Raw genomic sequence first — 63,864 nt, 5'->3', positions numbered from 1 at the left:
TCTTTTTTTTTTTTTTTTGGAGACAAGGTTTCACTCTTGTTGCCCAGGCTGGAGTGCAATGGCACCATCTCGGCTCACTGCAACCTCCACATCCCAAGTTCAAGCAATTCTCCTGCCTCAACCTTGCAAGTAGCTGGGATAACAGGCATGCACCACCATGCCTAATTTTATATTTTTAGTAGAGACGGGGTTTCTCCATGTTGGCCAGGCTGGCCTCAAACTCTCGACCTCAGGTGATCTGCCCACCTCGGCCTCCCAAAATGCTGGTATTACAGGCATGAGCCACCGCACCCAGCCTAAACCATTCTTAAAAAAAAAAAAAAAAAAAAAAGTAGGCCGGGTGTGGTGGCTCATGCCTGTAATCCCAGCACTTTGGGAGGCCTTTGCAGGCAGATCGCCTGAGGTTGGGAGTTAGAGACCATCCTGGCCAATATGATGAAACCCTGTCTCTACTAAAAAGACAAAAAAATTAGCTGGGTGTGGTGGCGGGCACCTGTAATCCCACCTACTCAGGAGGCTGAGACAGGAGAATTGCTTGAACCCAGGAGGTAGAGGCTGCGGTGAGCCAAGATCACGCCACTGCACTCCAGCTCAGGTGATGGAGTAAGACTCTGTCAAAAAGAAAAAAAAAAGAATAGAATAAAAATTTTCAGAGTGAGGCTGAGTTCAGTGGCTCATGCCTGTAATCCCATCACTTTGAGAGGCCGAGGTGGGCAAAATCACCTGAGGTCAGGAGTTCGAGACCAGCCTGACCAACATGGTGAAACCCCATCTCTACTAAAAATACAAAAAATTAGCCAGGCGTGGTGGTTGTCACCTGTAATCCCAGCCACTTGGGAGGCTGAGGCAGGAGAATTGCTTGAACCCGGGAAGTGGAGGTTGCAGTGAGCCGATGGCACCACTGCACTCTAGCCTGGTTGACAAGAGCAAGGCTCCATCTCAAAAAAAAAAAAAAAAAAAAAAAAAATCAGACTTCATGGCACTTAGAATAGGAAGCTTAAATAGATTAAGTCATGCTTTGTCACCCAGGCTGGAGTGCGGTGGCACAATCGTAGTTCACTGCAGCCTCCATCTCCTGGGCTCAAGCAGTTCTCCCACCTCAGCCTCCCAAGCAGCTGGGATTGTTCTCCCGCCTCAGCCTCCCAAGTAGCTGGGATTACAGGCGTGAGCCACCATGCCTGGCTTAATTTTTTTTTTTTTTTTTTGAGATGGAGTCTTGCTCTGTTGCCCAGGCTGGAGTGCACTGGAGCACAATCTTGGCTCACTGCAACCTCCATTTCCTGGGTTCAAGCGATTTCCAGCAAATTTTTGTATTTTCAGTAGAGACGGAGTTTCACCATGTTGGCCAGGCTGGTCAGGAACTCCTGATCTCAAGTAATCCACTGGTCTTGGTCTCCCAAAGTGCTAGGATTACAAGCGTGAGCCACCGTGCTGGGCCCTAATTTTTTTTTTTTTTTTTTTTTTTTTTTTTTTTTTTTGGAGACGGAGTTTTGCTCTGTCACCCCAAGCTGGAGTGCAATGGTACCATCTCAGCTCACTGCAACCTCTGCCTCCCAGGTTCAAGCGATTATCCTGCCTCAGCCTCCCAAGTAGCTGGGATTACAGGTGCGCACCACCATGCCCATCTATTTTTTGTGTTTTTAGTAGAGGCAGGGTTTCACCATGTTTGCCAGTCTGGTCTCGAACTCCTGACCTCAGGTGATCCACCCGCCTCAGCCTTCCAAGGTCCTGGGATTACAGGCGTGAGCCACCACACCTGGCCAACCCTAATTTTTAATTTTTTTGTAGATGGGGGGGCTCTCCTCATCTTGTCCGGGCTGGTCTAGAACCCCTGAACTCAAGCGATTCTCCTGCCTTGGCGTCCTAAAGTGCTGTGATTACAGACGTGAGCCACCACACGCAGTTGGAAGTATTCTTTTAGGAAACTCGTTTTAAGTCTGTAATCCTGTATATAAATTGTGTGTGCATGTGTATCTGCACATACTGGGTTGCACTATGGAATTATTTCTTATTGTGGGTTGTAGGAAAATGGTTGAAAGCCACTGCTTTAGACACCTTCACAATGCTCAGCTAGGTAACAAAAGATCTGTAGTCAGTGGCCTGCTGTGTACCTTGCCGGATACATTTCCCATGACCCTCCCACAGCAGCATTACTATACCTTTTCCCTGTCTAAAAGGGTGCTATCTTCAAAGGACTGTTTTTCCCCTCCTCCTTTAAAAAAGAAAGCTAGGAGGAGGCAGTATACTGTTGTAATGAGCCAGACTGCTTGGGGTTGAGATCCTAGCTTTGTTCTTATGTAGCTGTATGACTTTAGACAAATTATTTAATCTCTCAGTGCCTATTTCATTTGTAAAATGAAAATAATAGTACTTTCCTCATTGGACTGTTGAGGAGATTAAATGAATTAATATCTGTAAAGTGCCTAAAACATTGCTGGGAGCATAGTAACTGCTGTTATATCTAAGAGGCCTTATTTATTCCTTTTTTTTTTTTTTTTTTTTTTTTTGAGACAGTTTCGCTCTTGTCACCCAGGCTGGAGTGCAATGGCACGATCTCGGCTTACTGAAACCTCTGCCTCCTGGGTTCAAGTGATCCTCCTGCCTCAGCCTCACGAGTAGCTGGGATTACAGGCATGCACCACCATGCCCAGCTAATTCTGTATTTTTACTAGAGACGGGGTTTCTCCATGTTGGTCAGGCTGGTCTTGAACTCTCGACCTCAGGTGATCTGCCTGCCTTGGCCTCCCAAAGTGCTGGGATTACAGGCGTGAGCCACTGTGCCCGGCCTAAGAGGCCTTATTCTAAAGTCAAAAGAACAACCTGGATTTGAGTTCCCCAGCTCCAAAATTAACTGGCTGTTATTTTGGGTCAATCTTAACTACTCTCCTCATCTGTAAAAATCGGTGTGGTCTGGCCAGGTGTGTTGGCTCACACCTGTAATCCCAGCACTTTAGGAGGCTGAGGTGGTTGGATCACCTGAGGTCAGGAGTTCGAGACCAGCCTGGCAAACCTGGTGAAACTCCATCTCTACTAAAAATACAAAAATTAGCTGGGCGTGGTGGTGGGTGCCTGTAATCCCAGCTACTCGGGAGGCTGAGGCAGGAGAATCACTTGAACCCTGGAGGCAGAGGTTGCAGTGAACCGAGATCACGCCATTGCACTCCAGCCTGGGTGACAGAGCAGGACTCCGTCTCAAAAAAAAAAAAAAAAAAAAAAAATCAAATTAAAAAAATGGGGATGGTTGAACATGCACTGAGTGCTGGCATTGTGCTTCTAGATTGTGAACTTGAGGTTGGGGCCATTTTCTCTGAGTCCCCAGCACCTTGCATAATGCAATATAGGGTATACAATAAACATTTGTTGAATTTATAAATATTTAGCATCTACCTTACACCTATAATTGATTAGTACTGTGATACAAAGATGAATAATGAAACAGGTATGTAATAAGTGCTACAATAAGGATGTGGACAAATGCAATGGTAGCAAGAAAGACAAAAACAGGACTGACCACTGGGTTTGGTCAGATGATTGTTTAATAAGCAAAAAGTCTACCACCAGTGGAGAGTGGGGCCAGAAGTCAGATTACAGTGAAATATAAGTGGTCGTGTTGCATAAAGCATCAGTATTTTCTTTCCTCCTTTCCTTCCTTCTTTTTTTTTTTTTTTTTTTTTTTGAGACGGAGTCTCGCTCTGTCGCCCAGGCTGGAGTGCAGTGGCCGGATCTCAGCTCACTGCAAGCTCCGCCTCCCGGGTCCACGCCATTCTCCTGCCTCAGCCTCCCGAGTAGCTGGGACTACAGGCGCCGCCATCTCGCCCGGCTAATTTTTTGTATTTTTTAAGTGGAGACGGGGTTTTCACTGTGTTAGCCAGGATGGTCTCGACCTCCTGACCTTGTGATCCGCCCGCCTCGGCCTCCCAAAGTGCTGGGATTACAGGCTTGAGCCACCGCGCCCGGCCTCCTTCCTTCTTTCTTTCTTTCCTTTCTTTTTTTGAGACAGAGTTTCACTCTTGTTGCCCAGGCTGGAGTGCAATGGCCCGATCTTGGCTCACTGCAACCTCCGCCTCCCGGATTCAAGCAATTCTCCTGCCTCAGCCTCCCGAGTAGCTGGGATTACAGGCACCCACCACCACACCCAGCTAATTTTTGTATTTTTAGTAGAAATGGGGTTTCACCAAATGGACCAGGCTGGTCTCGAACTGATGTCAGGTGATCCACCTGCTTCGGCCTCCCAAAGTGCTGGGATTACAGATGTTAGCCTCCGAGCCTGGCCACATCAGTCCTTTTTTTTTTTTCCAAGACGAAGTCTCGCTCTGTCGCCCAGGTTGGAGTGCAATGGCACAATCTCGGCTCACTGTAACCTCCGCCTCCCGGATTCAAACGATTCTCATGCCTCAGCCCAACGCTAGATTGGTTTTTCCGAGCCTGTGAACTCCATGGAGTTGCCAGATAAGCGTAGTCCCGGTGGACCAACGCCCAGGACGAACGCTGTAGACTAACCCTATGCCAAGCCGCAGGCAGTGGTTCCGGACTCTGGGACTTAACCTAACGTGGCGGGGCGGGACTTCCGGAGGGAGGCTGACGCGGAGGCGGAGGCGCAGGCGCGGGCTGGCAGGTGTCACTGACCGGACGGTGGTCGCTGGGGCGAGAAGCTGGAGCCGGAGAGGCAAGGCAGGACCCCGGCTCCACTGCCGCCTCTCTGAGCTCTCGCGACGCGGACCTCAGTGCCAGGATGGCTCGGGGCGAGCGGCGGCGCCGCGCAGTGCCGGCAGAGGGAGTGCGGACAGTCGAGAGGGCGGCTCGGGGAGGCCCCGGGCGACGGGACGGCCGGGGCGGCGGGCCGCGTAGCACGGCTGGAGGAGTGGCTCTGGCCGTCGTGGTCCTGTCTTTGGCCCTGGGCATGTCGGGTCGCTGGGTGCTGGCGTGGCACCGTGCGCGGCGGGCGGTCACGCTGCACTCCGCGCCTCCTGTGTTGCCTGCCAACTCCTCCAGCCCCGCCGTGGCCCCGGACCTCTTCTGGGGAACCTACCGCCCTCACGTCTACTTCGGCATGAAGACCCGCAGCCCGAAGCCACTCCTCACCGGTAACCGGGCCCCAGGGCGGGCAGGCAGGCGGACTCTTAATCTGGGCGCCCCAGCTTGAAGCCAGATCAAGGGTCGGGAGGAATGGATCAGGAGAGTTATGAAGAGGGATGACCCAGAGACCCGGAGGGACAGGTTCCCCTGCTCTTTGACTTACGTGGCCATTCTACCCCCAGGACTGATGTGGGCGCAGCAGGGCACCACCCCGGGGACTCCTAAGCTCAGGCACACGTGTGAGCAGGGGGACGGTGTGGGTCCCTATGGCTGGGAGTTCCACGACGGCCTCTCCTTCGGGCGGCAGCACATCCAGGATGGGGCCTTAAGGCTCACCACTGAGTTCGTCAAGAGGCCTGGGGGTCAGCACGGAGGGGACTGGAGCTGGAGAGTGACTGTAGAGCCTCAGGTCAGGGCCTCAGGACACCCTTTTCTCAGCCCAGACCCCCTCTATCCTTCCCTTGCTGCCAGCAAATGCAGCATGAAGTGGGCTCTGGCTGCCTGGCTTAAATCCTGCCTTAAACAACTGCCTCTGTGAGCATCTCTAAGCCTTGATTTCCTTGCTTGTAAAATGTAAAATGTAGATAATAATAGCACCTAACTCACAGGACTGTAAGAATTAAATGAAAAAGAGGCTGGGCGCGGTAGCTCACGCCTGTAATCCCAGTACTCTGGGAGGCTGAGGCTGTCAGATCACCTGAGGTCGGGAGTTCGAGACCAGCCTGGCCAACATGGAGAAACCCTGTCTCTACTAAAAATACAAAATTAGCCAGGCATGGTGGCGCATGCCTGTAATCCAAGCTACTCAGGAGGCTGAGGCACGAGAATTGCTTGAACCCGGGAGGTGGAGGTTGCACTGAGCCAAGATCGTGCCATTGCACTCCAGCCTGGGCAACAAGAGCGAAACTATGTCTCAAAAAAAAAAAAAAAAAAAAAAAAGAATTAAATGAAATAAACTGTGTAGAGTTCTTAGTGTAGGACATAGTACACAAGTATACTGTTACCTTCCAGGGCACCCAGTGTAAGGCTCTTTATCTCATCCCACTTGGGTGTACCTGGTTACCCTCAGTGACCCTCAGTACTGCCAGATGTATGTTGTTTACATTACCCCTGCCTACTGTTCCTTTCCCTCACTAAGGCTGATTCTCAAGAGAGAATGCCGGTCTAACACTGTTCTTTTCTGTCCTCCTTGATCACTTAGGCCTCAGGTACCTCTGCCATCCCTTTGGTCTCCCTGTTCTTCTATGTGGTGACAGATAGCAATGAAGTCCTAATACCAGAGGTTGGGTCCAAAGGGCAGTTGAAGTTCATCAGTGGGCACACCAGTGAACTTGGTGACTTCCGTTTTACACTTCTGCCACCAACTAGTCCAGGGGATACAGCCCCCAAGTATGGCAGGTAATTGGGGGAAGAGAATGTTCAGGGATGGAAGGGGTGGTTATTCCCATTTTCACTAGTCTCCATGTCCCCTGCCTGAGACCTCCCAACCTGACTCCTGAACATTTCGTATTTCTCTTTATAGTGCCCACTGCCTTCTCTTGAATAATATTTCCTATTTATCTTCTCCCTTTCAAGTTACAATGTCTTCTGGACCTCCAACCCAGGACTGCCCCTGCTGACAGAGATGGTAAAGAGTCGCCTAAATAGCTGGTTTCAGCATCGGCCCCCAGGGGCCTCCCCTGAACACTACCTCGGCTTGCCAGGATCTCTGAAGTGGGAGGACAGAGGCCCAAGTGGGCAAGGGCAGGGGCAGTTCTTGATACAGCAGGTGACCCTGAAAGTTCCCTTTTCCATAGAGTTTGTGTTTGAATCGGGCAGTGCCCAGGCAGGAGGAAATCAAGTCCTACCAAGACTGGCAGGCAGTCTACTGACCCATGCCCTGGAGAGCCATGCTGAAGCCTTTAGAGAGCGCTTTGAGAAGACCTTCCAGCTGAAGGAGAAGGGCCTGAGCCCTGGTGAGCAGGCTTTGGGTCAGGCTGCCCTCAGCAGCCTCCTTGGTGGAATTGGCTACTTCTATGGACAAGGACTGGTATTGCCAGACATGGGGGTGGAAGGGTCTGAGCAGAAGGTGGACCCAGCCCTCTTTCCACCCCTACCTCTTTTTACAGCGGTGCCTTCCCGGTCATTCTTCCCACGAGGCTTCCTTTGGGATGAGGGCTTTCACCAGCTGGTGGTTCAGCGGTGGGATCCCTCCCTCACCCGGGAAGCCCTGGGCCACTGGCTGGGGCTGCTAAATGCTGATGGCTGGATTGGGAGGGAGCAGATACTGGGGGATGAGGCCCGAGCCCGGGTACCTCCAGAATTCCTAGTGCAACGAGCAGTCCATGCCAACCCCCCAACCCTACTTTTGCCTGTAGCCCATATGCTAGAGGTTGGTGACCCTGACGACTTGGCCTTCCTCCGAAAGGCCTTCCCCCGCCTGCATGCCTGGTTCTCCTGGCTTCATCAGAGCCAGGCAGGCCCAGTTCCACTATCTTACCGCTGGCGGGGACGGGACCCTGCCTTACCAACCTTACTGAACCCCAAGACCCTACCCTCTGGGCTGGATGACTACCCCCGGGCTTCACACCCTTCAGTCACCGAACGGCACCTGGACCTGCGATGTTGGGTGGCACTGGGTGCCCGTGTGCTGACGCAGCTGGCAGAGTATCTGGGCGAGGCTGAGGTGGCTGCTGAGCTGGGCCCACTGGCTGCCTCACTGGAGGCAGCAGAGAGCCTGGATGAGCTGCACTGGGCCCCAGAGCTAGGAGTCTTTGCAGACTTCGGGAACCACACAAAAGCAGTACAGCTGAAGCCCAGGCCCCCTCAGGGGCTGGTTCGGGTGGTGGGCCGGCCCCAACCTCGACTGCAGTATGTAGATGCCCTTGGCTATGTCAGTCTTTTTCCCTTGTTGCTGCGACTGCTGGACCCCAACTCATCCCGCCTTGGGCCCCTGCTGGACATTCTAGCTGACAGCCGCCATCTCTGGAGCCCCTTTGGTTTACGCTCCCTTGCAGCCTCCAGCTCCTTTTATGGCCAGCGCAATTCAGAACATGATCCCCCCTACTGGCGGGGTGCTGTGTGGCTCAATGTCAACTACCTGGCTTTGGGAGCACTCCACCACTATGGGCATCTGGAGGGTCCTCACCAGGCTCGGGCTGCCAAACTCCACAGTGAGCTCCGTGCCAATGTGGTAGGCAATGTATGGCGCCAGTACCAGGCTACAGGCTTTCTCTGGGAGCAGTATAGTGACCGAGATGGACGAGGCATGGGCTGCCGCCCTTTCCACGGCTGGACCAGCCTTGTCTTACTGGCTATGGCTGAAGACTACTGAAGGGAGGGAGAGGAGGGGAGCCAGGCCACTCTGGCTCTAGAGGGACAAAGGCTTCTGGCTTCTGCCCCCAGTCCCTTGGATACCAGTAATTCAAACCTTCCTCATTTCATCTCAGGTGTCTCCTTACTGTCATCCCACATAGCCCTGGGGTGAATGTGAATTCAGAGTCTATTTTTCTAAATAAATTGGAAAAAACATTTTGAACTCTATTGCTTTTGCCAGATTTGCCTCACCAAGAGGCCTTAGGTCAGTCCAGGCCTCAGGATTGTCTGCTGTCCTCAGGGAAGGTGGGGTCAAGTGGCCATAACCTGTCCCCTTCAAATCCAGTCAGGTCAAGTGCAATGCAGTGAGTTGAGCTTTAGTCCACCCAAATCCACAAGTGGCTGGTTCAAATCTCTTTAATGAGATCAAAGGCTCCTGTGTATATGTCTTGATGTCTTGCGGGGGTAAAGCTAGCACAGTCCCCCAAATACTGCCCCTCTCTTCAGGGCTCCAGCCCTTTCAGGCAGATTCTAGGTAGGCAGGAAGGGGCCAAAGGGAATGCAAGGAGGTGGGACTAGGGCTGTTTCTGGTGGGCAAGTAACCCACCCACCCTCTCAAAACTACTTATGGGATGTCCCCTTCACTGGAGGACAGCCCCATGGGAGAGACCTGCGGTACAGAATCTGGGGGCAGTGCACAAGGGGAATAGTCCTCCAGATCTGGCAGGGTGGCACTAGCTCTCACCTCCTTGACTGGCTCACCCTCACCGGAGGCAGGACAAGGGCAGAGCTCAATACCGGAGTCACCAGTTAAACGGCGATAGCGACAGGAGGGGGGTGTGGGGGCAGGGCTCACCCCTGCCCCAGGCTCACCCTCCTGATGAGGGGGGGCACTCTGGTGGGAGGAAACACCTTCCACATTTGTTCCTTCGAAGTGGGCAGGGCAGCTGGATGAGGAGGAACACCAGGTTTGTTCGCTGGAAGCAGTCAAGGGGAGGCCTGGGGCCACAGTATAAGCCGGGGGGTGGTGTGCCTGGGCGGTGAACCACATCCTCGTAGGCTGGGGGCTTGAAGGTGCTGAGGAGGCCTGCAGGGGAGAAAATTGGCATAATTGGTTGAAGGCAACCAGGTATAGGATGCTAGTTTTTATATTAGGGAAAAATACTTTGAAATGTGTAGAAAAGGGAATGTCAGATGATTTGGGGTCCTGGTTTGGGGAGGGCCACTGGTAGTTGACCTAGAGCATCAAGTCACTCACGAAGGTCAAGCAGTGAACCAGTAGGGAAAGGACCAGCCCCATGGCATGCCCCATGGTAGGCCAACAAGTTGATTTCACGCTGCCGCTGCTGTTGTTGCAGCCGGAGTTTAGCTCGTCGGTGGCGGAAGGCGCAACAGCAGCTAAAGAGGATGAGGACAGTCCAGAGCAGCCAGAACCCTGCAAGAGGCAAGGAGGGAGCAACTCAAGCATCTTTCATGCAGAGAAGGGGCCCTGAAGGCCGAAATTCTGAGGTCCAAGGGAGGGTGGGCACAGGGACTTGGAAACAGCCTTCTTGGGGACTTACACCAGAGCTCATAGTAGTAGGTGCAGCAGCCAGTCTCCCCACAGCAGTGACCACTCTCACAGAGGTAGGGCTGGTTGTTCACTCCTGGGCACAGCTCTCGAAGCTGGGGGCAAGGAGGCACTTAGAACTAAGGGGGATTCCAGCGCAGGGCACTGTCCACCCCCACCTCCTGCATGCACATACACAATCCCACCCTGTCAACCAAGTTCAGCTTGGAGAGATGGGGGAAGTGGAGGATGCTGAGAGGAGTGTTGAAATATCTGAAGGGCTGTCAACGTGGAAGAGGATTTGGAATAGCAAGAATCAGTCTAGAGAACAAGACAAAAGTTTGGACATACAAAGAGGGAGATTTCAGGTCTGCATATATGAGACTTCCTTCACACTCAAGCCTCACCCTCCCCAACCCCCCTACCCCCATCCCCCCGGTGCTTTCTGTTAAGGGAGTGTTTTGGCAGAAGCCAGAAGACAGTCTGAGATAATCTCAGTCTCAGACAACGGGCAGGGGAAGGTCATTTCCAAAGCAAGTTGCTTTCATTATCCTGCGCAGTTCACTACCCCCACCCCCAACTGGATCTTTCCACCCCTGGGCCTCAGGCTCCCTAGGACAGAGGAGGGACAGTGTGAGACCCAGAGCAGTGCTCCCAACCAGATGGGAAGCTGTGGATGATAAAGGATGGCATCCAGGGCGCGAGTCTGGGTTCCAGCTCTTCTCCAAATTGCTCCCTCAAGAGAAGACGCTGCCGGACTCTGTTGTGACAACAGGCACATAGAAAAAGATCACAAATAACTGTTGCAAGACAGAGGGAGCCTCCCTGGGGCCTGCCTCACTATGCCTCTGATCACTGGAGAGCCACCGCAAGCTTCCACTGCAGACATGGGATGGGGTCTATGAGGCTACAGAAAAAGTCTGCTGCATCTACGTTACAAAGTTTAGACAAAGAGTGGGAGATATTTAGGAACTTCACAGTACCTTTGGCTCCGTGAGTTCCTCCCCCACCCCCAAAAGGAAGGGACAAGGAAAGGGGAAAGACAAATGGCTGTCGTGATAGGCTTTGGAGCTGTTGGGATACCTGCTGTTGAGATGCCCGAAGTGCCCCCCAGGCCTCCGCGCTGCCGTTCCCGCTGCTGGCCTGAGCCATGCCTCCACCTACAGCCCCCTGAGGACCACAGCCTCCTCTACCGCCAGCCGCCCCGCCCCTGCCACCTCTGCTGCCACCGCCATGGTCCCTGCCCGGCCCATCTTCGCTGCCGCCACCATCACTACGCGGCCTAAGCTTCCATCCGGGGAGAACTCCACCAACTAGGACTCAGATTGCTCTGCCCTACCAATCAGCATCGTCCCTTGACGGACAGGCCAATAGGAACAGATAATAGGTTTCTCCCTGTGACCAATCCACAGCAGCGCCTTCGCCGCTCTCCCAGACAACAAGAGCTTGTACAGACAAAGAGTAGGGGAAGGTTCGACCCACGACCCTGACTGACAGCGGCACTAGCCAATATAGACAGCAGAACAGGCTCTGACATATCAACCAACGAACAGCCGCCCCGAAGACCAAGGTTACCGCTGATTGGCTTGCGCCATGTCTTCGGAATGACGCCAAATGCCGGAGACTGCCAGGTAATCCCGCCTGTAAGAAGCGGGGCCCCAAAAGTCGGTCCGACTCTGGGCGCAAACCAGCCCAGTTTCTTGCGGTGCTTTCCAAGCCCCAGGCATCGACGCAAGCTCCGACAGGGGCAAAACATGTGTATACCGGAGACTGGTCTGCCCACAACATCCCACTCCCCCAGTTCTGTACAAGCCAAAGCACCAGATGAAATTTAATAGGGTGGGGAAGACACTCAAGAGCGGGCATGGGACAGGGCGCAGAGTCCAGGTTAGGTAAGGGCCTTACGTAGCCAAAAGGGGGGATCCAGGGCCCTCGGGCCCCCCCAGCCGCATCTGCAGGTTGATGCGGTAGCACTGAAGACTGCAGAGTGCCTGGCCGGTGCGAGAGCAAGCGTAGCGGCGCGGATGGGGACAGCCGGGGACAGAGCAGCGCGGAGGCGGGCCTGAGGGGGATGGCCGCTGAGACACCGCCGTGGGGGCGGGGACGCCAGGTGGGAAGGAAAGGGTGGTACCCTGTGCTCCGCTGCAGTAGCGCACCATGGGAGCCGGAGCCGCAGCCCGCCCTCCCCGCCGCTCGCCCCGTGCGGCTCCCCGGCCTCCCCGCCCGCTGGTCGCCGCAGTCTTGGTGAGGCGCTCGATAGTCTGGTTCTTGTGCTCTTCTGCCCGCCGCGCCGCCTGGAGCCGCCGCTTACGCGCCCGCTCCTCGCGCTTCAGCAGCATCTCCTCTGTGAGGGCAGGAGCTGGACAGCCCTCAGCCACAGGCAGCGGCAGCATCGGGGAAGGCTGACTCCGCGCCTTCTGGAGCAGAGCTCGCTAGGGAGAGACAGACACGGGGTGCTGTCTGAAAATGGAGGAGGATGGAGAGGCGAGGTCGGCCAGATCGGGGGAGGGGAAAGAAGGGACATGGAAGGCAGGATCTTGAGCAGCGCAGGCCTTGGGAGACGGGATATTAATAAGCACCCTCTCCAGGACACCTTCCATAGGTTCCTCTTCATAAATACTGCCTCATCCCAGATCTCCTGACATTCAGCTTTAGGTCCTTAACTCTCAAGGGGAGAAGCATCAATAATGTTGCCTGCCTGACCTGTGCACCAAAACCGTACCAGCTTTCCCAGAGATCTGTTGTTTCTAATCTTATCTCAGTAAAGAGTATCAGTTGGATAACTGCTGAAGCCAAAATCCCAGGCTTAGCCTTGATATATTTTCTCTCCATTCCCCTCCCCAAAAGTATCTACTTCCAAAATATAGCCATATTTCATATGATTTTCTCCATCTCCACCACTTTGGTCTTGGTTAAAGCAACCACTGCCTCTCGGCTGATTACTTCAACAGCTTCCTAGTTGGTCTCCATACTTCTATCTCTTATCTCCACGGAGATTCATTCTCTACAAGGATGCCAGAGTAATCTATTGAAATGTAAACCAAGTATGTCACTTCTCTGCGTACAGCCCTTCAGTAGCTTGTCCAGTTTTTCTTCTCCTTTACTCTGCTAGACATGTTCCAGTCTCAACGTCTGTGCGCCTGCTGGTCTCTGTTGGAAAAGCTCCTCTGGTATTGCAAATGTTATCTCTTCAGAGAAGCCTTCTCTAACTACCCTAATGTCTCTCTTCTGTCATTTTCTATTTGTTTGTTTACGCCATTTCTATTTCATCACCCTATTCTTTCTGTCATAAACCATATAGCTTTTTGAAATTATTTATTTACTTATTTACTTCCCAGCCCCTCAACACACACACTAGAATACTAGCTCCAGGAGAACAGAAACTTTATCTCTTTTCTCCACTATCGATATCCCCACTGCCATGCAAAGTGCTTGGGTCGTGGAGAGTTCTCAATACTGTATACTTTGGTGAGTGAATAAACAATGAGCCAACATACCTGTCGAGCAGTAAGCAGCCGCTCATTGATCTCCTTCTTCAGGTCTCCATTATCATCCAGCTCCCCCTTCTCCAGGGCATCCAGCCACCTCTGTTCCTCCTCTTCCTCTTGACCCCCTAACCCTCCTGATAGGTCCCGAAGTGGAGAGGGAGAGAGATTACTGTCTTCATCTGGGAAGGAAGTTGGGGAAAGAAAAATAGAATTGTTCAGATGGTGCACCCCAATTTGGCTGAGTTAATACTGGGATATGGAAAATCTTAACCCATTTCAGAACCAACCTTCTTTCCTTAGGCGGGTATAGTAAGAAACCCAGTTTCCCCACCTCCAGATCCTTCTCACCCAGCCAGGCACGGTACTGCTCAAGGGGGACTCCTTCCATAGGTTCCTCTTCATTATCCACAACCATAAGGGGAGAGGGTGAGCGAGGCCCTTCTGGGATCACAGTGAAGGTAGGAACACTGCAGAGAAGCAACACTACTCTTTAAAATGAGCAAGCGTCTCCTCCTCCTACGCAGTAGCTCCACCCAACTTTCCCCACCCTCTTAGACTCTTGCTGCCTAAACCTGGACCCTGAAGTCACAGTGTCCATTCGGTCTTCTAGGAAGCCCAGTCGGCTTCTAACTACTTTCTCTGCTCCTAAAGTTCCCCTTATAAAACTTTGACCCGGCCGGGCGCGGTGGCTCAAGCCTGTAATCCCAGCACTTTGGGAGGCCGAGACGGGCGGATCACGAGGTCAGGAGATCGAGACCATCCTGGCTAACACGGTGAAACCCCGTCTCTACTAAAAATACAAAAAACTAGCCGGGTGAGGTGGCGGCGCCTGTAGTCCCAGCTACTCGGGAGGCTGAGGCAGGAGAATGGCGTGAACCCGGGAGGCGGAGCTTGCAGTGAGCTGAGATCTGGCCACTGCACTCCAGCCTGGGTGACAGAGCGAGACTCCGTCTCAAAAAAAAAAAAAAAAAAAAAAAAAAAAAAAAAAAAAAAAAAAAAACCTTGACCCTCTTGGCCTCACCTCTTGGTCCCCAGGACTTGTCCCCCAAGCTTGATTTTGAGTTTGAGCTGGGGCTTGGCAGGGGACGGCTGCGTAGGCCCGGCGTCTTCTTCCTGATGGTGTTTCTTCTTGTGTTTCTTCTTGTGCTTCTTGTGTTTTTTCTTGTGCACTCCATGGCCATGGGCACCCGCCAGGCTCAACTCCAGGGCTTCTCCTGCGGAAGGAACGCCTGTCGACAGTGTTCGGCCGGAGGGTGGCAGGGGAAGCCCCTGAATAACCTAAGCCCCTACCGATCCCACCCTTTCCGCAGTACTCTCTGTTACCATAACAACAGCACTGCCTTTCTCCTTCCCACCTGTGGCCGAAGTACCCTGGACTCTCCGAGGAGAAAGAACGGGAATTCTTTTCTAACACGGCCTAAATTGCTTGATCTATCCGCGCTTACCCGGCTCAGGGGCCTCCATAGCCCCAGAGGTGCTCCCACGCCGCCACAGCTTACTCATGAGGTCCTGCAAGGAAAGGGGACTAGAAATGGTTGGGACACACGCAGACATGCCTTTTCCGCCCCGCGGAAAAACTGGAGCCAGCAAAATAACCAGTTACTTCCCGTTCGTAGCAACCATCCTTGTGCGGGGCACGCTTCGCGTCCAAAATCGTCCCTGAGAAACAAGAATCCTTCCAACTAACGTTCCGGTCCCTCTGAGGTAGGGACCGCCCAGATGGGCAGGGCTTTCCCCTGGCTCCGCCTCCCCACACTAGATTTCAGAGCTCAACGCGGGTGAGTCAATTATTGAACTCGAGTTTGGTGAATGTATACGCCAGAACAAGTGCGGGAAGCTAGTCTAAGTGGATGCAAAGATGAATATGAACACCGCCCCTGTCCTTGAGGAACTCACAGTTGGGTGGAGGAATACATAAATTATACTGATGACAAAATGGCCGAAATGCTTAAACAGCACGAGTGCCCTAAGAGCAGAGCAAAGCAAACGCTCTTAGGTATTTAGACTTCAATTTTCATAAGTAGAGGAATAAATAAATGAATTACGGTGCAGCTGTACAATGTGGAACACCATACTGCTAAGAAAAGTTGAGTGATAAGTAATTAATGAGATTGACACAGAATTTTAACAATCTGAGTGTCCTAATGAACTTGGTATATCCATACAGTGGGATGTCAAGTAGCTTGGAAATGAGGCGCGCCAGAAGGCTACCTAGGAAATTGGTAAGAGTCATTTGCTGATGAGCAGATGGAGAACAAGGGTGGATGGCTACCTATTTTTTATTATTATACCCTTTTGCGCCTTTTGAATTTTGTATAAAACGTGTATATTTTACCTCATTTTTAAAAAGATATAAAAGCAGGTAGGTTTGTATGTGTTGATACATGAAATAAGAAAAGTGAATTCCCCATTCTGGCTAATATGGTGAAACCACATCTCTACTAAAAACACACACAAAAATTAGCTGGCTTGGTGGCACGCGCCTGTAGTCCCAGCTACTCTGGAGGCTGAGGCAGGAGAATCGCTTGAACCCGGGAGGTGGAGGTTGCAGTGAGCCGATATCGTGCCACTGCACTCCAGCCTGATGGACAAAGCGAGACTCTGTCTCAAAAAAAGAAGAAAAAAAAAAAGAGAAGAGAAAAGAAAAGTAAATTTCAGGATTATGTGATCTGATTTTTAAAAGCATAATATACTAGCAAATACATAGAAAAAAATGAGGAATGTATACCTGTTAATATTGGTTAACTGTAGAAGTTGGGGTTGAGGAACTTTCACTATCTAGATCTGTCATGTATTTTCTTACAGCCAATATATATCACGTTTATAATTGGAAAAAAAACACCTATATACATATATCTAAATATATATGAGTGTCTGAGCAAGGTAACAGCAGTGAAAAAAGAAAGAACTCATTCCTCTTGTCTCTTACATTTCAGTGATAAAATTACCAAGAATCAATGAGCAATTATATTGGGGAATCCAGGATGAAGTCATGTAGTATGTGATTATGAAAAGGGATTTTGGAGTCAGACAAGCCTATTATCAAATCCCAGTTTCACCATTTATTAGCTATGCAACCTTGAGCTTAAAATTATTTAAGCTCAGGGCCGGGCGCGGTGGCTCAAGCCTGTAATCCCAGCACTTTGGGAGGCCGAGACGGGCGGATCACAAGGTCAGGAGATCGAGACCATCCTGGCTAACACGGTGAAACCCCGTCTCTACTAAAAAAATACAAAAAACTAGCCGAGCGAGGTGCCGGGCGCCTGTAGTCCCAGCTACTCGGGAGGCTGAGGCAGGAGAATGGCGTGAACCCGGGAGGCGGAGCTTGCAGTGAGCTGAGATCCGGCCACTGCACTCCAGCCTGCCTGGGCGACAGAGCGAGACTCCGTCTCAAAAAAAAAAAAAATTATTTAAGCTCTCTGAACCTCAGAATCCAACTCTATAAGATGGAATACAGTAGGATCCACCCCATGAGGGCTCTTTCAAGGAATAGAGGAAATCAAGAACGCACGATACCTAGGGTGTCAGCAGGCACAGGCACATAGTAGATGCTTCAGTAAGCAAATAATAATAAGTGATTTATAGGTTTCTAGCCCAAGTATTTAGTGGGAAGATGGTATTTTCAGTAAGGAAGAGAACATAGGAAGAGAAGCAAGTTAAGAAGGGAATCATTAGCTTTGCCCAAGGTGAATTTGAAGTGCCTGTGGGAATGCCTGGGTGGAGGTGGAACAGCTGAGAGAAGCCAAGGATGAAAGTATGAATGGGGATGTCATCAGCATAATACTGGAGGTCCCCAAGTGATGGAAGCATATGAGACACCCAGAAAGAGTAAACAGATAAGAGGAAAAGAACTAGGAACAGAAACAAGTGAGCACCTGTCCTGCACAGCCGAGCAGAGGGGCCAGACAGGGTTGAGAAGGTCAGGAGAGGCAGAAAGTATCAAGGGACTAAGGCTGTGATCAGCTGGGTACAGTCCTTCAGAGGGCAGGCTGAGCTCTAAGAAGAGAATGGCTTTTACCATGGTGTGAAGGCAATACTCTTATCACCAGGAGTTACAGTGAGAGATCACTTGCAATTCGTATTTGTAGAATACATTCGAGTTTATAATCTGCCTTCATATTCCTTCTCTCCCTTGGCCCCCACAGCATCCCCATAAGGGAGATACCATTGTTTTCACCTTATAAATGAGGAAACCGAGGCTTAGAAAAAGAAATGTTTTTGCCAAAGTCACAAAGTTAGGGAGTGGCAGAGCCAGACTCAAACAGAGGCTTCCTGACACCTGGCCCAGTGACGTTTCCTGTGCATCATGATGCCCAGTAGGGAGGAAGTGGCAACAGTAAGTGACAACTGGCTTCATTATTTTGTTTGTTTTTAGTTTTGCTTTGTTTAAGAGTGAGAGAGATTTGAGCATGTTTGTAGGCTGAGAGGCACTCTTCTTCTGAAAGACTTCTTAGTCTTATTTTAAACAATTATTTTGAAATAACTTCAAACAGAAAAATTGCAAGATGAATACAAATAACTTTCTCTAATAATGTTTTTGTTTTATTTTGTTTTGTTTTGTTTTTGAGACAGGGTCTAGCTCTGTCTCCCAGGCTGGAATGCAGTGGTGCAAACATGGCTTACTGCAGCCTCAAACTCCCAGGCTTGAGTGATCCTCCCACCTCAGCCTCCCAAGTAGTTGGGACTACAGGTACACACCACCATGCTCAGCTAATTCTTCTATTTTTTTTTTTTTTTTTGTAGGGACAAGGTTTGGCCATATTGTCCAGGCTGGTCTCAGACTCCTGAGCTCAAGCGATCCTCCTGCCTCAGCCTCCCAAAATGCTGGGATTACAGGTGTGAGCCACAGTGCCAGGCCAAAACTTTCTTATCTCCTTAAACATTCCACGTGTTTCAGGTTAACATGGAATGCCCAACATGGTTGGGGGGTGGGGCAGATTCTGAAATTGTTAACATTTATCTGTGTTTATGCCCATTATCATTGTCAATGAAAAGTCAAACTAAAATATTTGAAGAGATTTATTCAGAGCCAAATATGAGTGACCAATGGCCCTTGACACACCCCTCAAGAGATCCTGAGAACATGTGCCCAAAGTGATCTGACTACAATTTGATTTTATACATTTTAGGGAGACATAAGACATCAATCAATACATGTAAGATGTACGTTGGTTTGGTCTGGAAAGGCAGGACAACTGGAAGGTGGGGGCTTTCAGGTATTGTGTAGATGCAGAAGTTTTCTGATTGGCAATTGGTTGAAAGAGTTAAATTATTGGCTGACTGCGGTGGCTCACACCTCTAATCCCAGCACTTTGGGAGGCCAAGGCAGGTGGATCGCCTGAGGCCAGGAGTTTAAGAACAGCCTGGCCAATGTGGTGAAACCCCGTCTCTACTAAAAATACAAAAATTAACTGGACATGGTGGCACATGCCTGTAATCCCAGCTACTGGGGAGGCTGAGGCAAGAGAATCGCTTGAACCCAGGAGGCAGAGGTTGCAGTGAGCTGACATCAAGCCATTGGACTCCAGCCTGGGCAGCAAGAGTGAAACTCCATCTCAAAAGAAAAAAAAGAGTTAAATTATTGTCTAGAGACTTGGGATCAATAGAAAGGAATGTCTGGGTTGACATAAGGGGTTGTGGAGACCAAGATTTTATCATGCAAGTGAAGCATCCAGGTGGCCGACTTCAGAGAGAATACATTGTAAATGTTTCTTATCAGACTTAAAGAGTCCAAAAGGGAGGAGGGTCTAACAAGGCATGTCCAGCCCCCCTTTCCCATCATGGCCCATACTAGTTTTTCAGGTTAACATGGAATGGCCCAACATGGTTGGGGGACTCAGAATTTTATTTTTAGTTTACATCATTATTCTTTTTCTGATCAATATGAGAGCAAGTCGCAGACATGATGTCATTTCACTCCTAAATCATGCAGTGTGTATTTCCCTCAAACAAGCACAGTTTTCTATAAGCTTTGTGCAACTGTCCCAATCAGGAAATTAACTTGATACAACATTAATCCAGACACCATTCAAATTTCAGCAACTGTAAAACTGTGAAATACCTCCCTTTTTTTTTTTTTTTTTTTTTTTTTTTTTTTTTTTTTTGAGACGGAGTCTCACTCTGTCGCCCAGGCTGGAGTGCAGTGGCACAGTCTCGGCTCACTGCAACCTCTGCCTCCTGGGTTCAAGCAGTTCTCTGTCTTGACCTCCTAAGTAACTGGAATTACAGGCACCTGCTACCATCCCTGGCTAATTTTTGTATTTTTAGTAGAGATGGAATTTCACCGTGTTGGCTAGGCTGACCTTGAACTCCTTACCTCGTGATCCACCCGCTTCAGCCTCCCAAAGTGCTGAGATTACAGGGATGAGCCACCACACCTGGCCTCTTTTTTTTTTTTTTTTTTTTTTTGAGATGGAGTTTCGCTCTTGTTGCCCAGGCTGGAGTGAAATGGTGCAATCTCGGCTCACTGCAACCTCCTCCTCACAAGTTCAAGTGATCCTCCTGCCTCAGCCTCCTGAGTAGCTGGGATTACAGGCATATGCTAATTTTGTATTTTTAGTAGAGATAGGGTTTCTCCCTGTTGGTCAGGTTGGTCTCAAACTCCCAACCTCAGGTGATCTACCCGCCTCAGCCTCCCAAAGTGCTGGGATTATAGGTATGAGCCACTGTGCCTGGTCCTCCTTTTTCTTTTTATCCAGGATCCAAATTTAGGATCATGTATTACATTTTTAAATTAAGTCCCTTTAATCTGTTTTAATCTGGAACATTTCCTCACTCTTATCCTGTCTTTCATGACCTTGACAAATTTAAAGGGTAGAAGTCTTTAATTCTATAGGATGGCCATCAACTTGGGTCTGTCTGGTGTTTCCTCAGGTCTAGATTTTTACATCGATTGGTTGATTGAGACAGAGTCTTGCTCTGTCACCCAGGCTGGAGTGCAGTGGTATGATCTCAGCTCACTACAATCTCTGCTGCCTGGGTTCAAGCAATTCTCGTGCCTCAGCCTCCTGAGTAGCTGGGACTACAGGTGTGCACCACCATGCCCAGCTAATTTTTGTATTTTTTGGTAGAAATGGAGTTTTGCCATGTTGGTCAGGCTGGTCTTGAACTCTTGGCTTCAAGTGATCTGCCCACTTCAGCCTCCCAAAGTGTTGGGATTACACTATGAGCCGCCATGGCTGGCCTAGACTTATAAATTCTTGGCAAGAACACCACACACACAAAAAATTGATTTTTTTTTTTGAGACAGGGTCTCGCTGTGTTGCCCAGGCTGGTCTTGAACTTCTGGGCTCAAGCGATTCTCCTGCCTCAGCCTCCCAAAGTGTTGGGATTACAAGCGTGAGCCACCGTGCCCGGCCCACAAAAACATTATACTGTGTTCTTCTCAGTGTGTCATATTGGGAGGCCCATGATGTCAGCTTTTCCCACCACTGATGATATTAACCTTGATTACCTGGTCAAGATGCTGTCTGCCAATTTCCTCCACTGTAACATCACCATTTTTGCCCTTTCCAACTAATAAGTATTTTCTGGGAAATACTCTGCAACTACCCTAATATCCCATTCCCCATCAAACCTCCACCCACCAGGCTTTGTATCCATTGAAGACTACTGTATGAATCAACTCTACTATAATAATTGCCAAATGGTGATCTATTTCCATTATTGCAGTTACATGTATTAGTTAGCATTCTACTATAAGGGCTTTCTCTTATATTTATTTACATACATATTTATTTGTTTCAGTATGGGTTCCAATTTTAAGCAGTGAGTTGTAATCCATTGCTGTCATTACTCATTATGATGCTCAATTTTTAGAGGCAGACAGAGTCTAGCTCTATTGTAGTGGCCAAATCATAGCTCCCTGCAACCTCGAATTGCTGGCCTCAACTGATCCTCCCACCTCAGTCTCCTGAGTAGCTGGGATTACAGGGATGTGCCACCCTGCCCAACTAATTTTTTAAATTTTTTGTAGGGTTCAGGTTATGTTGCCCAGGCTGGTCTCTAACTCCTAGGCAAAAGCAGTCCTCCTGCCTTGGCCTCCGTATGGGCTGGGGTTATAGGCAGGAGCCTCCACGCCTGGCTTGATGCTCAAATTTCTCACAGGTTTGGCCAGTGAGTATTCCTTTAAGCTGGTTTCTTATCATTTTGACATGTCTGTCACCCAGGTTGGAGTGCAGTGGCCAGATCTCAGCTAACTGCAAGCTCCGCCTCCCGGGTTCACGCCATTCTCCTGCCTCAGCCTCCTGAGTAGCTGGGACTACAGGCGCCTGCCACCTCGCCCAGCTAGTTTTTTGTATTTTTTTTTTTTTTTTTTTGAGACGGAGTCTCGCTTTGTCGCCCAGGCTGGAGTGCAGTGGCCGGATCTCAGCTCACTGCAAGCTCTGCCTCCTGGGTTTACACCATTCTCCTGCCTCAGCCTCCCAAGTAGCTGGGACTACAGGCGCCCGCCACCTCGCCCAGCTAGTTTTTTGTATTTTTTAGTAGAGACGGGGTTTCACCATGTTAGCCAGGATAGTCTCGATCTCCTGACCTCGTGATCCGCCTGTCTCGGCCTCCCAAAGTGCTGGGATTACAGGCTTGAGCCACCGCGCCCGGGCCAGTTTTTTGTATTTTTTAGTAGAGACGGGGTTTCACCGTGCTAGCCAGGATGGTCTCGATCTCCTGACCTCGTGATCTGCCCGTCTTGGCCTCCCAAAGTGCTGGGATTACAGGCTTGAGCCACCGCACCCGGCCTTTTTTTTTCTTTTTTAAGGAAAGGTCTTGCTCTGTCATCCAGGCTGGAGTGCAGTAGCACAATCATGGCTTATTGGCTTATTGCAGCCTCAATCTCCCAAGCTCAAGTGATCCTCCTTTGTCAGCCTCCCAAGTAGCTGGGATGACTGGCTAGTGCCATCATGTCTGGCCACTTTTTTATTTGTAGTTTTTTGTCATTGTTGTTTTGTTTTGTTGTTTTAATTTTTTTTTTTTTTAGACGGAGTCTCGCTCTGTCACCAGACTGGAGTGCAGTGGCGCGATCTCAGTTCACTGCAACCTGTGCCTCCCGGGTTCAAGCGATTGTCCTGCATCACCCTCCCGAGTAGCTGGGACTATAGGTGTGCACCACCACGCCCAGCTAATTGTCATATTTTTAGTAGAGATGGAGTTTCACCATGTTGGCCAGGTAATCTTGATCTCATGATCCGCCCGCCTCGGCCTCTCAAAGTGCTGGGATTACAGGCATGAGTCCCACTCCCAGCCTTTTTTTCATTTTTTTTGAAACACAGTCTCATTCTGTCGCCCAGGCTGGAGTGTAATGGTGCGATCTCAGCTCACTGCAACCTCCGCCTCCTGGGTTCAAGCAATTCTCCTGCCTCAGCCTCCCAAGTAGCTGGGATTACAAGTGCCCCCCACCACACCTGGCTAATTGTTTTGTGTTGTTAGTAGGGATGGGTTTTCACCATGTTGGCAAGGCTGGTCTTGAACTCCTGGCCTCAAGTGATCCACCTGCCTCAGCCTCCCAAAGTGCTGGGATTACAGGCGTGAGCCACCGTGCCCAATCTTTTTTATTTTTTGTGGAGACAGGGTCTCACTATGTTGCCCAGGCTGGTCTCAAATTCCTGGGCTCAAGTGATCCTCCTCCCTCAGCCTCCTAAAGTCCTGGGATTACAGGCATGAGCCACCATGCCAGGTGGCTAATCTCGTACTTTCCCTGGATAAGAAGTGAGACTCAAATTTCCCTGGATAAAATGTTTTTATTTCCCTGGATAAAAGGTTTTGGGGCTCGTCTCATACTTTCCCTGGATAAGAAGCAAGACTCAAAGGAGGCCAGGCAGCACGAACCTATGGCTAAGGTTATGCCAAGGCCACACTGAAGTCAGGCCACTTGAACTTGCTGTGAGAATCTTCTACTGGCACTGCTACGCCCTTCTCAGGTGCTGCAGGTGCACTGAGTGTATATCATGAACTCTGGCTAGGTCTTGTCTGCACTCCCTCAATATTCAAAGTCCAGTTGGAAACATTCCAGTTAGTTGGGTTAGGCCAAGTGCCTACCTTTAGGCTGTGAAAAAGTGGGAAGAAGAATAAATGTTCTCCAACTACCATAAAGGGGCTAGAGCTCATTCTGTCAATACTGTCCACAGTGGGGAAGTGTGCAGAAATATAAGATGATTTGAACACTAGGTGACCCACAGCCCCTTTCCCACATATCTGTTTTGTAGCTGGGGAGATACAGATACAGACATAAACAAAAGGATAAAGTTGGAAAGACTGTGCACCAAACCAGTGGCATGTTGATAAATGTTTAACAAAAGCTCCCCAGGGGAAAACAAACAAACAAACAACAAGCTGGATTTGTTATGTTCACCTATTTCTGTTGTGTAAGTACTCCCACCATGGCCAATTTCAAATGAGACACCACTGAATACAGAGTTGGAAAGAGATGTGCATTGGCATATATAGCATTCCCTCCATACAGATACTACAGATGGAAACTACTCAAGACCTCATAGTGAAATGCAGTAAAATACTCAGGAAGTGATGAGTTTTGAATATTTATTACCTTTGCTTTAATGAAATTTATTTAGCTATATGTTTATGTAATTTAATTTAATTTAATTTAATTTTTTTTTTTTTTTTTTTTTTGAGATGGAGCCTTGCTCTGTTGCCCAGGCTGGAGTGCAGTGGCCCAATCTCAGCCTACTGCAACCTCCGCCTCCCAGGTACAAGCAATTCTCCTGCCTCAGCCTCCTAAGTAGCGCCCAGCTAATTTTTGTATTTTTAGTAGAGATGGAGTTTCACTATGTTGGTCAGGCTGGTGTCAAACTCCTGACTTTGTGATCTGCCTGCCTTGGCCTCCCAAAGTGCTGGGATTACAGGCGTGAGCCACTGCGCCCAGCTGGTAATTTAATTTTTAATTAAGGCAATGTTTAGCAACTGGCATGCCCAATTCCAGAAAAGTCAGCAACACAAGCCGCTGGTGTGAGCTTCAGCACTTGAATGCACCAAACTGTCTCACTGTTTTCTTCTGGAAGTGGAATAATTGAGGGTGGGGAAGGCATACTCTTATTCATTGTTTTCATCATTTACATTATTTAAAAAACAGTGGCATTTATAGTGTTTAAAAAACGTACATGTACTTTCAAATATTTTTCAAATGAAAATTTAACTTAAAAAATAAATCCGGCCGAGTGCGGTGGCTCAGGCCTGTAATCCTAGCACTTTGGGAGGCCGAGGTGGGCGGATTACAAGGTCAGGAGTTCAAGACCAGACTGACCAACATGGTGAAACCCCGTCTCTACTAAAAATAGAAAAATTAGCCGGGCGTGGTGGTATGTGCCTGTAATCCCAGCTACTCAAGAGGCTGAGGCAGGAGAATCGTGTGAACCTGTGAGGCAGAGGTTGCAGTGAGCCGAGATTGCGCCACTGCACTCTAGCCTGGGCGACAGAGCTAGACTCCGTCTCAAAAATAAAAATAAAAATCATACATACATACCTACATAAATACATAAATAAATAAATCCAGCTGGGCGCGGTGGCTCACGCCTGTAATCCCAGCACTTTGGGAGGCCGAGGCGGGCGGATCGCAAGGTCAGAAGATGGAGACCATCCTGGCTAACACGGTGAAACCCCGTCTCTACTAAAAATACAAAAAATGAGCCAGGCGTGGTGGCGAGCACCTGTAGTCCCAGCTACTCGGGAGGCTGAGGCAGGAGAATGGCGTGAACCCAGGAGACGGAGCTTGCAGTGAGCCGAGATCGAGCCACTACACTCCAGCCTGGGCGACAGAGCAAGACTCCATCTCAAAAAAAAAAAAAAAAAAAATCATGGAAATTTTGACCCTTATCTCTCCTCCCTCAGTTGAGTGCAGTGTTAGTTGGCTTCCCTGACTTCAGTCACAACTCCTCCAACTGATTTATGGAAAAGGTTGCCAAATTACAATCTCTAAAGTTAATTCTGGGCTGAGGAACAGTGGTCACGCCTGTAATCCCAGAATTTTGGGAGGCTGAGGCAGGAGAATCACTTGAGGCCAGGAGTTCAAGACTAGCCTGTACAATACTGTCTCTACAAAAAAATTTTAAAAATTAGCTTCGCATGGTGGTGCATGCCTTTAGTCCTAGCTACTCAGGAGGCTGAGACAGGAGGATTGCTTGAGCCCAGGAGTTCAAGGCTGCAGTGCATTATCATGGCACCACTTTGCTCCAGCTAGGCAACAGAGTGATATATATATAATATAAGATAAACCTGATCATGTCTCTCCTTCCCCAAAATCTTCAGCCACATTGAGTACAAAGTCTCAGGCAGGATTTGAGCTCAACCTCCTTTTTGAAGATCCTCCATTCCTCTGCCTCCTTCCTGGGTCTCAGGCCACGGGTTTTCTTTTTCTTTTCTTTTTTTTTTCTTGAGACGGAGTCTCACTCTGTCACCCAGGCTGGAATGCAGTGGCGCAATCTCGGCTCACTGCAAGCTCCGCCTCCCGGGTTCATGCCACTCTCCTGCCTGAGCCTCTTGAGTAGCTGGGACTACAGGTGCCCGCCACCACGCCCGGCTCATTTTTTGTATTTTTAGTAGAGACGGGGTTTCACCGTGTTAGCCAGGATGGTCTCCATCTTCTGACCTTGCGATCCGCCCGCCTCGGCCTCCCAAAGTGCTGGGATTACAGACATGAGCCACTGCACCCGGCCAGGCCAGGGGTTTTCAAACCTTTCCATAGAGCTTGTGTTCACTGGGGGAGCAGGGAGTGGCTGAGCACCTGTGGGTAGACAAGGCGTGAGGCTCCAGCACCTATTCCCATCATAGCAGCTCTGATTTGATTTCACACATTTCAGGTAAGATTTCATTGAAAAAAAAAAAAAGGTTCTGTTGCTTAAAAGCAAACATTTGAAATGAACTGTCTTAGTCCAACAGGATGGCACATCTCAGTCAAAGACTCTCAAATCTGCATGCTTCTCCTTTGTTTATTTACTTCAACTGATGTTTATTGATCACTTGCTATGTGCCAGGCACTGGGGACAAGACGGACTGCCCCTCCCTAGAAGGCTTACAGTTCAGATGAGTGATGATGAGTATTTGAAGAAATTAAGGAACACTATCTTTCCCTTTCTTTCCCCTCACACATCTTTTATGGTTAATCTCAGATGCCATGGACTTTATAAATCTTTTCATCTGCCTTTCCTACTGACCAGAAGAACTCTCTTCTCCATATAAAATTTTGTGTGTAGAGGATGTTGGTTGTTTTTCCTGTTCATTTTCCATTCTCTCACCTTCTGGTGGTAGTGGTTGGAACATTCTTTGGGAAACAACCCTACCCCACCTTCTCCCTCCCAGTTCACTGGGTTCTGGTTAGTCTCCAGGAATGGGCAAGTGACCCCAGGCCTGGCCAGCTAGCACCTAGAACTTCCTTAGCCACAGCAATTGGTTCATATCTGGCCACCCTCTGACTCCAGTGATTGGTTTGGGATGGATGAATGATCCTAAATGTCTCACAGTGAATCCCAGACATGTGTAGGAGCCTCAGGAAACAGATGCTCTTTTCAGATGAATTTAAGCCTGAAAAGATGTAGACCCAGAATTTTGGGCAGCAATTTCGTTACACTGTAGAGAGTGAAGCCAACATGGAGGAAAGTAGAGCCAAGTGTTGGGAAGAGACTGGATCTTCCTGACACTCAATGAGTGGGTCAAGCCACATCTAAAGCTTGACCCCTGGCTCATTTGTTTGTATTGGCTCAGTTCCAGGAGCCAATACATTTCCCCATTTGCTTTAGTAATTTTCAGTCAGCTTTTCCAAAAGAATCTTGAATGATTTGCCATAGCAGAAATTTCTAATCTGGACTCTCTAAGAGCTCAAGCCTGGTATGTCTCTGGGTCCAGCCAGCCTGCTATGTAGGAGCCTGACCCTTTCTCAGGTTCTGTCTGTGTTCTGAAACCTTCAGGAGATCCCTTTATGTGTGGTCAGCAAGCTAATCCTTTACCATTTCCTTCTCTTCCACTGGGCTTTCCCCCGAGTGGGCAAGAAGGGAACCCTGTTTTTATGGAAGCAGGGAGTGATAAGTCCAGCTGGGTAAGTCCAGCCATCCAGCAAAGCAGCTGATATATCTATATCTATATCTATATCTATATCTATATCTATATCTATATCTATATCTATTAGATAGATAATATTGGCCAGGCATGGGCCATGCCTGAAATCCCAGCACTTTGGGAGACCGAGGCAGGTGTATCACCTGAGGTCAAGAGTTGGAGACCAGCCTTACCAACATGGTGTAACCCTGTCTCTACTGAAAATACAAAAATTAGCTGGACATGGTGGCAGACACCTGTAATCCCAACTACTCAGGAGGCTGAGGCAGGAGAATCGATTGAACCCAGGAGGCAGAGGTTGCAGTGAGCCGAAATCATGCCATTGCACTCCAGCCTGGGTGACAGAGCAAGACTCTGTCTCAAAAAAAATAAATAAATAAAAATAAAAAGTAATATATATTTGTAATGCTTTTTAAGAGATGGGGTCCCACTACGTTGCCCAGACTGGACTTGAGCTTTTGGTCTCAAGCCATCCTCCCACCTTAGCCTCCCGAGTAGCTGGGACTACAGGTGTGCACCACCACCAGGCCAGGCTAATTTGTGTGTGTGTCTGTGTGTGTGTGTTTTGTTGAGACAGGGTTTCACCATGTTGCCCAGGCTGGTCTCCAACTCCTGAGCTCAAGTGATCAGTCCCCCTTGGCCTCCCAAAGTGCTAGGATTACAGACTTGAGCCACTGCGCCCAGTCATTGTTTTTTTTTTTTTTTTTTTTTTTTTTTTTTTTTTTTGAGACGTAGTTTCGCTCTTGTTTCCCAGGCTGGAGTGCAGTGGTGCAGTCTCAGCTCACCACAACCTCTGCTTCCCGGATTCAAGCGATTCTCCTCCCTCAGCCTCTCAAGTAGCTGGGATTACAGGCATGCGCCACCACGGCCGGCTACATTTTGTATTTTTAGTAGAGACGGGGTTTCTCCATGTTGGTCAGGCTGGTCTCGAACTCCCGACCTCCGGTGATCCACCCTCCTAAGCCTCCCAAAGTGCTGGGATTGCACCGCGCCCGGCTGCTCTTTATGGCTGCAAATATGGGGCACTTGCCTTGTGCCAGGCACTATGCTGGGCATGTTACCCGCATTCTTATAGGTAATCCTCATAGCAAGTTGAGGAGTGGTGATAATTACAGTATTCCCACTGAACAGATGAGAAAGCTGAAGCTCAGAAAGGCCAATGACTGGACCAAGTCAATGACTGCAAGGTGAGTCAGTGACAGAGCTGGGGTTTCACGACGTGTTTAAGCACCGCCTCATTAGTTGTGGCCACTAGGCTTGGGCGGATAGCCTCGCAGAGGAACCTAAGTGGGGAGGGGGACGAAGAAGGAATATTCGGGACTGTGGGATGTTGAAAAGGGTCTCTTCAGAGGCTGCCGGGATTGAAACTGGGCAAGGTCCCAGGGCCCGAGTAGAGCCGGAACGTGCTATGCGGCGATCCCTGGGCCACGGGGTTTTCAGCGCCCGTGAAGCCAGGCTTGCCAGGCGGGGGCGGCTGGCGGGGCAGGGCCTCTCAGCCCGCCCCAAGTCCAGGTAAGCGCTCGCGACCCGCGCGGGCAGGGAGAACGCGCCTCCGCAGTGCTCGCGAGGTGCAGGGCGCCCCTGGCTCCGGAGCCGTCGGGCCAGGTCGGCTTGGCGCCCAGGGACTGGCCGGACGGGCTGGGCCTTTGGCGGGGGTGGAAGAGGAGGTTGCCGCGCCCTGCCCGGCCCAGGTGTCCTCTCCGAGGGCGGGGTTTGGAGCCCCGCAGCGGGAGATTCCCGGCCGGACTGGCGGGCGAGCGTCGAGAGACGGAAGCCGCGGAAAGGAGGCTAAGCCGGGCGGCGCGGGGAGCTCACTGCGCAGGCAAAGTCGCAGGGCAGCCAACATGTTCTCCCGAAACCACCGGAGCCGGGTCACCGTGGCCAGGGGCTCCGCCCTGGAGATGGAGTTCAAACGCGGCCGCTTCCGACTCAGCCTCTTCAGCGACCCGCCAGAGGTGAGAGACCCGCGTCCCTGCCTTCCCCTTCCGCGGCTCGCGGGGCCAGCCCCAACCACCTCGGTCTCCTTCCCTCGCCCGCGTGGACGCCGAGGGACGGTGACGCACGGTCTGGGTACAAACCCGACGGAGTTGTTGACCTAAAAAGTAAGGTGTGGACGGTCTGCATTTTCATTGGATCCGTGCTGCCCATTCCCCGGCCTGGTTAGGATGATTTGCCTGAGCCTGGAAAAAGGCTGGTCTCCATTTGTAGGGCCCCAGCTCGACTCCCAAAATGTGCCTGGACCCCAAAATGTCCTAGGCATCCCCGGGGCAAGGGCAGTGGGCAACTAGGCGGGCCCCAAACGCTCGGACTCTTGGCCTGGGCTCCCGCTTGTTCTCCTGCCGCCAGCCCCATCCCACAACCTGTCGCAGCCATCTGGGCCAGCCTGTCGTCAATCCCGACTTTAGGCCGGGGTGGCTTGCTTCTCCGAAGCCCAATTCAAAGGCTCCTCTATGCCCCTGCAGGGCTTTTAACTCTTTGGGGTTACTTCCCACACGCAAAATTTCCGCCTCCTTTCCTGGTGCCTAAGAGGAGTCCAGCCCCTAGGCTGAGCGTTTCCCCCTGTCCACCGTCCACGCGTTAACCGGTTGGAGCCCCACCTGTAAAGCCCTAGAGGCTAGGGCGGGGCTGAAGGTGTGTGGTTGAGCGGGGACTAACAGGGCGAATAGCTACCCCGAAGACTCTTCCGTCCCCAAGGTCAGACTCACACTCGCCCAAGGAGAGCCCAGTTCCAAGCCTTCCCTTCCGGGTCTGGAAAGGGTTAAGTGAGGTGGGCCTTCCTCCCGCCCCCTCGCCCTCCCGGCTGGGATTCCAGGCCTGGCTTCTGCCCTTTCCCTCCAGCCTGCCCAAAACAAAGGCTCTTTCACACCCTTGTCCCGGTGTCCCGTGCCTTCTCTGATTCAGAAGCTGGTGGGCCTGCGGAGAGGGGGCCTTTGTCGGGTCCCCTTGCCCCCAAGCGACTGGGACCGAGGAACCCGCGTGGGGCCAGCGTGGGGCAGTAAGGGGCGAGGCCTGGGACCAGGAGGAGGGGCCTGGGAGCTGGGGCCGCCCCTGGGACTAGCCTGGCCTTCGGGGACAGCTCGGAGGAGCTGGGGCGGAGCCGCAGAGCCCGGCGGCCGCCGAGTGGAGTGTGACTCCGTGGGCCTGGAGTGGAGGCGGGGGCGCTAGGCTGCAGCTGGCTGGGATTCGGGGCTGGTTTCCTGTCTGGAAGGGAAGGGGCCTGCAGAAGGGAGCGGGGACAGCAGCAAACAGACACACCCCTGCTTTCCTCCCTCCCTCTCCTCCCTTCTCTGGAAAAGCGAGGTAATTGTGAGTCCAGGGTGGAGGGGGCTGGATGGGGGCCCTGAGTTGGAAGGGGTGGCCCTGGGGCTGGGCTGCTTTACCAACTCACCCCTTTGTCCTGGGCTCCCTGGGCTCACTCTCCCCTGAGGTCCTCACCTCTGTGGCTCTTTTTCCTAACTTTCTCAAACTAAGCTCGAACCCCTCTCGGAAAGCTCCAACTTCCTGCAAGTCCCATGGCTCTAGAACCTGCATGAGGCTTCGTTTCCCTGCCCCCTTCCAGTTGTGCCTGCCCCTCACTGCCCTCTCCACACATAGATTCTCTGTCCACCAGGCCAGGGATGTGGGCGGGGGCTGGGGAGCAGCCAGAGTCGGAATGAAAGGGCCTTTTTCTTCCACAGCTGGGAGAACAGCTGCCACCAAAGCGAGACTGGACACTCTGTGCCTAGAGCCCCCTCTGCAGCTGGCCTTTCCTCCTGGGACCCCACTCATCCTCACTTCACTTTCCTTTTTTTCCCTGCCTGACTCACAGCAGGGCCCTGGAGCAGCAGTGGGTGAGGAAAATTTGTCACAGCAGTCAGAGAGGTTTAACAGGAGTGCAGAGGGATAAGGGCAGCCTCTGACCTCTGCCCAAAAGCTGGCCACCTCTTTAAAGACTGAGGGAACAGTGGGAGGAGGAACTGTGGGACAGTGTGGTACCTGTCTGTCCCCCCTCTGGAGGGGCTAACACAGGAAAGGGCACCGGGGGGCACAGAGATGCAGGACAGATTGCACATCCTGGAGGACCTGAATATGCTCTACATTCGGCAGATGGCACTCAGCCTGGAGGTAATCCCCCCACCCTTGGAGTATACACTTTCTTCACTTGCATCCCAGCCCCAATGTCTGCCCTGCACATTCCTGCTAGAGCATGTTGGGGAGAGCCAGGCCTGCTTAAAGTGGGGAGAGGGACAGGTGGTTCCCTATGCCTTGTGTTGGGTACAGTGTGTGGACCCAGGCTCAGTTCTGCCCATCGTAGTCTTATGTTTGCAGCAGGGTTTTTACACCTATTTCAGGAAGCTCTGTGGGTGAGTGTAGATGTCTGTTCTGGGGACAAGGGTTCCTTTTAGGTATGGGAAGGAGAGGAGTTCAACGTGAGCGAGGTTTGCAGAAAGGATGTAGCTTTACTAGAGAAGAGAAGGACGCTGGGCTATGAGTAAGGATTCTGCTGGCCCTTGAGATGGCAAGGTGCTGTTTATTCAAGTATTTGTTTTTTTCAATTATTTACAGAGACGAGGTCTCACTATATTGCCCAGGCTAGTCCTGGCTCAAGTGATCTCCCTACCTCGACCTCCCAAAATGTTGAGATTACAGGTGTGAGCCACTGCGCCTTGCCCTATGTATTCTTAAACACACGTATAGAACATGTACTATGTGCCAAGCTCCTTTCTAGACCATAGGATACCTCAGTGAACAAGACATGAAAGTTCCATTGTAGTGGGAGAATAGAAATATACATACAAACACATAAATAATATCACGTAAAGAAATTATGATGAAAATGGGGATGTAATGAAAATCAGATGAGGTAGGCAATGTTAGATGTGAGGTCAGGGGAGGCCTCTGTTGGGAGATCTTTGAGCTAAGCCCAGGAGGATTTGGAGATATGTGAAGATTGGAGGAAGGGCAAAGGCCCTGAGATGAGGACGAGGGTAATATATTTGTGGGAAAGAGAGCCAGTGTGGCTGGAATATAGTAGTTAGGGGTGGAGCTGATGGGCAGGGGCCAGATCATGCAGGGCCTTGAAGACCATGATAAGGCACCTGGATTTCACCTTAAGTGTGATGTTGGGCCATGGAAGGGTTTTAAGCAAGGGAATGACTCATGAGTCATGTTTTTAAATGATGGCTGCTATGGAGAATAGGCTGGTGGGAAGTTGATGGTAGGGTTGGGCGTGGAGGGTTGGCAAAAGAGGTCACAAATGTCCACCAGGTGGGAGGCTGTTTCAGTAATAGGGTAGTAAACCTGGTGGTGTGAATTAAAATGCTCATGGTGGAGAAAGGGAGTAGATTTAAAATGGTAGTGGTAGGTCTGACAGGATTTGCTGATGGATTGGATGGGAGGGGTAAGGCAAAGAAAGAGAACTCCAGGATGATTCCCAGGTATGTGGCTAAGCAACTGGGTGGTGTGGCTGTTTACGGAGGTGGGGATGATGGAGGAAGCTGTGGAAGTAACTGCCTGGACCAGACAGGGGCTGCTGCTGAGAGGTCAGAGGCAGGACTGCAAAGAGTCTAGATCAGGAATGGCAGGATATTGTATGTGCTGCCCTGCTCAAGCCCTGCCCCCACTCCCTGGATCATAGTAGATGTTACTGGTCAATTTTGGCACTCTTTATCAATGAGCCCAGACCTGGCCTCAGAATCTTTCTCAGGACCATCTTGGCATAAACTGTGCAGGTTGTGTCCTTCACACAGATGCCAGCCAGAGGTGAGAGTCCTGGTCTGGTTTCAACTGCATCAGGAGGGAGCACCTTTATCTAATTTGTTTGCCTGGAGAGGGTCAACTTTTCCTAATTTGTAGAAAAGTGTCCAGTGAACTCGTTGGGACTCTACCTAATTATCCTCCATCAGTGCATGAGATAAAACCTATTTGCCATTCGTAGTCCTCTGCAGTGTCCATGTCAGTTACAGTTGCTGTAGCCATATTTCACGTGCTAGATGGCTACTGAACATTTCCATCAGCACAGAAGGTTTTATTGGACAGAGCTGGTCTAGGTATGTAAATGTTTAAATTCTGCATCCTGCCCTCCTCCAAAAAATGTAATTTTTCTCTGTGGGAGGCCTGTTCAAGTTCTGGGGCAGAGGAGAGGCTTAGTTTCACTTTGGTCACTCTCCTTTAGGAGAGTGGCTGAGGGTGCTGTGTTCTTTCTCAACCAAGTTCAGCAGATCCTCAAAAGAGAGACCCATTGATATTTCAGGGAATGTTAAGAGAGATAGTCATGGAAGAGTAAATCCCAGAAGACTTTCTGGAGGAAGTGACTCAAGCTGCAAGTAAAGGGAGCTTGTTTTAAAATACATGCTAGGCCCGGGTAGAGATGAGACTTTCCCATATAATTCTCAAACAATGCTACGAAGGAGGTGGAATACTCCCCATTTTACAAACTCAGGCTCCAGGGGTCAAATTCTCTGGGCTTGTCAAGTCCCTAAGCCAGGATTTGTACTTAGCCCTGGTGGAAATTCTGAAGGAAACAGAGGGTGGTGAGAAGCAGAGCAGGAAGTCAGAGACAGAAGAGAGTGGGAGGGGTGGAAGGGATATCAACAGGGGGCCTAATGTGTGTGGGGCACATGACTCATTCTCTAGCCCCTTGGGATCTGACCCAGGTCCAGCTGACACCCAGCTCTGGGCTCTTTCCCAGGAGAGCCTGGGGGAAATGATGCCCACTTGGGGAGAGGGTGTGTTTGGGTGGGGAGGGGGCAACAAAGAACTATCCCTGGGGTGGGGAAACGCTAGAAGCACAAGGGTCCAGATCCTGAGCCAGGATTCCCAGTTCCTCTGCGTGAAAAGGTGGGAGCCAGTTTCCTAGGGCGCTCCCGGCCTTGGGCCTTGGGAGAGTGGATTTGGGGCTGGAGAGCAGTAAGGAAATAGAGGAGGTGTCTGGGCTTGTGGTCCCGCTCATCCATATTAGGCCCAGCGACCTCCCTAGGGCCCCAGCTCTCCCAATGTATACACTATCCGCCCTCCATACTCTCAGGCAAGGGGTCAACTTGGAGGGCAAACGCTATGCGGGAGGGGCCTCCCGGAGCTGGAGCACGTCGTGAAGGCCAGGAGCTTTTCCAGGGCAGTGGGGCGGACTCCCGGAGGTCCCTTCCTGCCGCGACGGAGTCTCGGTGGAAGCACCGCCTTGAGCCAAGCCCAACCAGGTGCCCGGAGGGACCTCCAACGCCCTGGTACCCCTCAGTTGCTCTCGCGGCAATTGGGAGCTGATGTCACCGGCGCCCTGAGCGCTGCGGCTGGAGGCGGTGCAGCTACGCCGGCGCCCTGGCTCCTCCGATTTCCCGCGGCCCTCGGGCCCCGCCGGCTCCCCAGACCAGTGCAGCTCTCTGGACTTCGCGCGCCTGTGCGCGCCTCTCGCAATGGACAGGGCTGGGGAAGGATCCGTGAGTGCTGGGACTGGGATGAGACTAGCCAAAATGGGGGTTGAGGACACCTCTGTGTCCCCTTCCTGCCGGGCTCACCCATTTGGGATGTTTGTGGCTGAAACTGGGTGCAGACTAGGGTTGGGGTTGGCAGGCAGCGTAGAACCCTGGTGCAGACAAAACTAGACTGGGAGAACCTATGTAGTCTGAAAGGGCTTCTTGGTGGAGGGGCTTTGGGAAAGGGTTGGCTTATTACAGAAGGAAAACAGGGGGAAGGTGATAAAAGTCCGGCCTAGCACAGTGGCCCAGAAAATAGCCAAGGAAGCATCTGTAGGCAGGCAGGACAAGGGTTTAGAAGAGGGAATTTAGGGTGTTCAGGTCTGAGAGACTTGAAGGCTGGAGCCACTAGGGACAGATACAAGGGCACAGGGTATGGAGGAGAGCTGGTATGAGGAAAAAGACAGGTTTGGGGTGGTCACATTAGTTCCCCTGTTTCAAACGGGTGACTCGACTTGTCTCCTGAGCCAATCTGTACACTGTGATGGAGTTAGTCTTCCAACTCCTCTCTGAAGCTTTCCTTGATCACCTCAGCCAGAAGCAAACAGAGTCTGTTTCTTGTGAGCATGATTGTGCCATGACATGGCACTTATGGAGCAGCCATTAAAGTTATCATCTCTCATCTCCCAGCTGGATTTTAAATGTACAGCCTTGCAGAGCACAGGAATGCTCCAGTGTTGACTGAGTAAATGCTGCTACCGCCAAAGTATAGCATCATGAAAATAAGCATCCCTGCCATTAATGTAAGCCGCATGCTGGGCACTGTGCTAAGTGCTTTAAGTTCCTGCCTCACAGAATTCTCACAGCCCTAGGATCTAGGGACTATTTCCATTCCTGCTTTACAGATGGGGAAACTGAGGCTTAGGGAGGTTGAGCAAATTGCCCATTGCTTTTTAAGAAGCAGGACCTCCAGGGCTCCTTTCTAAATGAATGTTCCTGAGAATCCTGGTGTCTCTCCCAGTGCCTCTCAGCTGGCTCTTATCCACAGTCTCTCACTCCTGGACCACCTACCTTCCCATCCCCATTCCTTGCCTCTGACCTTATCTCCCAAGCTCAGAGGGCCAGTAGGTGTTGGGTCTCCTAATTTGGGGTGTATAGGGTTCTTTGCAGCATCAATGAACACTGTAGGTGGTATGCTCCTTGTCCACTGATCCCTTGCCAACTAGATGTCCCCAGCATCACTTGAGTCTGAGGGATAACTCACATTTGCCTTTCCTTCTATCCATTCCCATGAGTTGGTGGTTCTCAACCTGGCTGTACCTCAGAATCACTTGGGGAGTCTTCCAAAAGTACATATGCCCCACTCCTAGAGATTCTTATTCTGCAAATCTTAGGTAGGGCCTGGTCATTTTTTTTTTTTAAACTCCAAAGATCTGATATTTTTTAAAGGAAATACAATTTCCAGTAGTACAAAGCGTATATATAAAGTATCATTAGGCTGGGCACGGTGACTCAAGCCTGTAATCCCAGCACTCTGGGAGGCCGAGGCGGGAGGATCACTTGAGGCCAGGAGTTCGAGACTAGGCTGGCCAACATGGCGAAACCCCATCTTTACTAAGAATACAAAAGTTTGGCCAGGCATGGTGTCTCATGCCTATAATCCCAGCACTTTGGGAGGCTGAGGCGGGTAGATCACCTGAGGTCAGGATTTCGAGACCAGCCTGGCCAACATGGTGAAACCCCGTCTCTACTAAAAATATAAAAATTAGCTGGGTGTGGTGGCTCACACCTGTAATCCCAGCTACTCCGGAGGCTGAGGCAGGATAATTGCTTGAACCTGGGAGGTGGAGGTTTCAGTGAGCCGAGATCATGCCACTGCACTCCAGCCTGGGCAACAGAGTGAGACTCAGTCTCAAAAAAAAAAAAAAAAAAAAATACAAAACTTAGTTGGGCATGGTGGTGCATGCCTGTAATCTCAGCTATTCAGGAGGCTGAGGCACAAGAATCACTTGAACCTGGAAGGTGGAAGTTGCAGTGAGTTGAGATTGCGCCACTGCACTCCAGCCTGGGTGACAGAGTGAGACCCAATCTCAAAAAAAAAAAAGTATCGGCCGGGCGCGGTGGCTCAAGCCTGTAATCCCAGCACTTTGGGAGGCCGAGACGGGCGGATCACGAGGTCAGGAGATCAAGACCATCCTGGCTAACATGGTGAAACCCCGTCTCTACTAAAAATACAAAAAACTAGCCGGGCGACCTGGCGGGTGCCTGTAGTCCCAGCTACTCGGGAGGCTGAGGCAGGAGAATGGCGTGAACCCGGGAGGCGGAGCTTGCAGTGAGCTGAGATCCAGCCACTGCACTCCAGCCTGGGCGACAGAGCAAGACTCCGTCTCAAAAAAAAAAAAAAAAAAAAAAGTATCATAAATGTTTTCCATTCCTGGCTCCCAGGCCTACAATCACTAATATTTTATGCATAAATATGCATATCTATATATATGTATATATATGTATGCATACACATATATATCATACATGTATGTGTAATGCTACCATTCTTTCCTCACATAATTTATTTTGGAGATTGTTTCATATCTGCATACAAATGCATACCTCTTTAATGTCTGCAATACTACAGGGTACAGATGTGCTGTTACTTATTTAACCAATGTCCTACTGAGGTGAGGGGGTTTTAATTTTGATGTTTAAAACAATGCTGCAATGAATATTTTTGTATTATGGCTTTACCTAGTTATATGTGAAACTGTATGTGTAAGATAAACTCCTAGATATTGGATAGCTGGATTAAAGGATATATGAATTCATAGTTTTCATAGATTTTTTTTCCAAATTACACTCAAAAGAGGCTGAAGGAATTTATACTTCCAACCATCAAATGCATGAGGGCATCTCTATTTTTATTTGTTATATATATTTTTTAGGGGTGGAGTCTCACTGTGTTGCTCAAGCTGGCCTTTGATCTTCTAGGCTCAAGGGATCCTCCCGCCTCAGCCTCCCTCACACACCACTGCACCTGGCTACAAAGCTTCTCTGGATATTCGTGGGCAGCTGAGATTGACACCCGGTGCCTGCTCTTGAACTGCCTAAAACATTAGTTTCTTGTCAGTTTTACTGGCCACAGCCCACTTGGGGACTGGGGAGTGCTTTAGCCTGTCCTCTGACTGACATTTCCTTCTCACCCTTCCCCCAACCCTGGCTAGGACACGGAGTTGCAGAGGAAGCTAGACCATGAGATCCGGATGAGGGAAGGGGCCTGTAAGCTGCTGGCAGCCTGCTCCCAGCGAGAGCAGGCTCTAGAGGCCACCAAGAGCCTGCTAGTGTGCAACAGCCGCATCCTCAGCTACATGGGCGAGCTGCAGCGGCGCAAGGAGGCGCAGGTGCTGGGGAAGACAGGCCGGCGGTGAGCAAGGGGGAGGCGAGGCCTTGATGGAGGCAGGAGGCCTTCTGGGTGGTGATGGTGCAGTGTGTGCATGTGTGGCATGTGGACCACCTTAAAGATGACTTCCCCATGAAGTCTTATCAGGGACCTGGGAGAGACCTTGGTGTTTTACCACCATTATGTGTTGCCCAGAGGTGCATTTGTGAGTAGGCAGGGCAGGACTTAGGAAAGTCAGTGTGTCTGGTGAAAGGCAGCTGATCTGAAGGGTAGCAAGTAATGCAAAAGCACTAATATGCTAAGCCCTGTCTGTGATCCAGTAAGACTGGCTACCTGGCTTTTGGAAAATTAATTTCCTCAATGCTAGTTCACAAAATGGCCAATTTACCACATACCGACAATAGTTTATTATCTGGGGTTCACCATCAGAGGCAGGGAGTGGGAAAGGAAATAAGAAACCACTTAAGGAAAGCCTACCCATTCAAACAAATTAGATTGTGCATTCTAAAAGAGCGCAGCTTCTGGATGTAAAATGTAAGCAACACTGACATTAGACTGTTGATCTGACAAGTCTATAATGACTTAAGTGATGCCATGATAAAACCAAAATATTGGGGAAAATATTTGGCAAATTATTCTAAGAATATGCCAATTTGGATAAAGTGGTCATTTGGAGAATTGGTTTTTAGGAAAGTGGCCTACTTACTCCACTGAGGCTGCTTGGGGAATTAGTCCCAGCCCCTCACAGGCATGGTGCTCATTCCACCCATGAAGGCTGACACAAGGGGAGGTTGCCAGGAGCTCACCCATTAAGCTACCAGAAGAAGGCAGAAAATCTACTCTATGGCTATCCCATGAAGCTAGAGGAAGGGCAAGCTGGCGGGGGGACAGCCTCTCCTGAGAAGCAGCATGGACGGACTCTGTCCTGCCTAAGTCCTCACACAGCCCACACAGGTGATTTGAGGTACACCCCAAGTGCCTAGCAGCTAAACACATTGCCATTAGTGCCACATCATTTAGCTTAAGGCTCTACTAAGTCAGTAATTACTTTAGTGGCATTATTGATAAGTACAGATGAACTGGCAGTCACTTCAGGAAAGGGACACATGTGGTGAGTCCTGATGCACAGGGAGGGAGGGAAGGTGGGGTGTTGGGCCCTGCAGTGGGGTGGGGAGGGGCTGCAGAACTTGGGGCACTAGTAGGGTACAGCATATAGGGCCAGGAGGAAAAAGGAGAAATCAAAGTTGGGGAGTGGTAGGGAAGGAAAAGGGTCTGTAGTGAATGGAACATAACTCTTCCCTATTGGTGATTTTCCTTTGAACAAATGTTGGCCAAATTATTTTCTGACCCAGTACCCTCCTATATCAAAGAAGTGATGGGATAGTGGGGAATAAGCAGCCTTCCTATTGTTAAAAAAAAGAAAAAAGAAAAAAAAAAAGCCTGGAAATGCCTCTAAGGCAGGGGTTTAATGGAGAGCCCTGAAATGAAGTCTCTCTGTGGGCACCTGTCCCCTCAAGGCCACACCTGTTTTTGGCAGGGGTCTGGAGAGGTGGTCAGGGAGGGTGCTTGGAGAGAGGAGCCCTGAGCTTGTGCCTTATGTGTGAGTTAATGTGGCTTGAGTGTCCCTGGTGTCCCCAAGCCTGGCAAACTGCTGGGTTCAATGGACAACTTTCCCTTATAGTCCCTCAGCCCTGCCTGTCAGCCTGGCTGGGGACCTGGTGGCTGAGGCCCTGGGACCAGGGGGATCCTAGAGTCCTTGGGACCAGAGCAAGGGGGAATAGTGGCTAGAGGCCAGGCCAGGACATTGTGATTTATCCACAGGCCTTCTGACAGTGGCCCGCCCGCTGAGCGCTCCCCCTGCCGCGGCCGGGTCTGCATCTCCGGTAAGAAGCACAGCTACCCCAGCTGCTGGCACCCCTTGCCCAGGCACACGGCCTCCTGCCCCATCTCAACATCTGTTCCTACCCCTCTTCCCCTTAGACCTCCGGATTCCACTCATGTGGAAGGACACAGAATATTTCAAGAACAAAGGTGGTGAGTTCCACACACCCTGGGACAGATTCAGGGGAATGACCCTGAAGTAGGAGGCTCTTGTGGGACGTATTTTTTGAGTTTTGCCCTCTTTGTTCCCAGACTTGCACCGCTGGGCTGTGTTCCTGCTACTGCAGCTGGGGGAACACATCCAGGACACAGAGATGATCCTGGTGGACAGGACCCTTACAGACATCTCCTTTCAGAGCAATGTGCTCTTGTGAGTACCTCAAACTGTGGCTCCCTTCCTCCACTCTGCTCCAGTTCTGGATGAGCAAGTTCCAGGGGAGGAAGCTGGGGGTGGGGGGCACCTGGCCTTCCCTGTGGAGCTGTCCTGCACTTGCCCCACCCACATCCCCCACCCTCTGCCTCCCCGGACTTTCCTGTGATCACCCTCCTTCCTCCCACCAGCGCTGAGGCGGGACCAGACTTTGAACTTCGGTTAGAGCTGTATGGGGCGTGTGTGGAAGAAGAGGGGGCCCTGACTGGCGCCCCCAAGAGGCTTGCCACCAAACTCAGCAGCTCCCTGGGCCGCTCCTCAGGGAGGCGTGTCCGGGCATCGCTGGACAGTGCTGGGGGTTCAGGGAGCAGTCCCATCTTGCTTCCCACCCCAGCTGTTGGGTAAGGCCTTGCACACTGCCACCACCCTCAGCTGCCTATATTCGGCCCACAGGTGACCTTTGAACTGTGTTGAGTGTGCAGAACCCATTTTGCATTGCTGCCAGGATGTGCGGACAGACATGAATGAGCAGTGGCCACGTAGCTGGGAGGCATTCCAGCCCATGCCCCAGAACTGGGCTGAAGCCAGTCCAGAAGACCAGTAGGAAGGCAGGGAGACTTAGGCCTTGGGGTCTTAACTTTTTAGTAGCAGCAAATACATTTTATTTTTAGAGACGGGGTCTCGAACTCCTGGGCTCAAGTGATCCTCCTGCCTCGGCCTCCCAAAATGGTAGGATTACAGGTATGAGCCACAGCACTCAGCCTAGCAAATACATTTTATGTGGATAGAGCAGAGCTTCTTGGTTGGAGCAGAGTATCCTGGACCTGTGGTGGTACCTACATGCACCCAGAGACACCTCATGGGACCACTGAAACTCTGAGAAACAGTTTGAGAACCTTTGGGTAGTCAACAGAATACTGATTTTGGACACAGATATGGGTTCAAATTCAAACTCCCCCACTTTCCAGCTACAAATTATGGGCAAGTTTCTTAACCTCGCTAAGCCTCAAGTTGCCTCATCTAGTTGAAGAATGCCACCAACCTCACAGGGCTGTCATAGGAATACAGTGGGATAAAACATATTAGGTCCTGACACTTAGCTGGAGCTCAGTAAATGTTCATTCCTAACCCTCTGGGGAGACAAGCGAGTTTTCTGTGGGGCAGCCTGAACAATGGGGCAGATCTGCTCAGCTCTTAGAGTTCCTGCTGGCCAACACGCCCCTCCCTCGGCTGATGCTCTCTCCTATCTCCCTTAGTGGTCCTCGTTACCACCTCTTGGCTCACACCACACTCACCCTGGCAGCAGTGCAAGATGGATTCCGCACACATGACCTCACCCTTGCCAGTCATGGTAAGTATGTATGTGCATGGGGGACACACACATGTGATGGTGAGAAGAGGGGCTGTGGGATGGTCCCCTTCTCATTCCCCTACCTCACCCTGCACTTCCTCCTCCTCCAGAGGAGAACCCTGCCTGGCTACCCCTTTATGGTAGCGTGTGTTGCCGTCTGGCAGCTCAGCCTCTCTGCATGACTCAGCCTACTGCAAGTGGTACCCTCAGGGTGCAGGTGAGGTGAGAGGGCCCTGAGGAGTGGAAGGGAGCAGGGAGAAGGTAGAGGAGAGCTGGATAACCAGGAATAGAAGAGCTAATGAAAAATCAAGATTTGGGTGGAAGAAATGGGATATGACCAGATGAGGGGAGGAATGGACAGCAGGGTGGACAAAAGGGGGGCTGAGAAGAGGGATACTGGGGGGTGTGACTTCCCCAGAAAATGTTGAGTCATTTGTGCAGCAAGCTGGGGAGATGCAGAACTGGGCACAAGTGCATGGAGTTCTGAAAGGCACAAACCTCTTCTGTTACCGGCGACCTGAGGATGCAGACACTGGGGAAGAGCCGCTGCTTACTATTGCCATCAACAAGGTGATGGGTCCCTTGTGGTAAGGCCACCAAAGGCACAGGCCCAGAAGCCTCTCCTTCAGGCCCCAGTAGGGTGGGCACGTACCTCAAAGAGATAGAAGCAGGCCTCCTGCTCCTGACAGTGCCACATCCAGCTTCTGGGGCCCGTATTCTCCCCCACCACAGCATCACTGGGAGAGGATTGTCCCATTCATTTGCCATCCTCAGTCCCTGCCAAGTCTCAGAGAGGGTTTTCCCGCCTGCCAGTTCAGGGCTCTTCATCCTCTCTCCCTCTTCTCCCTCAGATTCCAATTTGTATCTATTTTACCACTTCCCATTTCTCTCCAGGTCCAATTGCCCTTCTTTGCTCCTTATCCCTTTTATTGGCTTTCCTGCCTACTTTTTGGCAGTTCTGAGGGACCTCTGGCTGGAGCATCCTTTCCTGCCTCTGTGTCTTCCCTGCCTTGCTCAATCCATCTTTCCCTGTCTCAAGTTGATCTTCCTCCCCTGACTCAGGACTGGCTGTCTCATCTCCAGCCCTTTTTTGCCATTTCTTCCTACTCTGGTCAGTAGGAGACAAATGAGAGGGCTCAGCAAAAGCCCCGCAAGCTCATCCTTCTAAGGCAGGGGTGATCAAGGCTGCCTGATTCTCACTGCCAACTTCTGTGACCAAGGTAGACCTCTTCTTTCTCCTGCAGGAGACTCGAGTCCGGGCAGGGGAGCTGGACCAGGCTGTAGGACGGCCCTTCACGCTAAGCATCAGTAACCAGTATGGGGATGATGAGGTGACACACACCCTTCAGACAGAAAGTCGGGAAGCCCTGCAGAGCTGGATGGAGGCTCTGTGGCAGCTTTTCTTTGACATGAGTAAGAGAGAAGGGGGCTGGGTTGAACCTTTGGGAAGGACTGGAGTTTTGTCATTTTTACTAAAGGTCTCTGTTTCAAGATTGTGTGGAAGGGAATGTAGCAGGAGAAAGGGCAGCCTGGCCTTCTCTTCTAATCAGCGCTCTTCCTCCAGGCCAGTGGAAGCAGTGTTGTGACGAAATCATGAAAATTGAAACTCCTGCTTCCCGGAAACCACCCCAAGCACTGGCAAAGCAGGGGTCCTTGTACCATGAGATGGGTAAGTGAGAGGAATGTGCACTCCAGGAAGCTAATGGGAAGTAGGGTTGGGGACTTAAAGAGAAACCAGATAATGGAAACAGAGAAAGCACACTCTGGGCTACACCGGATCCCTGGGGACCCAATTCTCACCCAATCCTGTGTGTTCTTTTCTCTTCTCCAACTCTTCTTAGAACCACCTCCACCAAAGTTCAAAACAAAACCCCAATGAGCCAGGATCATTTCATTGATTTCTTTCCTAATTTCTTGTTTTCTGTTTCCCTTTCTGCATGTGGATTCCTGTCTCTTCCTCTGACCCCTCACTTGCCTGGCACCGCTTTCATTTTCTCCTCTTTCTTGGTTTCTTCACCCACCTCTGCTCCCCACCCGTCCCCTTCCCATCCCCATCTACCTTGTGCCCCTCATCTCAGTTTTATCAGAGCCCGTCGCCCCAGGGGGCCCAGGTGAGGGGCTGCTCCTGCAGGATAATGCAATCTCGGCTGAGATCCGGGCTTTGCTTTCTTCCTATTACAGTGACAGGTGATAGGGCTGGGTAGGCTTGGGGCCTGAGCTCTGACTAGCCCACCCCTCCCCCAATCCATTCCTGGTGCCACAGCTATTGAGCCGCTGGATGACATCGCAGCGGTGACAGACATCCTGACCCAGCGGGAGGGCGCAAGGCTGGAGACACCCCCACCCTGGCTGGCAATGTTTACAGACCAGCCTGCCCTGCCTAACCCTTGCTCGCCTGCCTCAGTGGCCCCAGCCCCAGCCTGGACCCACCCCCTGCCCTGGGGGAGACCCCGAACCTTTTCCCTGGATGCTGTCCCCCCAGACCACTCCCCGAGGGCTCGCTTGGTTGCCCCCCTCCCACCTCAGCGATCCCCACGGACCAGAGGCCTCTGCAGTAAAGGCCAACCTCGCACTTGGCTCCAGTCACCAGTGTGAGAGAGAAAGGTAGCTGGCATAGGATCTGCCCAGAAGAGAAAATGACCCATGCACAGTCGGGCTCTGGATACAGCGCTGTCTATAGCAAGCTGGCCAGTCTGGCCTCCTGTTCCTCTGCTGGACCTGGGGTAGGCTGCAGGGGTGGGCAGAAGCCCCTCTTAAATTGTGGTTGCCATGGTACTGAGGGACTCATTCCTGGGGCTGGCTGGGACCTCCCTAAACCCTTCCTGGAAGAAAACTGGAACCAACTCTGCCCTACCTCCCTGCACTAACCAGCTTTGAGGATGGCACTGAAGAACCCTTGGAGGAAACATACCTCCCTTGTGACTCCCACATCAACCATTAAAGCTATTTAACAGCAGCCTTCACCTGGCTCCTGAGGACAGGGTGCCTCTCTCTGCCTGGTTTAGACCTGCCTCACTTCATCCCTGGAGCATAGTTTACCAGCTGTGAAATATGACTGTGATACTGAGTAATCAGACTAACGCTGGGTGGAGTGGGTACTTTATGAATACCACAGGGACAAAGGAAGGCTGCTCTTCTCACACACTGCTGAATATCCGGATCTCCGCAAGGTCATAGCCAGTCACGGCAAAGGAGCTGCCCGAGGAATCACAAAATCGAGCACCACACAGCTGGGTGTCAGAAACACACTCACCATGACAGTGTTCCATCTGGGAGAGCAGAGGGCTGGTTAGGGCCTGCTGCCCCATGCTTGGCCCCCGCCCCCCATTCCACCCATCCCATGACACATACCTCAATGTAGCCACTCTCTGGGCTTCTGCTCAGCTTCCAGATATGCACAAAGGTGTCCTCACCTGCAGAGAGTAGCTGTGGAAGAGGAACAGGGGGTAGTCAGAATGCCCTGATAGGGGACAGGTATAAGATGGAATCCCCAGTCGAGGTGCCCCAGGGAGGGGGCTACACTGAGTTGCAAAGACAAGCCTATGGTGTTCTCTCAACATTCCACTGCCGAGAAAAAGGGTATGTAGGGACAGAGGAGGAGACTGACCTTGCCCACCTCAGGAGCCAGGTCCAGGGCGCAGATGGCCCGGGCATGGGCATTGATCTGGACATGCAGATTTCCTGTGGTGGCCTCATACAGATGCACTTGTCCGTTCCCATAGCCTGCTGCTATGATCCCCTGCCACAACTTCACAGAGGGGCACGGGACTCTGCAAGGGTGACACCCAACTTTGTTTTGCCCAGATCAAATCGTACCTGAAGCTACCTCATGAAGCCCTCTACCCCTTCTGCCTCACCTACCCAAATCCTGGAATGCGGGTCAATAATGTGAATTCTGGCCCTGACCGCCAGACACACAGCAAGCCTGAGTCATCTGCCGTCACCATGTCAGCCACACAATCCTGAAGGGAAAAGCAGGATCAGCCCTTCCCTTTCTCCCCTGCTATGGTCCTGTATACAGGGCAGGAGGGGAAGGGAGGCAGTGTGTGCATCTTTGCCTCTCCAGGCAAAGGGCAAGATGGGTCTCACTAGCTAGACCCATCAGAAACCACCCCTACCACCAGGGTTCCCTTAGGAAGCATGAACTGCTTTCCTTGAATTTCTTCATGGAGTCCCATCCCCTAGTAACACGTTAGGAGGGGGTGCATAATTGCCTCACTGGATGGATGATAAAACTGAGGCCACAGTGTCATGACCTTCTGGAGGTCTTGTAGTGAACCAGTCACAGTCATGACTAGACCCTGGGCCCCTGCACCCCCAACACCAGGCAGCCAACACAGCCCATGGGCCTAGCCCTATGCCAGGTACAATGGAGAATATGAATAAGAAAATATCCTGTTCTTAAGAAGTTTGCAAATTAATTGGGGAGACAAGAGTTGTTTTTTGAGGGCAGAGCCAATTCAGGTTTCAGCTAAGAGAGATCAGTGGGAGCTAGAATATGGGGAAGGCTTCCTGGAGAGGATGGATGGCACCGGAGCTGGGCCTGAATAGGTAGGACTTGCCCTGGAGAAGGAAGCTGCACATTTCAGAGCTGGAAAGTATCTTAGAAACCATTTGTTCCAACTCCTCATTTCACATCAGTATTATAAAGCCTTAGTTAACTATAAAATACTACATAAATGTAAAGTATCTCTGGCTTTATCACCGAACCTGGTTGCTGAAGACGGAAAATGCAGATTTGCCAATCCACCTGTTTAGTGGCAGAGCCAAGACTCAAAGCCAGGTCCCCTCCCTCCCACGGTGGGGAAGGCTCCCAGCTGGGTAGGGGAAGTCCACTCACCTGTCCCTGGGCAGGCTCGGTGGCAATGTCTGTGATTGGTGTCTGGTGCCCAGCCAGCTCCTCGCTCAGTACAATGTTGGGACCCTTGACCGGGATGTCAAACACCAGCACCCGGCCTGACCATGTTCCTATAGCCAGAATCAGTACCCCAGTGATGACTTCCTGACCCACCTGGGTCTCCAGCCACCATACTCAACACTTACTCCATCCCAGAAACCTTAGTAACAAAACCCCTTCTCACTGCTCCAACAGCCATGCCCCTTCATTCACTAGCCTCATCCTATCCCACCCTGATCCTCTGAACCCTTCCAAGGTTTACTGGAGTCTCTGATTCCACTCCACTTCCACCCTTCCCTCTAACTTTCCCCAGTTTCCTCAGGCCCTCATTATCCTCCTGGCCACAGCCCACATGCTCCAGCACCCCTCCATGCCCTGCCCTTGGCTCCCTCACCCACAGAGATGAAGTGGCCACTGGCAGCAATTCCCCGGGCAAACACAGCCTGTACTGAATATGAAAGGGAAGAATGATCAGAAATATCCCTTCCTGCAGCCCTAGCAAACACTCTCTGCCCCTACCCCACTTGGTCCTGCAGGTACCTGGGGAGGCATCTCCAGAGTCCAGTGCATGCCAGTAGACCATGGTGTTGCCATTGGACTCGTACATCTGGAAGACGAGGGCAAGAACCAGGGGGCATAACCCAACTGACCTCTGCTGAGTACTTCACATATCCATGTTAGTCTTAGCCCATTTAATACTCAAAACAAATCTGGGATGTAGGTACTATTTTTATCCTAATTTCTTCAGAGGACAACAGTGAGAGTGAGAATAGTGTAAGAACACACAACTAGTAAAGGGGCAGATACTGGAGGTGACACTTGGGAACTGGAAAAGATGGAAAGATTGAAGATAAGAAATAGAAAAAGAGTGAGTGGGCCAAGCATGTGAAAAGTTTGGAAGTGTTCAGAGGCAAGTGGGAAAGAGTCTGGAAGCCTGGAGGGGAGCTGAGAACGCTCTGGTGGGGCAAGCAGGAGAGTCCTCTTCTTACCTGTATTCCTCGATGTGAGGTGAGTACCAGCAGCACTCGAAAGGGGAGGACACACCAGTGGACCTGGAGGGAGGTGCATCAGTGTAGGGAGAAAATCAAAGCAGGGAAGATGAGTCTTTTTTTTTGGCGGGGGGCGGGGGGGGGGGGAATGGAGTCTTGCTCTGTCGCCCAGGCTGGAGTGCAGTGGCACCATCTTGGCTCACTGCAACCTCAGTCTCCTGGGTTCAAGCGGTTCTCCTGCCTCAGCCTCCCAAGTAGCTGGGATTACAGGTGCACACCACTACACCCGGTTAATATTTTTGTATTCTTAGTAGAGAAGAGGTTTCACCATGTTGGCCAGGCTGGTCTCCAACTCCTGGCCTCAAGTACCCGTCTCAGCCTCCCAAAGTGTTGGGATTACAGGCGTGAGCCACCGCGCCCGGCAGAAAGGTGGAGATTCTGAGGTTAGGACATGCCTGCTCCTGAAGGTTTGGAGAGAAAAGGCTGGGGGTAGGACTGGGTTCAGCAACATCACTCCTAACTCCATGCCTCACCTGAGTCATAAGTGGGGGCCTCACCCCAGCACCCTCCTTAGCGTGGAGCTGGCGCTGGGCCAAGGGCACACCCTCAGGAGCAACGCTGAGAAGCTGGGCGCTTGGTCCATGAACCACACCAAAATACGTGAGTTTGCGAGCCGACAGTTGCAGCACACTGAGGTTGTTGCACAGGGGGGCGGCCGAGCCTCGAAGGGGAATGGAGCGCTCCCGGCGGTACATCCCGTAGGGAGGTGCCTCCGAATCACCAGGCGCGCTACAAACAGACGCAGCGGAGATGTCCGAGGGAGGCTATCATCGAGCATTTCGGAAGATGCCTGATACTGGGTCACAGGATGGGGTGCCCTGACGACGGTGATGGGGGAGGGTCACACGGCGTGGGGAGGGTCTCGAGGAGCAAGACAGGGGAGTCCCAGGGCTGTTTTGGGGAGACGGGGGAATCGCAGAGGAGGAATGGTGATGACACAGGACCACCCGATGGCCCCAAGCCTGCGAGCCAAATAAGTGTGATGAAGACCCCAAGGCTTTCTACCTCGGCTCGGATCCCTGAAGCCCCCGGCCTAGGTCAGAAGTAACACCCGCAGCCCCCAGATCGGCTCGCCTGACTCCTGGTTCGCAGGGTCCCTCCAAACCGCCGCCACCATAGAGACGACGCACGTACGCACGGCCGTTGGGCGGGGTGTGCGGCCGGAACGTGCCGCGGGCGGCGCGGTTGCCGGGGCAACTGTGGGCGGGGCGAGCGACCCCGAGCGCGTGGTTGCCTAGGCGACTGTTAGGCCGCTGCGCGGCCCGGACGCAGCAGAAACAGCAGAGTTGCTGCGACCGCGTTGGCGATGGCGCACGAAGGCTCGGTGAGCTTCAGTTCAGCTGGGGATGTGCCAGAGTCAGGGTCGGCCGTTAAGGACAGTGTCGGGAACAGTGGGCTGGCTCTGGGCCGCCCAGTGCCCCTACTTGCTCCCGCCCACCGCGCGGGAGTTCTAGATGACCAAGGAAGCCAAGTCAGTACTCGGGCAGAAAACCTACACCTGCACGGTACCCACTCAAACGCTTTGTCACACTCAAGCCATGAGGGAAAGGGTCGGTGGGTGGTGTAGAGCCCGAGAATGGGAAGTGGATTTTGAAACAGCTAATGAATGTAGTAAGTCTCTTACATGGTGGTGCGTATTTAAATGGATAAGCATTTAGAGAGAGAAGATAACAGAAAAAATCTATCTCGAGAATTTCAATAGGAAGAAATATATTAAATAATTCAGAGCCTGCACTTGAAAGTCAAATTGTTTAAGAACCAATCAATTTTAAAGAAAACGGGGCCGGTTGCAGTGGCTCAGGCCTGTAATCCCAGCACTTTGGGAGGCTGAGGCGGGCAGATTACCTAAGGTTAGGAGTTCAAAACCAGCCAGGCCAACATGGCGAGACCCCGTCTCTACTAAAATACAAAAGATTAGCTGGGTGTGGTGGCGCGGTGCCTGTAGTCCCAGCTACTCGGGAGGCTGAGGCAGGAGAATCGCTTGAACCCGGGAGGCGGAGGTTGCAGTGAGTCGAGATCGCGCCGCTGCACTCTAGCCTGGGTGACAGAGACTGTCTTCAAAAAAAAAAAAAGAAGAAAAAGAAAAAAGAAAATGGATTTGAAGAGCCTTTGTGCAGAAATATCTCTGTCCCCTCTGGTCACCATCACGGGTGTCAGATGCGAAGCTGGGAGGGGAGGTCTAAGGAACCAACTCTCTTTACCCAGTCCAGTCAGCCCTGCTCTAGTCAAGCTTGGCCTGGGCTGTGGGCCACTCCTGGTGCTTGCCACAGGGCTCTTCTCACTGGTGGATGGGGTAATAAGACTTAAGGGATTTTGAGTTCAGTGCAAGACTTAGGAAACAGCAGATTTGGGGAGATAATGAATTTTAGGAAACAGATATGAGACAAGGTTTTAGCAGGGCAATAGGCAAAGGTTTGAGGAGATAATGAATTTTAGGAAACAGATATGAGACAAGGTTTTAGCAGGGCAATAGGCAAAGGTTTGGGAAGATCACATTTGGAGGTGCATTTTGGAAGGAACCAGGTTCAGGGAGACTGTTGTGGGGAATTGAGGGAGCTCCCAAGAGATTGTTTGTAAACTTTTTATGTCCCTAAAGTGAGTTTTGGGGACTAGTCTTTTTTTTTTTTTTTTAAGTGATTACAAAAGGAAACAAACTCATTGTAGAGAACTTACAAAATAGAAAAGAGCATAGGAAGGAAACGTACTCTCTGTTATCATTTTGATGTTTTCCTTTTGTTGAACACATAGTGGTTTACATATATGAGATCATAATTGATATGTAATTTTGTATCCTGCTTCTTTCATTTAATATTACATCATAAACATTTGCTTAATGCCATTGCAAATTCTTTCTAAAGATTACCTTTAATGGCTGGGTCGGTGGCTCACGCCTGCGAGGTGAGCAGATCACTTGAGGCCAGTTCAAGACAAGCCTGGCCAACATGGTGAAACCCCATCTCTACTAAAAATAGAAAAAATATTAGCTGGGCCTTGTGGCAGGCGCCTGTAATCCCAGCTACTCAGGAGGCTGAGGCAGGAGAATTGCTTGAACCTGGGAGGTGGAGGTTACAATGAGCTGAGATCTTGCCACTGCACTCCAGCCTGGGTGACAGAGCGAGACTCTGTCTCAAAAACAAAAACAAACAAACAGAAAAGATTGCCTTTAATCATTGCATAATATTTCAGTATATATAGCATAGTCAATTATTCTTTTTAAAGACATATTTTCAATATTCTGCTATTATAAAAATATCACAGGGAATTTGTTGGAGAATATATATATATTGTTTAAGAACCAAAATATATATATATATATATATTTTTTGAGATGGAGTCTCGCTCTGTCTTCTAGGCTGGAGTGCAGTGGCCGGATCTCAGCTCACTGCAAGCTCCGCCTCCCGGGTTTACGCCATTCTCCTGCCTCAGCCTCCCCAGTAGCTGGGACTACAGGCCCCCGCCACCTCGCCCGGCTAGTTTTTTGTATTTTTTAGTAGAGACGGGGTTTCACCGTGTTAGCCAGGATGGTCTCGATCTCCTGACCTCGTGATCCGCCCGTCTCGGCCTCCCAAAGTGCTGGGATTACAGGCTTGAGCCACCGCACCCGGCCTGGAGAATATATTTTTATATTCATTTCAGAAAATGCCTTTTGGTTGTATTTATAGAACTAAAATTGCAGGGTTGAAGAAGTGAAAACATTTTTTGATGTCTTCATGCATACTGTTGCAGCATGGTGTCACACTAAACCTTTACCAATGTTGAGTATTCTTGTTTTTAAAATAATTTCTTTTTTTTTTTTTTTTTTTTCTTTTGAGACGGAGTCTTGCTGTGTCGCCTGGGCTGGAGTGCAGTGGCTGGATCTCAGCTCACTGCAAGCTCTGCTGCCTCCCGGGTTCACGCCATTCTCTCGCCTCAGCCTCCCAAGTAGCTGGGACTACAGGCGCCCGCCACCTCGCCCGGCTAGTTTTTTTTGTATTTTTTAGTAGAGACGGAATTTCACCATGTTAGCCAGGATGGTCTCGATCTCCTGACCCTGTGATCCACCCGTCTCGGCCTCCCAAAGTGCTGGGATTACAGGCTTGAGCCACCGCGCCCGGCCGTTTTTAAAATAATTTCTAATTTGATGAACTAGAAATCAGAATCTCAATACTATATTTATTAGTCATCTACAGTCCCTCTTTTGTGAAATGTCATGTCCTTTGCTTATCTTTGGGATCTCAAATGGTTTTTCTTCTTATAGTTTAAATTTTTATTGCAATGTAGCCCAAGCTGGACTTGAACTCCTGGGCTCAAGCAATCTCCCTGCCTCAGCCTCCCAAGCAGCTGGTACTATGGCTGTGCACCACTGTGCCTGGCCATTTTTCTTCTTCTATTTTTTATTTTATTAGTATTTATTTATATATTTATTTATTTATTTATTTATTTATTTATTTGAGACAGAGTCTCACTCTGTCACCCAGGCTGGAGTTCGACAGGATGATCTCAGCTCACTGCAAACTCTGCCTCCCGGGTTCAAGTAATTCTCATGCCTCAGCCTCCCTAGTAGCTGGGATTACAGGCGCCCACCATACCTGGCTAATTTTTGTATTATTAGTAGAGACGGGGTTTCACCATGTTGGCTAGGCTGGTCTCGAACTCCTGACCTCAAATGATCCACCCGCCTCAGCCTCCCAAAGTGCTGGGATTACAGGCATGAACCACCGCGCCCGGCCATTTGTTAAATATGAGCTTTTAATTTACTTGGGATATTTATCTTTTTTCATATTTGTTGCAAATGCCTTTGGTTGAGACGCTCTGGAGTCAGACTTGCATGTGAATGCATTCTGACTTCACTACCTCCTACTTGTGTGATACTGGGTAAATTACCATAAAATGGAGATAAGAATAGTTTATTAAAAAAAAAAATGTAGAGAACTTTTTAGTTCCCCTGAGGCGGGGCTGCGCTGTTCTAAGGGGGACTCCGAGCCTGGGCTATTTCTGGCGCTGGCGCGGCTCCAGGAAGGTATCCGCATTTGCGACCAGCCGTGACCGCGGTCTGGCCCGGCCTCAGCGCCCAGCACCGCAGCTCCCGCCAAAACCGAACGCAGGCCGGAGGCCGAGTTTGCCCATCCCAGCCATCACTCTTCCACCTGCTCCTTAGAGAAGGGAAGATGAGCAAGTCGACCTCAAAGTCCAGCCAGTCCTTGCCCTCCAAGCAGAAAAAGGACGGCACTGAGAAGCGGGCCGTGGCAGGCCGCGCCAGCAGTCTCTGGTGAGTCCTGGGACATCGCTGGTAGGGAGTCAGAAGGAGCCCAGCGAAATGCCAATGCCTAAGAGACCTCGGGCCGACCAAAGGGAAGCAAAATCAAGGGTGATGCTAAGACCTGGAAAACCACCACAACTCCAGGAAGGAAACCAAGGGGAAGACCCAAAAAACTGGAGAAGGAGGAAGAGAAGGGCATCTCGCAGGAGTCCTCCCCAAAGGAGCAGCTTCCTTCTGGGACTGGACAGCTTTGATCCACTCCCACCCCGCCACACCCTCTAACCCCTCCCCACACCCACTATCACCACCGCCTCCTGCCACCACCCCCCATCTTCCACCTGGCCCTCACCACCACACTACACAACACACTAGCCGCTGCAGGGTCCCTATGGGCTGAGTGGGGAGGACTTTTCCCCTGGCCTGTTCCCACCCCCAACCCCCGCCCACCCACTCATACATATGTGCCCTCCTGGACAAGGCTAATGTCCCACTTAGCCGCACCCTGCACATGCTGCATCCCCACTCCCTTGGTGGTGGGGACATTGCTCTCTGGGCTTTTGGTTTGGGGGCCACCTCTCTGCTCCTCCACTGTTCCCTCTGACTTCCCATAGAGGGGCCTGGGAGGGCTCCCCTGGCCTTAAAAGGGGCCCAAGCCCCCATTCTGGCACACCCCACTCCACTGTCCTGGCAGCAGCAGGTGTGGCCAGTGGAGGGGGGTGCTGGCCCCTAGGATTCCCCCAGCCAAACTGTCTTTGTCACCATGTGAGGCTCACACCTTTCATCCTTCCCCACCTTCCCTAGTCCCTGCACTAGATTGGACAACCCCCACTGGCTACAGGAAAGCAGGAGGGGTGTGAATCCCCTACTCCCTCTTTGCAGTGGCCCCAGCCCCCTTACCCTCTGCCTGGGATCTGAGTACATATTGCAGTGATGGAGATGCAGTCACCTATTGTCCAGGTGAGGCCCATGAGCCCTGTGGCAGCCACCTGAGGTGGGCTGTGGCTGCTCTCCCAACCCTACTTTGCTTCTACCACTTGGCCATTTCCCCCTCCTCAGATGGGGCACCAATAACAAGGAACTCACCCTTCCCACTCCCAACCCTCTTGCTCCTGCCACCCCCCACGGTTCTGGTTCCATTTTTCCTTTGTTCACAAACTACCTCCAGATAGTTGTTTTGTTTTTGGTTCAATGTTCCATTCTTTGACATCCGTCATTGCTGCTGCTACCAGCGCTAAATGTTCATCCACATTGCCTCCTGCTCTGCACATGATCCCCTCCCCCCAAGTTACCCTTCGTGGAGAAGAGGGGCTGGGTCATGGCAGGCTGGGTGACCGACTACTCCAGTCGGGGTCCTGCCCCTAGGATGCTGCCGCAGAGAGAGCAAGGGGGCCCGAATTCACCATAAAGGGTGTAGGGGCCACCTCCTTCCCCTGATCTGTCAGGGAGGGGTAGCCATTATTTGTCCCAGCCTGGGGCTCCCCCTCTGGTTTCCTATTTGCAGTTACTTGAATTTAAAAAAAAAAAAAAAATCCTTTTCTGGAAAACAAAATGTAGAGAAGACTCTAAATAGCACCAATAATTCCAGGACTGTTTACTGAATTGTCTTTCTCAAGTACTTTGAACACTGAAGAATTTTGAACACTTTGCACTGGTATAAGGGCCACGAAGTTAAACCTTCACATTGCCTGAGTTTGCTCACTGTGTGCTCCTAACTGTGTGCTCCTAAGCAAGGATGGTTAACTTCTGTCAGACTTCAGTTTCTTTCTTTTCTTCTTTTCTTTTCTCTTTTTTTTTTTTTTTTTTTTTTGAGACGCAGTCTCACTGTCGCCAGGTTGGAGTGCAGTGGCGCAATCTGCTCCCTGCAACCTCCATCTCCCGGGTTCAAGCGATTTTCCTGCCTCAGCCTCCCCACTTCAGTTTCTTTATCTGTCAATTGTGGTTAGTGGGCTGTTAATGAAAATTATTAAGTCGAACATCTACTAAGCATCAGTCACATATGGGCTCTTCCTCAATTGGCCCTTTTCCTTCCCACTAGACAACTGGAGAAAGCTTCCTTCTAACCTACAGCTACTCTTACGTTCCACTTCTTGGTTTCCTGCTCTGACTGCCCTGTTTTGTTCTCACAGAGGCAGGAGAGGCAGGTCCGAGACCGCGCGGTGACCCGGTCCAAGGCGGAAAAAGTGCGGCCGCCCACTGTGCCAGTGCCGCAGGTGGATATTGTGCCTGGGCGGCTCAGTGAGGCCGAGTGGATGGCGCTTACCGCCCTCGAGGAGGGCGAGGACGTGGTAGGGGACATCTTGGCCGACTTGCTGGCTCGAGTCATGGACTCTGCTTTCAAAGTCTACGTGACTCAGCAGGTGGGCCGGGATTCGGGTACTTCAGACTCATTTCCTCCCTCTCCCGCCCCTCCCTGCCAACCTGAGACCCTCTCTCCCCTCGCCTCTGCAGTGCATTCCATTCACCATCAGCCAGGCCCGGGAGGCCATGCTGCAGATCACGGAGTGGCGCTTCCTGGCCCGGGACGAGGGAGAATCTGCAGTGGCTGAGGACCCCACGTGGGGTGAGGACGAGGAACCTTCGGCATGCACGACAGACTCCTGGGCTCAGGGTTCAGTGCCCGTGCTGCACGCGCCCACCTCGGAGGGCCTGGAGAACTTCCAAGGCGAAGTACACTCCTCAGGAATCTCTCCGGTCTCCTCTGCCCCTACTCCTGCTCTCCCCTTTCCGACATCTTACTGTCCGAGTGCATTTCCCCAGGACCCTGGGGGCGTGGACCAGATCCCTTTAGGAAGGTCGTGGATGGGTCGAGGCTCCCAGGAGCAGATGGAATCTTGGGAGCCTTCTCCGGAGCTGAAAGTCACCTTGGCCCCTCCTCCTACGTCAGAGCTGTTTCAGGAGGCAGGGCCAGGAGGTCCTGTAGAGGAAGCGGACGGCCAGTGTAGAGGCCTCTCCTCGGCCGGGTCCTTGAGCGCGAGCTTCCAACTGTCGGTGGAGGAGGCGCGTGCGGAGGATGCCGACCCTTCTCTGGAGCCGTACCTGGTGGCCAGCTCCCAGGCCTTAACCGAGAGCGGACAGCCCCTGGGCTTCCATTTGTCATTGGAGGACCTCTACTGTTGCATGCCCCAACTGGACGCGGCTGGGGATCGGTTGGAACTCAGGTCAGAGGGGGTGCCCGGCATCGCCTCGGGCGTGTCGGAGTCCTGCCCCTCTGTGGGCGGTGCCACCCGCCCCTCCGTGTCCTCCCAGCAGCAGCGGGACGGATCCTCAGCTGTGCGGCTGAGCGACCAGGACCACAGGATGCGCCGCAAGGCGGCCGTGAAGCGCCTGGATCCTGCGCGGATCCCGTGCCACTGGGTGTGCCCTGTGGCTGAGATCCTGGTCCCAGACTTTCAAACACGCCCCTTGGAAGCCTACTGCGGACGCCAGCGGGGCGAGAAGACCAAGGCCCGGGCCGAACTCCAAGCCCTCGGCCCCAGCACCTGTGTCTCCCCGGCAGCGTTCTTCCCTCTCCGGCCAGGCGTTCAAAGTGCCTTGGACTCGGGCCCCGCACTCCAGTTCCCCACTTTAAATTTAGGCCTATCGTCGCCATCCTTCAGGTCAAAGCTGCCACTCCCCGACTCCAGGATCCGCTTCCTCACCACACACCCGGTGCTCCCTGATGTGGCCCGCAGCCTTAGCCCCAAGCTGTGGCCCAGTGCCAGGTGGCCCAGCGGTTGGGAGGGGGAGGCCGAGCTGCTGGGCGAGCTGTGGGCTGGCCGGACCCGTGTGCCTCCACAGGGTCTGGAGCTGGCAGACAGGGAGGGCCAGGATCCTGGCAGGTGGCCTCGAACCACACCCCGGGTCCTTGAAGCCACTACCCAGGTGATGTGGAAGCCGCTGTTGCTGCCAGAAGCCCTGAAGCTGGCCCCTGGTGTGAGCATGTGGAACCGGAGCACCCAGGTGTTGTTCAGCTCTGGTGTGCCTGAACAAGAGGACAAAGAAGGTAGCACCTTTCCTCCCATTGAGCAACACCCCATCCAGACAGGTGCTCCAAAGCCCCAGGTGACCGTAGCACAGCTAATGAAGAACTCAACCCCCAAAGTGTGGTCACACTCCTCTAAGCCCGCTGCCTTACTCTGATCCCTTAGCCTCTGGCAGTGGTAACAGGCCCCTCCCTCTGCTTGCCAGAAATAAACACCTGAGTTGCCTTAGTCTGATGTCTCTTGTCAGTTTCTTCCAAGGGTGTCCACCCTCTCACTGAACTCCAAGGGGAGCAGTTATTCTGCAGGCCTAGAAGAAGATAGAACCAGGGTTCAGGAAATAATCCTCTCGCCACCCTTAGGAGACCCTGCTTTAGGGCCAAAACTGACCCATAGCAGAGGCATTGTAGAGAAACCCCGGTCCTCCAAAGGAGTACACATAAGGGCTGCCAGCGGGTCTGGCTCTGTAGAGAGAACTTCGAGTCTCCTTTCAGTAGGGGAGGAAGGAGATGGCCCTGCATAAGCAAAGAGTGATTCGAGATATGAAGAACTTGATTTCTTGCTTCCCCGGTCCCTGGAGCTTGGTCACTTCATCTTAGACTGAAAATCCAAATTTCTCCTTTTGGAGTTAAGGAGGAACTCTCAAAAAATCCAAATAACTCTCAAAAAATCCAAATAACTCCTTTTGGAGTTAAGGAGGAACTCTCAAATTCAAACAGTATATTGAACAAACTCAAGAGTCAGTGCCTCCTTAAATTTTATCTCAGGCTCCACACCTGCCTCATTGCTGGTCTCCACTCTGCCTAGATTTATCCTGCACCCACTTCCTCCTACAGCATTTCCCCAGCAGGCCCAGGAAGTTTCTGCTATGTTGCTGTGGGCTGAGTTGCTAGTCTGGGGTGCTGGCTCTGTCTTCCTTATTCTGGTCCTCCTGCTTCAACTATGTGTGCAGCTCTGGCAGAAGTCTCATCCCTGGGACCTCCAGCGCTGCTCCACAGATCTGACTGGGAAAACAGCCATAGTGACTGGGGCCCACAGTGGTGAGTGCTCCTGCCACCCTGAATCCTCACTGTGGTCCTCAGCCTACAACAACTCTCACAGGGAAGGCAGGGAGAAGCATCTACTATCAACACCCTTGTTCCTCCCCTAGAGTGTCCCTTATTCACTGTAGTCACCACCCAGCCAAAGCTGTCCTCCCACAGGCATCAGGAAGGTTGTATCCCAGGACCTAGCTCAGTGTGGGGCCCAAGTGATCCTTATCTGTCAGAGCAGGGAACGTGGACAGCAAGCCCTAGCTGAGATCCAAGCAGCCTCAAACAGTAACGGCCTCCTGCTTGGTGAGGTGGACCTTAGCTCCACGACCTCTATTCGGAGCTTTGCCCAGTGGCTTCTACAGGAGAATCCTGAGATACATCTGCTGGTGAACAATGCTGGAGTCAGTGGTATGTGCCTTGGCTTGCTTCTCCAAACACGTTTCTGCAGCCTCCTTTCTAGCTCAGGAACCCTAAAACAGGTATGCTCAAAGCCTAACGTACGCAATCTCACCAGAGCACTCTAATCCATACCCTCCCCTAAAAAGCCAACATTGAGTTATAGCCTTAAACTTCATTGCCCCCATCTTTGCATGTACGTGCCCCTGTGGCATTTCTGCTGAAGGTAATATGTCCCTCCCAGACCTTGTCTCCCTCAAGGTGTTCCCTTTATCACTCAATGCCAGTGTTTTCATTTCCTCCCAGGATTCCCCAAGACACTTACCCCGGAGGGCCTGGATTTCACCTTTGTCACTAACTATGTTGAGCCCTTTCTGCTCACAAATCTACTCCAAGGTAAGGAAGGATGGGCACCTTCTGTGCTGCCCCTCTTCCCTGTACCCCTGGCATTCTAGTGACTGTCTCCCAGGACCACTTCTTGCCTCTTGGCACCCAACTGCTTGCTGAGTGGTGACCCAACACACTTTTTGTGTCACACATCAGGGAGGCCCAGCTGGCACAAGCCAGTATTAGAAGGCTGGTAGAAGAATCATTCAGCCCAAAATATAATCAGCAAGGGGATATGAGATCCCAGATCTCCTTCTCCCATCCTCTAGTTCCAGCCAGACCAGTAGAGTCAGTTTTTGCAACGAAGGCTTCTTGAGGGGGATACTAGGCACCAGAAACAGAGAAAGCAAGAAGACCCAGTTTATTTTCTCAGGGTCAGCCAGAGGTGTAGGCCATACAGGTGATACAGTTGATACATTACTGCCTTGGGCCTAAGTCCTTTGAAGAGGCCCTTTCTGATTGAGAAAGTTTGGCTCCTCCAGGGAAAGGTTCGGGGAGTGGGTGGCAGGCACATTCTCCTGGATGTTTTCTCTTAGATTGTATAATAGCCCCTTTATTATTTTTGTTTGTTTTTTTTTAAAAATTACTCCTCCCCTTGCAATGTGATAGCCTCTTTAAAAGAAAAGCATTTTTTTTGGGGGGGGGGGCGTCAGGTAATACATATCCAAAGTACAAAATTGAAAGTGTACAAAAGGATATAGAGAGGTTTTTTTTGTTTTGTTTTGTTTTGTTTTGTTTTTAACTATTTTTCTCTTCTTGTACATCAACCACCTGTTCCCCCACTGAGAGGCAACTCAGGGTCTCACGTATCCTTTAGTGGTCAACTAAATTAATCCCAACTGGAAAGTGAACAAAGGCAAAACTCTATGCACCTGCAAGTATGATTGTTTTTGTCCCTTTCCACAAATTGTAACATGTCATGACACTATCTGCATCTTGCTTAGTGACAGTTTCATAAACTTCTTTCCTGTCTCCTCTTCTCTAATCTATTATCCCCACTGCCACATCTAGTAATCACTTTTCATCATGACACTTTCTTGCTTAAAATCCTTTGAAGGTACCCCTCTCCTTTGTAGGATGAACTCTAATCCTCTTCTCTACACTTAGAAGGCCCTGTGCTAGGCCAGGCGTGGTGGCTCATGCCTGTAATCCCAGCACTTTGAGAGGCTGAGGTGGGCTAATCACCTGAGGTTGGGAGTTCGAGACCAGCCTGACCAACATGGAGAAATCCCATCTCTAGTAAAAATACAAAATTAGCCGAGCATGGTGGTGCATGCCTGTAATCCCAGCTACTCGGGAGGCTGAGGCAGGAGAATTGCTTGAACCCGGGAGGTGGAGGTTTCAGTGAGCTGAGACTGCGCCATTGCACTCCAGCTTGGGCAACAAGAGTGAAACTCTGTCTCAAAAAAAAAAAAAACCCTCCACTGGCTGAGAGCCTTGCCTTTTGCCCTTCCTTAACCCACCTCCTAGTCTCCAGCCAGGCAATCTGCAGCTCTTGGACCATGGTCTGTTTTTTTTTTCACCCTCTCGCTGTGTTTTTGCACATATGGTTCCTTCTATCTGAAATATCCTTTCTCATCATGTTGGCCCGGCTAACTTCAGTTCACCTGCCAAAATGCAGCACAGATATCACCTCTGCTGTGGATCTTTCCACAACCTTCACCTCCCTCAGTCACCCCCATTTATGGGGCTCCATTAGCCCCCTTGAACACATCTCTGTGACTGCACTGATGTTGCTCTGTGAGGATCAGTCTCTCCAACTGAGCAGAGTGCTTTTGGTCTCTATGTCACTGTCTGCAAATTTAAAGTCCATTGTCTTCTTTAAGAATAATTTTCTTTCCAGCAAATTTTGGCTCAATACCACCTGCTCAGTTTTTCATTTGTAATTTGTAATTTTTAAATTTTATTTTGTATTAATTTTTTTTTCCTGGGGAGACAAGGCGCAGGTGTTGGAAGCAGCCCATGCAGCAGCCTGGCCTCCTGCTGAGTGATTCTTAATTTCAATGTAAGCCTTGAAATAGTTTTAGCATTTTAAAAACAATACTGTAAACTGATATGTGACAACTATTTTTTATACTTTATATAATTCAGCCTTTTTTTTTTTTTTTTTTTGAGAGGGAGTTTTGCTCTTGTTTCCCAGGCTGGAGTACAGTGGTACGATTTTGGCTCACTGAAACCTCCACCTCCAGGGTTCAAGCAATTCTCCTGCCTCACTCTCCCGATGAGCTGGGATTATAGGCGCCCAACACCACGCCCAGCTAATTTTTTGTATTTTTGCTAGAGACGGGGTTTCGCCATGTTGGGCAGGCTGACCTCAGGTGATCCACCCGCCTTGGCCTCTCAAAGTGCTGGTATTACAGGCATGAGCCACCACACCCGGCCAATCCAGATTTTTTTGTATACTTACTGATATGGTTTGGCTCTGTGTCCCCACCCAAATCTCATCTTGAACTGTAATCCCACATGTGGAGGTAGGGACCTGGTGGGAAGTGATTGGATCATGGGGGCGGTTTCCCCCATGCTGTTCTTGTGATATTGAGAGAGATCTCACAAGATCTGATGGTTTTAAAAATGGCAGTTTTCCCCTGCCTGCTCTCTGTCTCACCTGCGACCATGTAAGACATGCCTTGCTTCCCCTTTGTCTTCCGCCGTGATTATAAGTTTCCTGAGATCTCCCCAGCCATGCAGAGTTGTGAGTCAATTAAACCTTTTTCGTTTATAAATTACCCAGTCTCAGGTAGCATCTTAATGGTGGTGTGAGAACAGACTAAAACACTTATGTACTATTTTAAACATTTTTTTAAGATTTAACTTTAAGACTGTAATTTTGTTTTTGTTTTTGTTTTTTAATATTAAACTTGTCAATAGTTTTCCAGTGATGGCCTTCCCTAGCTTTGTTTCTTTAAAAATATTTTCTCAAGTATCTCTGCACACATATTTCTTTTCCCCCAAACCTAGTACCCTTATGTCCTTAGCACCTAGCTTAGTGTCTGCCATATTCCAGGTGCCTAATGAACATTTGTGGGATGGATAAATGAAGGAATTAATGTATAAATACATGAAAGCAACTTTCACAGTGTTTCCAGCTTCTCCTTCCCCTTCTTAGCCATCAGTGAAATAAAACATATAAATGAGGATCAATTAAGTTAGCTCCAACTAGCAAGTACAAGAAAGGCAAGGCAAAACTCCAAACACTAATATGAAAGAAGAAAAAGATCATTAGGAAGGCAGCTAATAATGAAAATGAGGTCCCAGCTAACATTAAGCTCTCCTATGCCTAGCCCAGATTTCTGGATGGGGGCCCTACTGCCCCTTCTTAGAGAGCCCTGCTCTCCTATCTTCTGGAGAAGCAGGTTGGGGCGTGAGCATGGGAGTTTACTCTAGAACTTGGATTGAAGGAGTATGGTCCCTTTCATCTCTACCCAGGGGCCCTACAACTGGCAGAGTCAGCCCCAGTGGTGAATGTGTCTTCCGTTCAGCATGCACATGGGTACATTGATGAGGGGCACCTGACAGGCTGGAGGCCCTTCGACCTTTAACCAAAACTATGACTGCAGCAAACTGCTATTGACTTCATTCACTGGAAAGCTTGCCCAGAGACTTCCAGGAACAGGTAACTGCCTCTGACACCCCTTACTCCACTCCCAGCACCACCTCCCAACCTTTCGCATCTCCTCCCAACATGTCCTGGCCATAAGGTACTCCCAATGTGCCCCCAAACCAGCATTTTATTCCACTCCAACTATCATCTGTGTACCCTCTATTTCTCTCAATCCTGTATTCATATCATTTCAACCTTTTCCCATTCTTTCATCTCCCACAGTATTTCTTTCCTGCTGGTGTTTTCAATACCAGCATCGTCCATTGTGTTCCTCCTACAGTTCACCCAACCTATTCTTCCTTACTGGCTTGGATACCGTTAAGGTAAGCTATGGAGCACCAGTGTCCCCTGCACCACCCTCAAGTCACTGGTCAACACTACCCAACAGACTTGGAAGGACCCTTCCCTCATTTGCACGCTGCTGAACTACACTTAACCCCTTTTTTTTATTTTTTATTTTTATTATTTTTTTTGAGACAGAGTCTCACTCTGTCACCCAGGCTGGTGTGCAGTGGCCGGATCTCAGCTCACTGCAAGCTCCACCTTCCAGGTTTACGCCATTCTCCTGCCTCAGCCTCCCGAGTAGCTGGGACTACAGACACCTACCACCATGCCCAGCTAATTGTGTGTGTGTGTGTGTGTGTGTGTGTGTTTAGTAGAGATGGGGTTTCACTGTGTTAGCCAGGATGGTCTCCATCTCCTGACCTCGTGATCCGCCCACCTCGGCCTCCCAAAGTGCTGGGATTACAGGCTTGAGCCACCGCGCCCAGCCCCACTTAACCCCTTTTATCGGTCATCCTCCTCTCTCTTCACTTTGCACTCTCCTTATGTCTTACCTTCTTAGGAATGACTGTGAATGCTGTGGAGCCTGGTGTTGTATACATGGGGCTTATGAGGCATTTCTCTTGGCCGTACCGCTTCCTCTTCTGGCTTGTCAGCTTCTTCATGAATGTGGGTGGGGGAAAGAACTGATTTGGCCTAGAGTAATGGGGCAGGGCTCAACTTCTCAGTGTGTCCCAGCAGGCCAAAGTTTGCTTGGTATGACTTCTTTTTTGCTCCTCCCTCCCAACAGGATCTCAAATAAGGTGTAATCCCAGTCCTTTACTTGAGCTTGGCAGAGGAGCAGGATGGTATTTCTGGAAAATATTTCAGCAGTTCCTGTGTGATAACTCTTCCCATTAAAGCCTGTCAGGATCCTTATGTTGCCCAGAGCCTCTGTAATGCCTCAGTTCGACTGACAAGCCTAGTCAAGATGGACTGACCCTCTGTGACCTATGCCCTAACTTGCCACCCTTCCTCTAACTTCCAGCACTTACTCTGATTATGCCCTTTGTTTGCTGGCTTCTAGGACCAATCACTGTCCAGTATAATGACCACTTCCTCTGCCTGTTGGCTTAGTGATGACTTGAGAGCCAAGAATAGTCAGGGGCCAGCTACGATGGCTCACACCTGTAAT

The 63,864-nt window shown here is 50.9% G+C and overlaps 6 protein-coding genes and 1 pseudogene across 17 annotated transcripts; 4 read left to right on the top strand and 3 right to left on the bottom strand.

Annotated features, from left to right (window-relative positions):
* The first annotated feature begins 4,491 nt into the window (after nucleotides 1-4,491).
* On the top strand, nucleotides 4,492-8,594 carry MOGS (mannosyl-oligosaccharide glucosidase). The gene is made up of 4 exons (XM_010379245.2): nucleotides 4,492-5,084; nucleotides 5,259-5,485; nucleotides 6,278-6,474; nucleotides 6,652-8,594. The coding sequence occupies exons 1-4, from the start codon at nucleotides 4,733-4,735 to the stop codon at nucleotides 8,387-8,389; spliced, it is 2,514 nt and encodes an 837-aa protein (XP_010377547.2). The 5' UTR covers nucleotides 4,492-4,732; the 3' UTR covers nucleotides 8,390-8,594.
* A 177-nt stretch (nucleotides 8,595-8,771) lies between these two features.
* On the bottom strand, nucleotides 8,772-11,196 carry WBP1 (WW domain binding protein 1). Its single transcript, XM_010379243.2, is given in 5 exon segments — nucleotides 8,772-9,394; nucleotides 9,396-9,457; nucleotides 9,629-9,805; nucleotides 9,933-10,035; nucleotides 11,003-11,196. Coding segments are annotated over 5 exon segments (810 nt in total). The 5' UTR covers nucleotides 11,072-11,196; the 3' UTR covers nucleotides 8,772-8,995.
* Nucleotides 10,974-14,998, bottom strand: INO80B (INO80 complex subunit B). Of its 2 annotated transcripts, XM_030921686.1 has the most exons (6): nucleotides 14,853-14,998; nucleotides 14,429-14,621; nucleotides 13,756-13,874; nucleotides 13,417-13,586; nucleotides 11,825-12,351; nucleotides 10,974-11,560 (listed from the first exon to the last, which is right to left on the bottom strand). In XM_030921686.1, exons 1-6 carry the CDS (start codon nucleotides 14,959-14,961, stop codon nucleotides 11,491-11,493), a joined length of 1,188 nt encoding a protein of 395 aa, XP_030777546.1. In that variant the 5' UTR covers nucleotides 14,962-14,998; the 3' UTR covers nucleotides 10,974-11,490. The 2 variants fall into 2 exon arrangements, with proteins under 2 accessions (XP_030777546.1, XP_010377546.1); XM_010379244.2 differs by lacking the exon at nucleotides 10,974-11,560 and having other exon boundaries at nucleotides 11,732-12,351.
* Nucleotides 14,999-18,219: 3,221 nt separating this feature from the next.
* On the top strand, nucleotides 18,220-44,824 carry RTKN (rhotekin). Of its 8 annotated transcripts, none has more exons than XM_030921359.1 (13): nucleotides 18,220-18,243; nucleotides 28,597-29,420; nucleotides 38,069-38,268; nucleotides 40,066-40,127; nucleotides 40,225-40,278; nucleotides 40,378-40,495; nucleotides 40,687-40,896; nucleotides 41,752-41,846; nucleotides 41,957-42,063; nucleotides 42,288-42,416; nucleotides 43,091-43,259; nucleotides 43,411-43,515; nucleotides 44,110-44,821. In XM_030921359.1, the coding sequence occupies exons 2-13, from the start codon at nucleotides 29,310-29,312 to the stop codon at nucleotides 44,439-44,441; spliced, it is 1,692 nt and encodes a 563-aa protein (XP_030777219.1). In that variant the 5' UTR covers nucleotides 18,220-18,243; nucleotides 28,597-29,309; the 3' UTR covers nucleotides 44,442-44,821. The 8 variants fall into 8 exon arrangements, with proteins under 8 accessions (XP_030777219.1, XP_030777221.1, XP_030777222.1 ...); XM_030921361.1 differs by lacking the exon at nucleotides 18,220-18,243 and adding an exon at nucleotides 31,143-31,569 and having other exon boundaries at nucleotides 29,316-29,420; XM_030921362.1 differs by lacking the exons at nucleotides 18,220-18,243; nucleotides 28,597-29,420 and adding exons at nucleotides 29,452-29,567; nucleotides 31,143-31,569.
* Nucleotides 44,825-44,928: 104 nt separating this feature from the next.
* WDR54 (WD repeat domain 54) lies at nucleotides 44,929-48,920 on the bottom strand. 3 transcript variants are annotated; one of them, XM_010379240.2, is made up of 10 exons: nucleotides 48,798-48,920; nucleotides 48,266-48,521; nucleotides 47,733-47,795; nucleotides 47,284-47,350; nucleotides 47,138-47,191; nucleotides 46,687-46,814; nucleotides 45,708-45,808; nucleotides 45,454-45,616; nucleotides 45,198-45,272; nucleotides 44,929-45,115 (listed from the first exon to the last, which is right to left on the bottom strand). In XM_010379240.2, the coding sequence occupies exons 2-10, from the start codon at nucleotides 48,485-48,487 to the stop codon at nucleotides 44,984-44,986; spliced, it is 1,005 nt and encodes a 334-aa protein (XP_010377542.1). In that variant the 5' UTR covers nucleotides 48,488-48,521; nucleotides 48,798-48,920; the 3' UTR covers nucleotides 44,929-44,983. The 3 variants fall into 3 exon arrangements, with proteins under 3 accessions (XP_010377542.1, XP_030777227.1, XP_030777226.1); XM_030921367.1 differs by having other exon boundaries at nucleotides 45,463-45,616; XM_030921366.1 differs by having other exon boundaries at nucleotides 48,266-48,610; nucleotides 48,798-48,917.
* Nucleotides 48,921-49,016: 96 nt separating this feature from the next.
* Nucleotides 49,017-57,222, top strand: C17H2orf81 (chromosome 17 C2orf81 homolog). Of its 2 annotated transcripts, none has more exons than XM_030921357.1 (3): nucleotides 49,017-49,116; nucleotides 55,158-55,388; nucleotides 55,480-57,222. In XM_030921357.1, exons 1-3 carry the CDS (start codon nucleotides 49,099-49,101, stop codon nucleotides 57,148-57,150), a joined length of 1,920 nt encoding a protein of 639 aa, XP_030777217.1. In that variant the 5' UTR covers nucleotides 49,017-49,098; the 3' UTR covers nucleotides 57,151-57,222. The 2 variants fall into 2 exon arrangements, with proteins under 2 accessions (XP_030777217.1, XP_030777218.1); XM_030921358.1 differs by lacking the exon at nucleotides 49,017-49,116 and adding an exon at nucleotides 52,903-53,040.
* LOC115894295 lies at nucleotides 52,903-53,408 on the top strand (annotated as a pseudogene).
* Nucleotides 57,223-63,864: the final 6,642 nt, after the last annotated feature.

The sequence above is a fragment of the Rhinopithecus roxellana genome, chromosome 17, assembly GCF_007565055.1.
Source record: "Rhinopithecus roxellana isolate Shanxi Qingling chromosome 17, ASM756505v1, whole genome shotgun sequence".
In the NCBI taxonomy this organism is placed as follows: domain Eukaryota; kingdom Metazoa; phylum Chordata; class Mammalia; order Primates; family Cercopithecidae; genus Rhinopithecus; species Rhinopithecus roxellana.
The sequence above is the reverse complement of the archived record's forward strand: the minus strand, read 5'-3'. Positions and strand labels throughout refer to the sequence as shown.

Excerpts from the sequence above, each read along its gene's own strand:
- INO80B (XM_030921686.1), bottom strand. The coding sequence starts at position 14,961 with ATGTCTGCGTGTGTCCCAACCATTTCTAGTCCCCTTTCCTTGCAGGAC. Across the intron at positions 14,622-14,852 it reads TATGGAGGCCCCTGAGCCGG|GAGAAGCCCTGGAGTTGAGC; the intron begins GTAAGCGCGGAT and ends TTCCTTCCGCAG. Across the intron at positions 11,561-11,824 it reads GGATCCCCCCTTTTGGCTAC|GCGGGATTACCTGGCAGTCT; the intron begins GTAAGGCCCTTA and ends CGCTTCTTACAG.
- WDR54 (XM_010379240.2), bottom strand. The coding sequence starts at position 48,487 with ATGTACCGCCGGGAGCGCTCCATTCCCCTTCGAGGCTCGGCCGCCCCC. Across the intron at positions 46,815-47,137 it reads TGGCCACTTCATCTCTGTGG|GAACATGGTCAGGCCGGGTG; the intron begins GTGAGGGAGCCA and ends TTCTGGCTATAG. Across the intron at positions 45,809-46,686 it reads CCGAGCCTGCCCAGGGACAG|GATTGTGTGGCTGACATGGT; the intron begins GTGAGTGGACTT and ends TTTTCCCTTCAG.
- C17H2orf81 (XM_030921357.1), top strand. Across the intron at positions 55,389-55,479 it reads AAGTCTACGTGACTCAGCAG|TGCATTCCATTCACCATCAG; the intron begins GTGGGCCGGGAT and ends TCGCCTCTGCAG.
- RTKN (XM_030921359.1), top strand. The coding sequence starts at position 29,310 with ATGTTCTCCCGAAACCACCGGAGCCGGGTCACCGTGGCCAGGGGCTCC. Across the intron at positions 29,421-38,068 it reads TCTTCAGCGACCCGCCAGAG|GACACGGAGTTGCAGAGGAA; the intron begins GTGAGAGACCCG and ends AACCCTGGCTAG. Across the intron at positions 38,269-40,065 it reads CTGGGGAAGACAGGCCGGCG|GCCTTCTGACAGTGGCCCGC; the intron begins GTGAGCAAGGGG and ends ATTTATCCACAG.
- MOGS (XM_010379245.2), top strand. The coding sequence starts at position 4,733 with ATGGCTCGGGGCGAGCGGCGGCGCCGCGCAGTGCCGGCAGAGGGAGTG. Across the intron at positions 5,085-5,258 it reads CCCGAAGCCACTCCTCACCG|GACTGATGTGGGCGCAGCAG; the intron begins GTAACCGGGCCC and ends TTCTACCCCCAG. Across the intron at positions 6,475-6,651 it reads ACAGCCCCCAAGTATGGCAG|TTACAATGTCTTCTGGACCT; the intron begins GTAATTGGGGGA and ends CTCCCTTTCAAG.